General features: G+C 32.4%; 4 protein-coding genes across 5 annotated transcripts in view; 2 read left to right on the forward strand and 2 right to left on the reverse strand.

The window, feature by feature from the left end:
* Nucleotides 1-3,795: 3,795 nt before the first annotated feature.
* LOC125825413 (uncharacterized) lies at nucleotides 3,796-18,324 on the reverse strand. Of its 2 annotated transcripts, none has more exons than XM_049504755.1 (4): nucleotides 17,978-18,324; nucleotides 15,294-15,391; nucleotides 15,028-15,209; nucleotides 3,796-4,026 (listed from the first exon to the last, which is right to left on the reverse strand). In XM_049504755.1, the coding sequence occupies exons 1-3, from the start codon at nucleotides 18,242-18,244 to the stop codon at nucleotides 15,059-15,061; spliced, it is 516 nt and encodes a 171-aa protein (XP_049360712.1). In that variant the 5' UTR covers nucleotides 18,245-18,324; the 3' UTR covers nucleotides 3,796-4,026; nucleotides 15,028-15,058. The 2 variants fall into 2 exon arrangements, with proteins under 2 accessions (XP_049360712.1, XP_049360711.1); XM_049504754.1 differs by lacking the exon at nucleotides 3,796-4,026 and adding an exon at nucleotides 13,849-14,130.
* Nucleotides 18,325-48,912: 30,588 nt separating this feature from the next.
* LOC125825438 (uncharacterized) overlaps nucleotides 48,913-72,089 on the forward strand; it is a 1,130,247-nt gene continuing 1,107,070 nt past the window's right edge. Inside the window, exon 1 of the mRNA XM_049504781.1 lies at nucleotides 48,913-48,924. The gene's annotated coding sequence lies outside the window, so the exon portion shown is untranslated. The remainder of the gene's footprint in view (nucleotides 48,925-72,089) is intronic.
* On the forward strand, nucleotides 60,926-63,467 carry LOC125825427 (BTB/POZ domain-containing protein At5g48800-like). The gene is made up of 4 exons (XM_049504771.1): nucleotides 60,926-60,996; nucleotides 61,075-61,141; nucleotides 61,290-62,462; nucleotides 62,829-63,467. The coding sequence occupies exons 1-4, from the start codon at nucleotides 60,932-60,934 to the stop codon at nucleotides 63,345-63,347; spliced, it is 1,824 nt and encodes a 607-aa protein (XP_049360728.1). The 5' UTR covers nucleotides 60,926-60,931; the 3' UTR covers nucleotides 63,348-63,467.
* Nucleotides 65,891-69,704, reverse strand: LOC125825440 (cytochrome b5-like). The gene is made up of 3 exons (XM_049504783.1): nucleotides 69,504-69,704; nucleotides 66,968-67,034; nucleotides 65,891-66,390 (listed from the first exon to the last, which is right to left on the reverse strand). The coding sequence occupies exons 1-3, from the start codon at nucleotides 69,579-69,581 to the stop codon at nucleotides 66,134-66,136; spliced, it is 402 nt and encodes a 133-aa protein (XP_049360740.1). The 5' UTR covers nucleotides 69,582-69,704; the 3' UTR covers nucleotides 65,891-66,133.

The raw sequence follows: 72,089 nt of genomic DNA on the forward strand, positions 1-72,089 counted from the left end.
AAAGTAAATGATAAATCCAAAACCAAACCAAAAATCCAAAAAACCAATCCAAATTAGAATTCGGTTTGATTTGGTTTTTCGATGTAATCCAAATAGTACACATCCCTATTCGTAACAAGGCACAATGATGATTGTGATTTTATATAATGTGATTATTGTTTGAAATATGTGATTGCGCAAGTAGATTAATGAATTGAATAAAATGATCCTATAAATTATGTGTTTGATATAATATCTTTATATGTACGAACAATCTCTTTGTCGGACATGAACCTTTGTTGTAAAATTTGAAATGATAGATCTTTATTTTTTCTTACAAAATTAAACATATGGTCAAGTTTTACATTAAAACATTTTATAATCAAAATTTAGAATCTCAAATCACTTTTTTGGGAGAATTTGGAAATTGAAAGCATAATTCCGTATCACATATCCAAATGTTGATTTAAGATCATGACTTTATATCACATGCCTAAATACAAAATTAGCCTCCCACGAGGAATCTGAAAAGTTAAGCTAGAATGACCATAGTTTTCCAAATATTTTTGGAAAGTTATTTTCGAGTGAAGTTTTACCATACGTTGGACCATAGGTTTTGAGAGAAATATTTGACTTTTAAAAAAAAATATATGATTTATACCCATAAGTTCTAAAAACTATTAAAAATATCCATAAGTTTATATTATCATTATATAATGAACGGTTCCGTGAAAAGTTATGACACCAAACACAATTAAATATGAATCTAAAAATAAATAAAAAATACCATTCATTTGTATATGAAAAACTACTATTACTTCTTCTAATGGAAGTTACTTTGGAGATTAAACTCGATAAAAACTGCATAAATTCTATATATAATTGTATAAATTTTGTTCAGCAAACTAGATTGAAATTCAATCCACAACTATAAACAATGAGTGTTTTATAAAACATAAAAACTGAGGATAATTTTAAAAAAGTTCTTAAATAATATAATATGCCCATATTCTATTTTTTTTTTCCTTGGTATTTGGAAATTTGGATTGTTCGCTAAAGATATTTACCAAATAACAACTTATATGGCCAAATAATATTTGACAATTTCCCCACCAAATATATTTGGAAATATCTATGGCCAAATGGATAGTGAGGAGAAAAGTTGCATACTGATCGGATTGATTTTGAAGTTTATCAATTCGACTTATTGATTATCAGTTTGTAGACGTACTAAACCGTTTTAGAACCATTAAAAATTGACTTATTGATTATTGATCGTTATTAATTTGATTATCGGTTTCACTGTTAAAATTTGTCATAATTTTTTTAATTGAAAATCACTTAAAATAAGGTCACAAACTAAATAAACCATGCACAATATCTTGCTCAAAAGCAAACACCATCACCCTGTAAAATAATTAAAAGTTTGAGACAACCAAAAATAAAAGTAATGGAAGTAAACTCTAAGTTAAGGACTTTATATAACAAATGGTAAAATATATTCCCTATGTCCCAATTTATGTGGCATTTCTCGAATTTCGAAATTCAGACAAGTCTATCTTTGACCGTAAATTTTTCATATATCTTTTAGTTATTTTGAATTGCCAATTATTGTGACTTATAATACTTTTTACGTAGTTTACAAATATATAAATTTGATTTCAAAAAGATTGAAGATTCCACGCGCAAATTTCCGATCAAACTTAAACTATTTGACTCTCGAAAAATGAAAAGTACCACAAAAATTGAGACAGAAGCAGTAATTATTTAATTTACCATTGAATTATCAGTTAACCATTAAGAAAAAATCTCAAATCCTTAAGAACCGATAAACCGATAATAAAAATCTAAAAGTGTCACCAATATTGCTAAATCAATAACTCATTACCAATAAATTAATAACACTTTTTTATTTGAATTATCGATTTCGGTTCAATTTTGTAAGCAGTAAGCAGCAATTTGATGGCTTGACCTTTCTGTCATGATGAAAAAATAGATCTTTTCATTTATTTGGGTGTAGGTATTCCATTGGAAGAACTCAGTGGACTAACTGCTTACCTTTTGGTTTTTCACTGTTCAAACAAATTAAAGGATCTGCAAAGTTACAAAGGCAAGCTAGTTTTAGCACTTGTAGAGTACTATGTCAGTGAGATGCCTTTCCCACTTTGATGCAACATCATGACAAGTGCATTAAAATGGCTGTTTTGAGTCCTTACCTTTTATTTAGATAAACAAACATGACTTCAGGCCACACAAATCACACTTTTTTCCATGAGTTTTCGAAACTAATGATGGTCGAATTCAAGAGCAAGACAATTTAATTTCCATAGAATCAAAGCTATTGAGTTAAACCAAACCCTTATAACACTTGAAAAGAAACCACCTACACTATATATATTTCATTTTTGTTTCTTTATACTGAAATTTGTCTAGGGATGGCAATCGCGCGGTGCAATCAATTCGTAAAATTTTTTATCCGTCCCGCCCCGCATAATAATTTTTTTCATTTTCAACCCGCCTCACACTACATAATTTTTTAATATTTTCTTTTTCTAGTAAAGTTTGATACTAAAAATATATTTCATAAAAATAAATTCATTTTTTCATTAAGTTGTATTAATTTAATAGGATAGTGACTTTTGAAAATTATTTTTTAGAGATCAATTGGGAAACATGTTAGAAATTGTATTATTTTTTGTTGAACCATTTTCATTTACTATCTTGAATATTTTAGTAGCTTTAAAGAAATTATCTTAATAAATAGTGATTTATGACTCTTATAACATGTAAAAAATTAAAATTAAGTTTGAACCCACATAAAATCACATATATCCACTATCCACCCTGCCCCGCCCCATTGTCATCCCTAAATTTGACCTATTATCTCCAACTAGTTGCACTGATCTCATTGATGTGCTGTAATATCACTTGTGTTATTCCAAGATGATAATTCAGAATTCAGTGAAAAGTAGGGTAGTGAAGTGAGTTGTAAAGCTTGAAAATACTAGTCACTGTATAAAGATAAAAATAGCTAACGCTGACAATGTCAGGAGTTACATCTTCACCAACGGATCTTTCTCATTTTTCTTTGTCATTGTTTTCAGTGAAGACTCAGTTAATGGCCTGCTTCACTGGTTTTACTACTGTCCTCATTGGTCACTTCTTAGATTTTCCCATACTTCTCAGTAAGCAAATTAGTGGGTGAGTAGGAAACTTATCTCACTTCAATTAGAACTAGTTTCAAGATTGAGTTCAAAAATAGAAAATAAGTACTTATTTAGATAGAAAGCCTTTCACCATATGTTTGAACACCAAATGCCTTTTAGAGATAAGAAAGAAAGAAACAGACTATGAAATCCCTTCTCAAAATGGGGTTAAGCACTTGTTTGATTGCAAGACTAACATGGAGGTTGATAATAGAAGCTCCTCTAATGTTTACACAAGACCAAAATTAATTAATGTATAATGTTACTTCAAGAAAAATTATAGCATTAACATCCTCAACCATGTGTTTTCTAATGTTTCATTGTTTGATCAGCTGCATTTTATCATGAACTAAGTATGAGACTTAAACAGAAAACAAGAACCTTAAGACTTCGTTTTCCTCAAATTCTTTGTGGTAGTTTGATACATGAAAACAACTGTTGTCATGCATAATTTGTAGTCGTTTTTTTAAAGAAACGCAAAACAACTGGCCTCCTGCAAGATACGCAAAAGAAAAATCATTTCTCCAGTGGATGGATTAACCCAACAAACTCGAGAAGCAACACAAACATAAAAGACCAAAATTCAACACAGCAAGGTCAGAGACATTCATTTGACACGTAATCTCCTAATATTTGAGATTATCAAGCTAAGTACCATTAATAAATTAAGGCAAGACAGGAAGAGTAGTGCTCCAAGTAGTAACATTAAGATAAGCTTATACTTAACCATCCTAAGATCTGATCTTCTACGCATTCACAGAACTATAAATCACCTTGTAACTTGCACCAATTGTCAGCAACGCGGCAGAGACGTCAGCACCATCTGTGAAGGACATAAGATCTTGAAATAAATAACAATGGCATGTTAATTGGTAAAGAAGAAATAATAAATGATAAATTTTCATTTGAGTTTTTGAAAAACACGAGATAATGAATGGTACAATAATGCACTATTTTTGCTCTAGACAAATCTTCATAGTATTTAAACAATATGACAAAATTCTAGCTTGCCAAAACTCAACAAGTTCTCGAGGAATATCAAATGTGAATATTTATAATTAAATGCGAAGAGATGTATTTGTGTTGATGTGTAGATATACATCATCTTAAGCAACTACACACTTGATGGTTCTTGAAACACTAAACTTAATGGTCACTTATTAAAAGCTTCCAACTTATACTTTGAAATACGCTAGTTGTCTTCAAGATATTAACACTAGATTATACAAGCAGCATATTTCTAAGTTCTGACTTTCCTTTTGCTCCAAGAATAGGACATAAACATATGAGAGCTGCTACATTACACCCAGAACACAAGCTCTTCTTGCCAGGGTATCAGGAACGGAATCAAGGAGGAAATTCAGGTTCTACCATTGATTAGATACTCAAAAACAATTGTCTCAATCCCAAACAAGTTGGAGATTTGATTAAATACTCAGTTTAGCAAAATGACATGCATCTTCTAGTACTACACTCAATTTCCCTCTGTAGCTATCTCCCACACATTCAGGTTGGCTCTTCTACGCATAGATACTATCGGTTCCGCACACTTTAAAAAATATTCAACTCTATCCCGCCATTCATCATTAGAGATTTTATTTCACGTGTCCTTGCTTCAAGTACTTTATCTCCCTTGTAATTTTTCCAGCGAAGATTTCACTTTATGGGTACTAGAAGTCATGAGACTATGGGAAGCACATCTTGTTTCGGCAACTTTTAACAAAAATAGTTTTGAATGATTTTGGAAAATGGCATGCGTCATTTCATGGTTCACCATAAAATTCTTTAAGCAACTCACTTCACCAATCAATTTTAGTATCCTTCGACCATTCACAACTTCAGAAGTGAGGTGATTTTTCGAAAAGTTGACATATACTTTTCAAAGCAAGACTAGGCAATGAATGACACACGGTGTCAAAAATATGTGAGGAAAAATTTGTTCAACATAGAGCCGGCAAGCTTCATATTTCCTGCATTATCGGTGATAACTTGAACATTTTTTATGCCTTTAAGAAACAACTTAGCAATATACACCCAACCCTTGACAATTACACTAGAATCAACCGATTTCAAGAAATTGGTCCACCACTAGATGCTCTCATTATATTTATCAATGGTCGCCTTTAAATATCAGACCATCCAAACAAATCGACAATCCTTTTACATGTATCACTAATAGGTTGTAATTTTCTACCTATATTAGTCTTTTCTTAAGCCAAAAGAGTAGTTAATAACCTATTATAAGTTGGTGGAATATAATCATACATATGATTTGCCACCAAATACTTTTTCAAGTAAGGAGAAGTTGTAAATTGAATGATAAATCTGATGCATAGAACATCCGAGTTGCCAACTTGTCGGCAGTGATTCTGTTAGAAATGCTAAAAGATTTCTCTAGTGCTCCACCAGTTGAACCTTTTCTCTTTTTTCGGTTGTCATTAAATCTGAGTTTTCCGGTAGAGTCAGTGTTATCAAAGGCGAAAAGCGCAAAAAAGCTCTAAGGTCTGTTGGGGCATTAAGCGCAAATAAAGCGTGGGCTTTAATGAAAAAAAGCGCAAAGGGAGAAAAAGAATACAAATATATATGTTTAGTCCAAGTCTAATAATTATAAACATGAATGACAAATATGTGACCAAAGAAATTGAAAAAAAAAATTATGATAAAGTAAAATACCAATTGCTTAGTGTCACTTCTTCAGAAGAAGTTCATTGGCGAGGAAAAGTTTGTCTTAGAACCTTGATGACTACAATGAAGCGCACATAAAGCGAGGCGAAGCGCACAACACATTTTGAGCCTTGCTTCAGGGCATAAGCGCGCCTTTGACTACACTGGGTAGAGTTACAGAATTTTCCCTTTTTTTGCATCCAATTGTACCATTGTTTTTTAGCATCTTCATTTGCCAAATACTTCATGGCTAATCTCTTTGCATATTGCAACTCCATGACCAGATAAATTTAAAAGATGTGCTTTTACTTAAGAATATGAATCCGTAACTTTTTTATTGCAAAAAGTTACATGACCACACTCTATTTCCACCACCATTAAGAGCCTTAGTATGAATCCATAAAGGTTTATCATCAAAACTTGATCCAACACTTTTTGTTGGCCTCGAAATACCCTTTCCTTCTTGTTTTTCAGCGCTACTAATGATGCCATGGAGGACCATAGAACATTTCTCTTCCTCCAGAGCCATATTCAAAAGTTCTTCATCCCCGTGGCATCATCAACAGCGGCTGAAAAAAAAAGAAGTATTTTGAAACCAACAAAATGTGTTGGAACAGATTTTGAGGACAACCCTTTATGAAATCATATTAAGGTTGTTATGGTTGCTCTTAATGGTGGTGGAAATAAAGTGTGGTCATGTAATTTTTGCAATAAAAAGTTACAGATTCAAATTCTAAAGTAAATGCACATCTTCTAAAGCTTTCCGGTTAGAAAGTTGCACTATGCAAAGAGATCAGCCATGAAGTATGTGTAGGATTGAAGATGGAGAAGGAAGAAGCCATAAAGAAAAAATCAATGGTACAATTGGATGTAAGAAAAAAGGCAGATTATGTATCTCTACCAGAAGGCTCAGATTTATCACAACCAAAAAAGAGAAAAGGTTCATCTGGTGAAGCACAAAGAAATCTTTTAGCATTTCTAACGGAAACACTACCGACAAGTTGGTGGCTCGGATGTTCTACGCATCAGGTTTATCATTCAAAGTGGCATGCTTTACCTGGCTGCTAGCCAATTAAACAGTTTTGACATTTTACAATATGGCCAAGACAGGTATCTCTTTATGCAAAAGATGCTCCCTATGTGCTAAAGAAACACAAACGGTGAGACACCTCTTTCTAAACTGCAATTCACTGACCAACTGTGACGGATTTTCCTTTTATCTCAAAGGCATTTCCCAAAGAATGCCTAATAAGATTGGGGCTGGACTATATGGAGAGAGAAATAATAAATGCTTTGAGAATAGGAACAACAACTTGCAGGATGTCAAGCTTAAATGTATTTTGTTGTTCTGTTTTTGGTATATAAAATGTCTAATCCAATAGGACTGAGTAAATCATAGGTACTTTAGGGTCCATCAGAATTATGGTTCAATTTTGGAGAAGATTACTTCTTTTTCTTCTTATTTATAAATATGGTTTTTTCTGTACTACCTGCTGACTTAAATACAAACATGGCCAGTGTAAAAAAAAAGGTTTATCATTCAATCGCAACTTCTCCTTACTTTAAAAAGTATTCAGAGTTTTTGACAACAAATCATATACCTGGTTATGCTCCACCCAACTTATAATAGTTTACGAACTACTCTTTTGGCTCAAGAAAAGGCTAACATAGATAGTTAATTACAACCCATTAAAGATACATGGAAAAAAAGAGGATTATCAATTTGTTTGGATGGATGGTCTGATACTAAAAGACGACCACTGATAAATATAATGTGAACATCTAGTCATGGACCACTATTATTGAAATCAGTTAATTCTAGTGGAATTGTTAAGAATGGTGAGTATTTTGCTAAGTTGTTTGTTAAAGCCATATACGATGTTGATCCAAAAAATGTTGGTCAAGTTATCACCGATGATGCAGGAAATATGAAACTTACTTGTTCTATTGTTGAACAAACTTTTCCTCACATATTTTGGACACCATATGTCGTTCATTGCCTAAATCTTGCTTTGGAAAGTATGTGTCAACCTTTCAAAAATTCACCTCACTTCTCAAGTTGTGAATAAATACTAAAATTGATTGGTGAAGTGAGTAGCTTAAAATTTTGTGGTGAATCATGACATGGCACATGCCATTTCCCAAAAAGTGTTCGGAACTATCTTTGTTAAAAGTTGCCGAAACTAGATTTGCTTCCCATATTATCATGACTTCTCGTATTCATTAAGTAAAATCGCATTGGAAAAAAAGGTGATGGATGACAAATGGAAAAATTACAAGGGAGATAAAGTACTTGAAGCAAGGGTGTTTGAAATAAAACCCCTTGTGATGGATGATAACTGGTGGGATAGACTTAAATCTTTTTACAGTGTATCAGTGTTATCAAAGGCGAAAAGCGCAAAAAAGCTCTAAGGTTTGTGAGGATTTTAAGCGCAAATAAAGCGTGGGCTTTAATGAAAAAAGGCGCAAAGGGAGAAAAGAATACAAATATATATGTTTAGTCCAAGACTAATAATTATAAACATGAATGACAAATATATGACCAAGAAATTGAAAAATAATTATAATAAAGTGAAATATCAATTATTTAGTGTCACTTTTTTCATACGAGGTTCATTGGCAAGGAAACGTTCGCCTTAGAACCTTGATGATGACACTGAAGCGCACATAAAGCGAGGCGAAGCGCTCAACACGTTTTGAGCCTCGCTTCAGGGCTTAAGCGCGCTTAAAGCGCGCCTTTGATAACACTGCAATGTATGAACCAAATAATATCTATGCTTAGCAGAGCCAACCCTGATTGTCCACAATTGCACCTTATTTATGACATGTGGGGTACAATAAGCGAAAAGGTAAAGGTGATTAAATTTGAGCATGAGGGGAAAGATCTTATTAATGGCCAATAGGATTTTCTTTGAGAAAATTCAAGATGTTCTCGTGGCTAGGTGGAATAAGAGTAATATTTTGTTGCATTGTATGGCAGATTTCCTTGGTTTCCAAATACTACCATGAATCGTGGCTTCAAAGTGAAAGCAATAGGACAAGAAGACTTGTTCCTAATGAAGATAGAGAGATTTCCTTATATAGAATCAAATGCTTTCAATTATCAAAGATCCAAAACAAGATTCTTTGGAGTAAAGGGCATTTTGTAGTGGAAATGGTCACTTTAGTGAGCCTCATGTGGTTGATGTTATATGGGGTATGAGGAGCATCTATCTTAGTGGGCTAACCATGGTATAAATGCTCCACTTTTACAAAGTTTGACTTACGAATTGCCGTCCTGGTTGGCTTCTTCATCTTGTTGTGAAAGGAATTGGAGAACTTTTTTATTAATTCATAGCATCAAGAGAAACAAGTTGGCAACTTCAAGGGTTGAAGATTTCTTTGCTGTGCATTATAATCTCCGCTTGCTGTCTCAAAGAAAAGAAAAATAGTGGTCCAGGCAAAAAATTGGGATTTAGGAAAGTTTTTTGATATTTCTCGAGTAATTTTTTTAATATAAGTTTATTTCACAATAATCTAAAATTCATTTGATATTGTTTTAGGTGGAGATCATTTTAATATGAGAAAATGGTCTAAACCCCCGCCCCCCCAAACCTATACTCGAAATCTCAACTACACACTCCAACTTTACGGGTGTCCTATTACCCACCTGAACTTTATATTTATCTATTTTATACACACCTAAGTGCTGACCTGTCATGGGAGGTGTTCTCACCTCCTCTAGGCGCGTTAGAAGGTTAATTTTGACGAAAAATTCCTCCTTGCTTGAGCTCCAGCGAGTTCTCCTGAATTACAACCTCTGTTCATATCGATTTTACTTGAAGTCGCTGCCTCAACGCACGGCTGGCGCGCAGCTCGTGCACAACAACACAATGTCTACTAAAATTAGCATTACTTCATGTACAAATATCGTACTAACAAATAGTTTGATGTGTTCAAAACTAGACTCAAATACCTTTAATTTGATAGATCATGGGTCACCTAACTCTTTATATGTTAAGTAATACAACTGCTGACTTTTAAGCTTAGAAACACTTCTCAAGTACACTTCTCTCTCTTGCATACTACCCTTCAACAGTTGCAACTTATAACCCTCACAAGGATATATGTGACTACTTCTACTTAAGTCTGAGACTTAACCCGGTGCTCTCACCATGTTCAAGCCTATCTTGGAGTCACAAAGTATTACACATAAGATGAAGGTACTAATCCTATATTTCTGTACGAAATTCCACACCAAGAATAATACTTCTTCTTACCACGCCATTCAACTAACCTCGAGTTCAAATTAAGAAACTATTAGTGCATAACGCATTGATCCATATGTTATCAACATAATATTAAAGCCTACCTCTATAACCACTTCATGGACTTCAAGGTAACCAACCCATCTAATAGTTTGTATCTTTCCTAATTTCTTAACATAAATTTTCAAGGACTACAACCAAGAGACACACCATAACTTCTCATGTAACTATTTCATACAATAAATCCTTGATCTCCCTCCACTTTTATAACCTTAGGTAGAATAAGCATCCCTCAATCTTCCCAATAAAAAACAACTACCTTCTCATCTAAAACCATCATTCAATTGTTATCAACACCACTATGCAACATCAAGAGGGTCACCAAAGGTCTAGAGTATGAAGATCTAGAATATGAGAGGTATTGTTAAATTATAGCTTATAATTATCATTACTTAACACTCATAAATGGGGGCCTAAAGAGAGAAGTGTAATATGCATGAGTATGTCATCTACTTGAAGCATAAACCACACATAGAGAGGCACTGTAAGCACAGAATATGTCATAACCATCCATCACCACCATGGGTGAACATAAGTAGGATTTAGAACAAATAGATCATAGGCATGAGTTGTTCAAGAAATCTGATATGTAAACATACAAAGCATATTGTCATTTCACTTATCACCAAAAATGTATCATGAGTACATAAAACTGAGTATGAGCATACTGAGAAATCATGGGGGCATACATCATAAATCGTACATCATAGAGCTAGAAGTCATGGAAGCATAGAGTAATATGGGGGTTGTTGTTCTAAGGCTATTGCTCTAGCATTTAAGCATGGACATGAATCTGTATGAGGTCCATGAGAATGGGTCATGGGTCATGGACATGATGCTAACACCCAAGAGATGAGTAGAATGTCATTATGACTGAAATATGAGGAATACTAAAGAAATGAATTGTTATCTCATCATAACTCCTTCTAAAATGCATTACAATCTGATTCATAAGACTTGAATTGGTTCTTTCAACCTATCATCTCCCCCTTAGATCAAAGGGGACATTCCAAGCATGTGCCTATTCCATATCCTCTAAACTCAGCGATAATATACACATGACCGCTTTAATACTAGGACAAAAAGATGCTAGCTTCGTTATAAGATATTCCTTTTAGACATACCACCCTCAACTTATTCTAGTTTCTATAATCATCATCATCATATGACTTAAACTCTAGCAAACATAACCAATTCCCCTAGTACCTCATAATTTAATCTTTCTTGTTATCCTACTCACATCCCACCTCTAAGTTCATATCCCTCTAAATCAATGGAGGATAAAGCTTCACTAAGAGACACAACTCCCTCAATCTCATAATCCTCGATTCAACTCTTAAGAACACCATATAAGACATACTCAAACATACAATCTTAGAACACATAACACTTAATAATCTTAGAATATCATGGAAGCACATATTACCTTGGGTTCACTTCTATCTTCCTAATGCTTAAGGATCTCTTTTATCCATTGACTTAGTCACCATTCATTATCTTACATACAGAACACATCTATATCATACTTGCACCATCACACTTTTTGGAAACTCATAAACTTATATTCTTACATATGCTATTTCAAGCCTACTAGATTGATTCCATAAAACTAACATCAATAACCCCAAACCATCATTTATTTCCACATTAGTTGATCATTCACATTTCAAACTTAGTGTCTAACACCAAACATTCATAACAATCCAACTCCACATACTATTCTAGCTTAATAGCTACTAGATAAAAATTGAGAAACACGAGTCCTCTAAAACCTCATACTAATAATAGTCGATCTTCATCTTATAGTCTATCTAATTATAATACATTAGCATCTCCTTCTTTCATACATCACCACTACTTATTCATCCGTATGTCTAAACTATATTCATAGCTCTATCAGTATCAAACAGCTCCTTTTAGAATCACAAAGTGAAGCCTAGATATATCAATCCTTAACTGCTTTATACTTTCATTTATGGCATGTATCATAAACTTCCTAGTTCAACCATAATCTAAGTCATCTTAACCACTAACTTATTTTCTACCTTCTACCATGAGATCTACATCAACTTACTACCCCTTAGTTAACACCTGAATACATATCACCTCAATTCTAAGTTAATGGATACATAACTTCTATACATATATACTACACTCTGATAATTCATTATCCTAACCTTTCTGAATACTATAGATAGATTCACACTTATAATTTTGGGACATTCTATTAATAAATCATAACATCCCAAATCACACTATCTTATGGGTAAAATACTGTCCAAGAATCTGGATACATACTTTCTCCTTTCATGAATGTTCTATGTAACGAAGGACTATAGAAGAATCCAAATGCATGTCATTTTTTGGCTCAACAACACAATTCACATAAATAGAACTTAAAATTTTGAATTAACGGGCTAAAACACACTAATGGGCTCCTCTCAAGCCCTTTGTGCAATCTCTGAAATGATGATAGTTCTATCTAAGAACACCTTATCCAGTAGGAATTGAGCCTAACTACTTCTTTAACCTCGAAGATGAGGAATAGTTAAGAAAATTGAAGCAACACATGAATCTGCATATGTTTCTTAGGGGATACCTTGGTTGCACGATCTAGAGTATGAAATAAAAGAAATATTTCCTAAACATCATGTAGCTACCCCTTATAAGTGTGGTGCGCTTCACAACCATAAAAAGAACTACTAGATGCGGCTTTTCAGACATCCTAGGACACTTGAACCTAATGCTTTGATACCAACTTTGTCATGACCCGATTCTACACCCTAACCAAGACACGGTACTTGAAACCACAAGTGATCCCAAGCTAACCCTTGGCATAGCATACATATCAAAACATATCATATGAAAACTAAAGCGGAAGTTGTAAACTAAAATCATAATTGAAATAGATTTTTTTTTTTTGAAAAGGTAACTTTAATTGAAATAGATTTTAGAAATAAGTCTATTACAACTGAATACTATTGTCTGAAAGCCTCAAGCCTCTTAACTGAATAAAACAATTTGTCGGGACAAGACCACGGACTGCCTGAAAGCTAACACAACTAAAGTTAATAAAATCCAATAACTCATAACTGAAGTCCTCTGAATGCGAGGAGGACTCACCTATCTCTGTGGTTTCTTGTATTTTGTTGTAGTTTGATTATAGTATTATTTGTTGTAGCGTTGTTATGCTACTATCTGTTGTGTTTGTTATTATTTATTGTCTCTTGTACTTCAATTACGTCTTATTCTAGATTGTTTTTGTCTTTGAGATGAATGTCCATCTGAAACAACTTTTCTACCTCACCTCTTAGGTAGATGTAAGGTCAGTGTCATTCTACCCTCCTGTGACCCCCATTTTGTGGAACTACATAGGGCATGTTTTCTTGTTGTTCTGCGGCATTAGGTACTCATGCTAGGGACACGAGCACACTTGCTTCTCGTTTTTATAGCTACTCCAGCAAATTACATCCCATTACATTCACTCATTCAACTATATTTCCTACATAGCCTTAGATACTCGTGCTAGACACACATGCAAACTTAAGAATTGTTCTTATATGGGTACTGCTCAGGTTGCATTAAATAGGTTTTATGGTGAAGTTAAGATAAATGAACTGTACTGGTGGCCTTCAAATCAAATTAATGTATGAAATTTCTAGTAGATTTTATAAAAACAGCTTGATTAAGAAGCAGAACAATACCAGATTATCAATTACAGTAATGCAGGTATAGTAGAAGTTGTCACATGACACACCAATTTTGCAAAAATGTTCCCCTTTTCTTGATGAACAAGCATTTCCAATCAACAATGAGTTTCATCTAAAATTTTGCTCGGCTTGCAGTTTTTTATGATCATAAATCAGAAAATTCAGATATTCTGTTTTATTTTATTGACACTGCCTTCAAATATGCATAGCAGAAACAGGAAGGCACACTTGAATGTTGCTCATAGATGAGCCACTTTTCTTGCACTGAAATGGTTATAAGGTAAAAGTAAGAAAAAGATGAAGGAACTCTGCTGCACAAAATTTGTATACGAACTTGCTCACTAATATGGGACATATCTTTAAGAAGACTACTTAATGACTGGGAGGTGGAGAGGGTGGCAGCGCTACTGGAAAAACTAGCTGGAATGATTATAACTACAACACAACAGACAAGATCCTGTGGAAACATAGCAAGGATGGAGTCTTCTCAGTCAACAATGCCTACAAAAGAGGACTAATGGGGATGACAGGGGCCCCAAAATATAATTGGAACTACTTTTGGAAGAGTGACATTCCTACAAAAGTAGAGTGTTTCACCTGGTTAGTGATAAAGAGAGCATGTTTAACAGAAGAAGTTCTACAAAAGAAAGGCAGACAACTGGTTCCTAGGTGTTTTTTGTGCAACTTGACAGGGGAAACAAATAACCATCTCTTCCTGCATTGTAAGTTTTAAGTTTACTGCTCAAATTTGGAACTTATTTCTCAACATCACAAGCTTGAACTGGACAATGCCAGAACATACATCAGATCTGTTGAGCTGCTGGATTAGGAGGGGAGGCAGTAAGAGTCAAAAGAGATGGTGGAAGCTAATACCATCATGTGTATGGTGATCAGTCTGGAAAGAAAGAAATGGAAGATGTTTTGAAGATAGATCCAATTCCATCCACAAAGTTAAATGGAATTGTATAGTATCTCTACTTTTTTGGTGTAAACAGCTTTATATAGATGATATAGACCAGATTATAGATTTGATAGGAAATCTATAATTATCCCTTTTTGGAGGTAGCCAGCATACCCTTAATGCTGAAGAATTCAACCTTACCAGTTTCAAAAAAAGAAATCACAATAGGCTGATTCAGGAAAGAAGAAATGAATATATACCTGATAACTAGTGACATATCCAAAGGAGATACTAATTGTGCTCCTCAGAAATTGTAGGCGATAGATCTGTTGTTTTCTTCGCTTCAGACATCTCAACTTCGCATGCAGCAACATCTGGTGTATTTTCACTTTCTAAGCTCATCTGTTTGAGCTTATCTAATTGTATAGCACGTAGCTCATATCTGATCATCAACATTAATTGAACTTAAACTTCTTCGGTAAGTACAAGCACAACGGCATTTGCAAAGTTAGTACACGGAACTTACTTGGCAACAAAACCCTTAACGAGAGCAAAATATATCGTCCAAAATTGGTGATCCTTTAAAAAACGGGGGCATAATTTGAACCTCAATTGTGAGAGTTCCTGAATGTTGCAATGAAGTGAACAACCGATTAAAGAAGATAATGGATAAGAGTGAAGACAAGCAACCACAACTAAATGCCAACTGATAAAACTGATGCAGGTCTGTAACCCAATATGACTAAATACACAGAAATAATATATTTTCATCTACTGGAAAATGTATGAATAAAAGTTAAGCTCACAGTAGAAAATAAATCTCCAGAGAGAAACAGTAATGCAAAGGTGCGTAACAGGAAGTAGGAAGAGAATAGATGCAAGCTGATGAAACTAACATGTGTCTCTCAGATATAGCCAATAACTGGTAGAAACAGGCATATAATAATCGAACTCCACTCAAGACACTACTTAGAGGAAGGACTGCAGGATCACCTATATTGTGCAACAAAAAGACAAAAAGAAACAAGTCAAAGTATCTTCTTTTTCTTCATATTTTGGTTGTTTAAGTGACATGTATTTGGGCACCCAAAGGTGTAGCCTAGTGGTCAATGAAGTGGTTAAGAACCATGAGGTCTCTGGTTCAAATCACAAGGAGACAAAAAACACGAGGTGATTCTTCCCATTTCTCTTAGCCTTTGTAGACAGAGCTACCTAGTACAAGTTGTTGGTGGGAGGTGACAGGTATGTCGTGGAATTAGTCATGTTGCGCAAAAACTAGCCCAGACACCACGATCATCAAAAAAAAATGTTACATGTATTTGGCAGCTTCACATGCCACCATTTTATCAAGATATGAAATGTTGCTAGCCTAGTAGATTGGTGTTGGCCTCTTCTTCTAAAGAGATGACTGAAATTTCCTACTACATCAACGATCAACCTATCTACGAAAGAAGCTTTGCTAATGCCAAACAACATGCTCGGTGTTAAAAAATGAACATTGGGCCTAACTTAACTGCAAAAGAGGTGGTGAGGAATACCTAAGACCAATAAAGAGACTACAACTTATACACTTAAACAATGTGAGAATCTAATACCGTTGACATACCTAGGTCCTCAAGCATCTAATAATATCAACTATGGGTCTGACTCTATACCATGTAAACAAAAATGGATAATGGGCTTAACTCAACTTCAAAAGTTGTTTGAAGTGGATAGGATAACCAAATCTATATAAAAAGAGTAAAAACTCATACATCCAATCTTTCAGTCAAAAAATTGGTGGTAACTTTTTTTTTTTTTTTTTTTTTTTTTTTTGATTTGCACCGGGTGTCCGAGTCTCTTTGAGCCCCGACTAATCCCGGGGGTGCACAGGCCCTCGGCAAGGAGTTTCCCGCAAGTGCACCACGGTTAATTCAGGTTTTACCCAGTCCGATGGCCCTCAGAAATTGTTTGCACCCACTGGGTTTCGAACTTGAGACCTTGAAAGGGAGCAAACCCCAAGGCTCAAGTCAATTGGTGGTAACTTTTAACATTACCTTTATCCAAAAAAAAAAAATTGGTAGTGAATTTGACCCTATTAAACATATCCATAGGTTTGCAGCCACCACTTAATAATTCTAAATCTCAAATAGAAATAAAACAAGTGTAAAAACCTGGCTTGAGATATTTAGTCTAGTCACTCTAGTAAACAAAATAAACTGAAAACCAGGTTAATGGTCTTTGTATTGTCTCATACTACAGTATAAAACTAAGCCTTTTCCATAACTGCATACTCCCTTATTTCCTTTTCACATGGAAATCTTTCCTTTTCGGTTAATACTAAAAAGAAATACACTTTCTTATGTTTCTTCTGACATTCTCATTTCAATCTTACTGATATGTACTTTTATAGGAATTGATATGAGTTGTTGAAATCCCTACTAGAAATACATTTAAAGGTCATTTGGTAGGATGCATTAGAAAAAATAATACATGCACTAGCTTTGTGTATTATTAATATCTTGTTTGATACACTTTTTTCAATCTATGTATACACTCTATTTGGTACAATTCCATGTATAACTAATACATGTCAAACCATAGTATTAGCAATGCAAGGTTTTTAATGCATGCATTAGCATGATTAAAAACACAATTACCCCTCAAAATGCAGTAGGTGGTCTGTATATGTATGTATTTACCTATAATTTTCATATTTTACAGAGTCAAACATCAGTACCTCTTGAAATCTATGAGAAAGGGTCAAAATCTAAACTAAACCAAGTGAGTCTAATTCAACAAACTCAAAGGATGAATCATATTGTAAAAGCAATAAGAACCCTAGTTTTACAACATCCAAAACGCAATTCCTAAATCTTCCTTCAAGTCAGTTTCTAAAAATCCCTAAAGGGAACAGTAATGAAAAAAAAAAAAAAAGGTAAGAGCAAAAGGCATAGAATGAAAGATAAGCAAAGACCTTGAGTTTGGAGAGAACAAGCAAAGCTATGAGAAAGGGTCAAAATCTAAACTAAACCAAGTGAGTCTAATTCAACAAGCTCAAAGGATGAATCATATTGACAAGCAATAAAAACCCTAGTTTTACAACATCCAGAATGCAATTCCTAAATCTTCCTTCAAGTCAGTTTCTAAAAAAACCCTAAAGGGAACAGAAAAGGAAAAAAAAAAAAGAAGGTAAGAGCAAAATGCATAAAATCAAAGATAAGTAAAGACCTTGAGTTTGGAGAGAACTAGCAAAGCATGACGCTGTTGCCAATCGGATAGATCTTTCCGTACATTCTCGGGTGCATCTCCATCGTCCTCATCTGGGAGAGAGAAATTTCGAAAGGTGTCAATGGAGAAGGATTTGATAAAATCGAGTAATTGGTCAGTGACGCCGTAGAGTAGTTCGTCGTCCGGTTGAGCAGTAACAGTTGTGGTGGTGGTGGTGGTCTTTGTAGTTCTAGAGACGCTTCGTCGGAACCATGAATATACATCCATCTAGGCTACCCTAATCATCTACCACTCGCTCGATCACTCTTGCTTCATGCTAATCAACTTCATTTCCCCGCTCAAAGTTCTCTCTTAAGAATTGGTCAGGAGGAATAAAGCTTATTTTTCATTTCAATTTCAATTACTAATAAAAGCGACATATATAAAAAGATACTCTCTCCGTCCCATTTTATGTGGCAACATTTGATCGGACACGGAGTTTAAGAAATAAATGAAGACTTTAAAATGTTTACCAAATTGCCCTTTAAAAAGTAGACTCACTTTTCTCTCTCCTCATAAATGTATTAGAGTATTATTTTAAGATTAAGTGGGACCAATAAGGGTAAAAAAAGAATTTCACCTTTAAATACTTACCATATAAGGAAATGTGACATTCTTTTTGGGACTGACCAAAAAGGAAATGTTGCCACATAAAATGGGACAGAGGGAGTATAAATTTGATCAAATTCATGTGATTGACATTTTGTAAGTATAACAATACTGATTTAGCTGGAAAAATGAGGTAAGAATGCCTCACAAGTCTCCAATTAAAAAAAAGGGACAAGTGGGGCCTCTTCATCTCTTCCTCAATTTAATTTAACTCTTAATTAATATATTGGACCAAATTAGTATTTTTAAAACTTAGGAGATTTTATTTAAAATTGTGAAGCATATTAAGAATGGAAAAAACCTTTTAACTTATTCAATTTTCTTTTTAAAACTGAAGTTACAAGGGAACGTTGGAATCCAAGAACGGGACTTTTTTTTTTCAAAAAAAAAATTTCTTCTTCATCTTCAAAATCATCAAATCTTCTTTGAGTTTGTTGTGTTTTTCTTTTCAATCAGTAACTTCTAATACAAGGTAAATTTTCTTCTCTTTTCTATTTCAAAGGATAAGATTAGAGTTTAATAAAGAAGAAAATCATCATCATCTTGCTATTATATTTTTTTGTTTTTTTACATTATATTTATTCCGTTTGAACTTGAAATTAACTCAAAAGAGCATTTTTGATAAGTATAAAAAATATTTTGTGTCCATTCTTCAGCTGGGTTTAGTGAATTCAATTTAGTTGTTTCAGCCAATAACTTAAGTAGTTGTTTGGACAACTACAGAAGTTGTTTATAGAAATAACTTTATATTTTTGTAAATACAGAAATTGTCCAACAACTTCCTGTAGTTGTTCGACGATTCAGAAGTTGTCCCAACAACTACTGCAGTTGTTAGACAATTGTGTTTAATTGTTGGTCAACTGATTAGTTGTAGGACAAATAATTTAATTATTGATCTATAATGTACCACTATTGCTCCTTTTCTGTTGATCCTATTCAGTTAATTTCTTACTATTTACTAACTTTTAACTATTTTAGTGTAGTTATAATGCTTCAATATAAGAGGAAGAGAATTGGAACATCTTCATCCAATCCAAATGCTAAAGAAAATGCTGAGAGCTTAACCTGCTAGAAAAAGAGGTACCACAACACTTCAAAGTATCGGTGGACAACTATCTGGAGAAGAAAAAAGTGATCAAAGTAGCGACGATCAATCTAGTGAAATGGAAAAAAATAGTAAGAATAACAGTGACCTATCAGGTGAAGAAATAAGTGATGAAAATAGCTACAAAAATTCAAGTGAAGAGAAAAAAGATGGTAAGAGTCATGGAGATGAATCAAGTAGAGAGGAACAAAGTGAAGAAAGTGAAAGTGAACAATCGGATGAAAAAGAAGAAGAAGGTATTGAATCCTCTCCAAATTATGTTAAAATCATTTCCAATGATAAGTATAAGTTTAAGACCCACTTGAGTGTGCCTGGGTCTTATGATTCAAAAATCAATGCGAGAGCTGGTTTTGGAGCTCAATTTGTTGAGTTTAGAAAGATTTTAATCGCACAAAAAATTGAAAATGATTTTAAAAAATCTTGTTTTGGTCACTTTTTGAAGTTGGATCAATCTGTAGCAGTACAACTTCCAATGAAGTTAGTACATAGCATTTGTCTTCGTCGTATATTTTCTGAAAAGAAAAAAGAGATTTGGATTGATTATAATGGTTTGCCTCTTTGTTTTGGCAATAATGAATTCGCTATTATGACTGGACTTCGGTGTCATTCCCTACCTCCTCTAAGTCAACAATTAGCGAAAATTGAAAAAGAAGGTGAAATTTTGGTTGATCTGGTGGGTCAATCTGCAAATGTTGTTGTACTCATAGAAAAGATGAGTGATCCATGCTTAACCAAAAAGCAAAAGCTTGCTATTAGTATGGTTTGGTTTTTGCATTGTGTATTGTGTTCAAAAAGTGCCGAAAAGAAGATAGAAACTCATTGGCTAAAGATGGCGTCTAAAAAAAGTGTGTTCAATTCATATCCATGGGGTCGAGTTAGCTTTGATCTTACCATTAGCTATCTTTTGAAAGAGCTAGATTCAACCAAATTAAATCTCAGTATAATTTTCATGGATGTCCGTGGGCGTTCGCCGTAAGTAATTAAATTGATGTTTTTATTTTATAATTTTTAGTTAAATTATTATTTGACTTTACTATCTATACTAAGCTATTTTTAATATTATATTGTAGGCTTGGGAGTTTGAAGCTATTCCGGCACTTCAACGATTGGCCAAGGATTCTTCACCTGAAAAATCAATTCCAAGAATGATTAAATGGATGGCTGGAACACCTGCTTACAAGACAAATATTGATCCTATTTATCAGACAAACGAACAAGTAAAATTATATCTACATAATATTAGTAGTTGTGTTATGCAAAAGTTAAACAAGTAGTGTAATTATTGGACAACTGAACTTGTTGTTCCGTCAACTATTCAAGTTGTCCAACAACAGTAAAAGTTGTAAACATACAACTTAGCTATGATTGTACAACTAAATTAGTTATTTCAAAAATATTATATATCTACATAATATTAATTGTGTTATGCAATATTGAAATACTACTGTAATTAAAAGACAACTAAACTTGTTTCCACAACTATTTTAGTTGTCCAACAACAATAAAAGTGATTTCCACAATCACATATTACTGAAGTTGTAATTGGACAACTGATTCAGTTGTTTTTAAATGAAGATCAGGTTGTTCACCCTTCTTTTTTTCCAACAAGCATAGAGAAGGAACAAATTTATGTTCAAGATATTGAGTCATATGAAGATAGTTCGGATCCAAAAATTGATGCTTTAAAAGAAGAGTTGGCACTTGTAACAGCTATAAAATTGAATATAACTATTGTTGAAGAAGGTCTTGAGATAACTAGTGGAGAGAATAGTGTTGCGAGAAATTATAGAGTTGAGAGAGACGGTGATGGCCAGATTGCTTTAGATACTTGTAGATCTTTTGGTGGAGTAGGAAGAGATGAATCATCTTTAGCTGATCTTGGTAGGGGAGAAGATACCCCTGGTGTGATAAAAACAACAAATGTGAATGCCTTCAATATTGATTGTTGTTGTAAATGTGAAACATGTTGTGATAAGTATGAAACTCTTTTGAATGAAGTAAAATCTTTGTTAACAAAGTTAGATGGGCAGCAATCAAAGAGGACTATATATCCGAGCTATCCAAGAAAATCTCCTTATACTCCTGCGTTAAAAAGAAGGTTGGCCATGAATTCCAAAGCCAAAAATGCAATGAAGAGTAGATTGGAAGTGAATTTGTACAAACCTCTTGATGTGGAGAAAAAAGAGATCTTTAGTGTCTTCATTAGCAAAAAGGAAGAGGAAAGAAAAATGTATTTGAATGGTAGATTTAATTATCAGGACTTAGTGAGCATGACTGATCCATATTTTTTGTTCGAGTGCAAGGTAAATACTACTATATTTTAATTTATACAATAATTTATTGATATTGAATTAACTCTCAACTTTATTTTGGCAGCATGTTGATGAGATCTTATCCCTTATGCGCAAGAGACAGATTTGGTATCCCAAGCACTATGACCAACAGATCTTATTTTAGATCTAAATTTCTACAACACTTTGTATGATCAGTACAACAACTTGAGAGAGAAGAGTTTAGTGGATGGTTCTCCACCAATGCATGAGGCACTCACATCGTTTGAGATGGACGGTGACATACTCAAGTACTGTAAGGGTGAAATGCCCTATCCATATGGCCGAAAGTGGAATGGAGCAAAAAGAATTTACACCGTGATGAACATAAAGAATACACACTTTATTGCACTTGAATTTTTCATGGAGAAGGGCTTGATTCAAGTTTATGATTGCAATATTCATATGTGTGATGAGCTGACTTTTCTTACATTGATTCAGCCCACTCTCGAATTGTGGCCCAAACTACTCAAGCAGAGCGGGATGTTCAATCATTTGTCTGAATTTTTTTTGAATGATGCATGGTCATATGAGCATCTAAAGAATGTGCCAAGTAACAATTCTCGTGCGGCATGTGGACCATATGCCTGTGTTTTTATTAATCACTTGCTTACTGGGACAGATATGAGCTGCCTTAACGACAATGAGGTGGATAATTTTAGGATGAAATATGTTGTTGCTGTGCTTGAGAAGGAATTAATTCCTTGAGAGAGTAGTTGTGTACAAAGTTGATTTTTGTACTTCATTGACAAAACTTTTGGATCAATGAAATTATTCTGTTAGTTTTTTATGTAATTATTTCAGTATTTTGTGTTTTTGTTATCAACTACTTTAATTGTCTCTACAACTGCTTCAATCGTCCCTGTAAGTGCTTCAGTTGTTCGTACAACTAGTTCAATTGTTCCTACAACTACTTCAGTTGTTCGTACAACTGGTTCAATTGTTTCTACAACTAATTTAGTTGTTCCTGCAACTGGTTTAGTTGTTCCTCCAATTCTTTAGTTGTTTTGCACAAAATTACGTAGTTTATACTTAATAATTCACAAATTAACTCGATCGATCTTTAATTTTTACTAAATGACTTAGTTTATACTTAATAATCCACAAAATAACTCGATCGATCTTTAATTTTTACTAAACGACTTAGTTTATACTTAATAATCCACAAAAAAACTCGATCGATCTTTAATTTTTACTAAACGACTTAGTTTATACTTAATAATCCATAAAATAACTCGATCAATCATTAATTTTTACTAAAGAACTTAGTTTATACTTAAGAATTTACAAAATAACTCGATTGATCTTTAATTATTGTTAAACGACTTAGTTTATACTTAATAATCCACAAAATAACTCGATCGATCTTTAATTTTTACTAAACGACTTAGTTTATACTTAATAATTCACAAAATAACTCGATCAATCATTAATTTTTACTAAACAACTTAGTTTATACTTAAGAATTTACAAAATAACTCGATTGATCTTTAATTTTTACTAAACGACTTAGTTTATACTAATAATTCACAAAATAACTCGATTGATCTTCAATTATTGTTAAACGACTTAGTTTATACTTAATAATTCACAAAATAACTCTATCGATCTTCAATTACTGTTAAATTACTTAGTTTATACTTAATAATTCACAAAATAACTCAATTGATCTTTAGTTTTTACTAAACGACTTAATTTATACTAATAATTCACAAAATAACTCGATCGATCTTCAATTATTGTTAAACGACTTAGTTTATACTTAATAATTCACAAAATAACTCGATTGATCTTCAATATCAATGCAAAGTAATCTTAATAATTATAAAAATTGTCCCAACAACTATTAGAGTTGTTAGACAACTATGCGAAGTTGTTGGACAACTGTGAGAAGACGTTGGACAATTAAAAAGTTGTTGGAAAAACTAAAGCAGTTGTTTAATAATGTGCAGTTAATTGAAAAACTTGACCCCTTCAACTGTATCCGTTGACCAACAACTTTTGAAGTTGTTGGTATACATCTAATAAAAATCATAACTACATAATTGTTTGAACTAATCATAGCATCTGTAAATACATGTTATGCATACGATAATAACTCATGAAACTACACCATTACTTGTTCCTGCAACTTCATTCGATCTCGTAGGACATGAAGTTTTTTTTGTGGCCAAATCTTTTACATAGAGAGCATTTATTTCTTTTCTTTGAAACCACTTCTCCTATAGTAGGTACTCGTTTCAGCCGCTTCCTTCCCAGTTTAGTTTTCTTTTCAGGTGGAGGTATTACTCTCTCTAAAATTTTCAGAGGAAGATTCCAAAATTCTTCAGCTGGCACTGGATAGATTGGATCTGCATATGCAAGTATATATGATTCTACCTTATAATACGGAGAAGAGTACTCATAAATCATCTTGCCATATTCATCTCCAAATTTGTGTCTGAGCGTAGCCATAGCATGTTGACAGGGTATTTTATCCAAGTCAAACTCTTGACACGAACATATTTTACTTCGAAGATGGACCATTGCGATTCTATTGTCCGCGGTGACGCTGAAGGTGTCTTCATCAATTTGATGGACCAATAATTTATTTCCCAGATTCTTATTAGCCATTATTTTAGTTTCAGTTGAAGGAACGAAGGTGGTTTTTAACTTGGCATATGCCATTCTTCTCTCATGAAATTTTTCCGACCATCTCTTGCTTATATCATTGAACAAGGCAATAATGAGAAATTCTCTTGCTTCATTGAACATTGCATTAACAGACTCAGCAATATTTGAGGTCAATACATCATATCTGAAATATAAAAATTCAAAAATATCAAAAATTAAAATACAAACTATTGCAGATTTTTAATAACTATTGTAGTTTTGAAAACAACTGTTTTTAATGTCCCACAACTTTTGCAGCTGTTGAAACAACTATGAAAGTTGTCCAACAACTATAATAATTTTTCCAACGATTATAATAATTGTCCCAACAACTACAATAATTGTTTGAACGACTATACTAATTATTCCAACAACTACAACAATTGTTAGAGACCTGCAATATTTATGTTTGAACTAGTAAGAAAGTTTACCTGTTTCCTGGAAAATATGCTCTACTCCATTTGTGAAACCCAACATTCTCAAGATAATCAGCGACCTCCGCATTGATAATTCGGATTTGTTCAAAATGGTCATGGAACACATCTCTCCGATATACTTTTGTTGCATGGTAATAATGTCCAAGAAAAGCTCCATAATGAAAAAATTTATGGGCATTTTCACCAAGATGCCTCGTGCAACATCCATGGTATGCTTCAGAGTAAAATTTTGATAGTGTTTTTTCTATGCTTGGATGTCTATCAGAAATAATGCACAACTCTGAAGTATCAGGGACTATGTCCAACAATTTCTCAAAAGAGTACTCATATGCGGCATCACATTCCTTATCTACTACACAAAATGCAACAGGAAAAACATGATTTTCTGTATCCTGTGCGACAACAGACAACAAAACTCCATCGTAACGACCTCTTAAGAATATTCCATTAACGGCTAAAACTTTTCTCATATGCACAAACCCCCTAATCCAAGCTTCATAAGATGCAAAAAAATATTTGGACTTTCCCTTGTCATCAAGCTTTAACGATGTCTTGCTTCCTTCAGTTATAGTCATAAGCATATGACGATAACCGTCTAGAACTGCATATCCGTGCTCCGGTGTCCCTCTTATCATAGCCTTTGCTATCTCACTGCTTTTCCAACACTTCCAGTAACTAATCTTGCAGCCCAAATCTGCTTGCACTATATTTTTTTTATGTCTTTTGAGGAGGGACCTTTTCTATTCAAGTAATTAGGTTGTATGTATTCTGCAATGACATCTGCTAAGGCATGTGGATGATGACTTGTAAGGTGTTGTGCCCCACATGAGTGAATGTTGCGATACTTTGTAATTTCAAATCTATTACAACTTTTAAGTTTTGTAGCTCGCAACCACCAATCACAATTCTGATCTACACATCTAGCACAATACACATCTTTAGAACTCTTCACAGATTTGAATCTTTGATCTTTCTTCACGGAAGCAAGCTTCAACAATTTAGTTAATTCTTGCTTGTCCTTTTTACACTTATAAAAATCTGTGCCGTCATTATCTGTGTAGCGGCTACCTTGTGTTGATATCAGATATAGTGAAGCTTCCTCATTTATAGGAATATCCATTGTAACAGGATGCTCTTCATCATTTACAACTGAATTTGTAGTCTCTATAATCTTCTCAATCACATATATCCTTAAAATTGGCCTACTTTGATCATTAAAAAAAAATCGCAAATCAAGATCGTTTCTTATCCTAGAAGGAGCTCCTTTTTGCTTTTCAATAAAGACAAACATGTAACTAATAGAGAGATCATTTTTATCACAATCTAATTCAAACCTAGAAACAATGATGTCAACCAATTCATCGTACGTAACATTCTCGCTTATCTTTATCGGTACTGTCTCTCGGCCCTTTGAACGCCAAGTATAACGAGTAGGATTCTCCACCCATTCACCATGTAAATCAACTCCTATTATTATATGGTCTTCCATAGAGGGAAACAATACCTGGAGACATCACAAGTAAGACATTCATCAAAGAACTGCAAAATTGCAAAAGAACATTGATTACTTGTTTTACATCTATTTAGTTACCTCACAACTATCAACAATTGGCATAAAAGTTTAGTAGCTTTGGAGACTGCTATAATTCTTCAATTATTTATTTCAACAATTAATACTTTGCCCACAATTATATTACTTGTCCTAAAAACTAATCCGTTGACCAACAACTGAACACAACTGTCAAACAACTGTAGTAGTTGTTGGGACAACTTCTATAATCGTCCGATAACTACAAACAGTTGTTGGACAACTTCTATAATCGTTCGATAGCTAAAGACTGTTGTTAGACAATTTCTATATCTGACAGAGATGTTTACTTATTTCTACAAACAACTTCAGCAGTTGTCCAGACAACTACGAAAGTTGTTGGCTGAAATAATCAAATTAGATTTAATAAACCTAGCTGAAGAATGGACACAAAGTAATTTTTATACTTATCAATAATGCTCTTTTGAGTTAATTTCAAGATCAAACGGAACCAATGCAATGCAAAAAGTTCAAAAAATTTTGGTATCCATTTTCACAAAATTTTCTTGATAGATCTTCTCATAAACCACATATATGCTTACAAATTAAGAATGATGAGGATGAAGAAAAAGAAGAAGAAGGGAATTGAGAAGCATACTTCAGCCTCGTTGAAGACTTGGTAGTTGTCCTTCAAGCTCGTTGTTGAAGACGCTGCAGGTGAGAAAAAAGTACCGCCTTTTTTCTTCTCATATATTTTAGTGAAATTTTAGGTATTTTGAGGTAAAAAATATAGGGTAAAAGTTAAAAGTTTGGGGCTGTTGAGGAAAGATTTTTTAATGTCATTAATATTAATTATATATTTGTCACTTCTACCTAATATTTAAAACTTGGAGGACTCCTACCTAATTAACAAACTACTTTGTCACTTTTAATACACTTCCCCGATTTAGCTAGTGTTTGGTTAAGTTTTCAAATATTTTTGGTAAATAATATTTGGATAAATTATCTATATACACACTTTTTTTTCATAATTTTTATTATTTCCTACCATTTTTTAAAAAATTCAAAATTCCTTATTTTGAGCGCAACAGACAAAATTTCAGATATATAACTCTCACTCTCCAAATCCATGCTTATCACTTCTTGATTTCACTCCACAAATCTCTCTCATTTTTTATTCTCATAAATCCCTGTCTAAACTTGCCGTTTTCATGGCCTAATTATGCGCCTGAAGTTGGGTCAAATAACAACTGTGGTGATATCTTCTTCAGGCATAGCCAAGCAAGTGCTCCAAAAGCAAGACAAAGCCTTATTATCAGATCAATGGTCCAAATGGACAACTTTCATTTGTTCTCTGTTTCTTGGCTTCCCACTTTAATATAAATGTTGTTGATATATAAACACTACCTAATGTATCATTTACATGTATCAAGTTCTTTAATGTATCATCAATATTCAAATTTAAAAAGTTATATACGACAGTAACAAATCAATTATGTATTATATATCTGCACTCTTTAATATTTGTCCAGTCTTATCCAATTTAGAATGCGATGTATATGTACATATTACCCAATAATAATCTTAACACGTGAATCATAATGTTTTATAACTGGAGCAGTGTGTATCAGATCCAACAATAGGTATATGATACATATCCATTCTTTGGGAAACTAAAACTACATGTATCTGATACTTAATAACTACCACACAGTAATATATCGATCTAAAATTAAATATTTTACGGACAATCTTTACTTCTCTAATGTATCTGATACGACTACAGTACTTAGCAATTTACTAAATTTTTTAGGAATAGTAATGTATCATGAGTAATATATCTTTCTTGTCCACAACGTCCACAAGGTATATCGTCTAGTTGAAATCTACCAGAATTACATATTTTTCGCTTAAGGCAAACAATGTATAGTGCGTCTCCTCCATAGTCGTCTTCTTCAATTTCATTTTTTTTCTCCTTTATTTCCTGATAGATATATATGGATGAGGATCCTTCTTTTAGTATTGGTATTACTCAACTAAACTCTTCTAATACTAGACGAATATATGATTCTAATGATGATAAATGGGCTAAAAACAGATCTAAACTTTTGCATGACCCAGTAGCAATGAAGAATCAGAATATTGACAAGGCAAACAAGGAAGCTCCTTCATCTTCAAAAGTCAATGTTGAACTCCCCCCCCCCCCCCCCAAAGGGGGAGAAAAGTAGCACATACAATTTCCCGACCTACATTACCTAAAGTATGTGTTCTTCATCTATTTAAGATTTTTTTCATGTTTGATATGGTCTATGGTGTGTTGAGTCAAAATAAGTTGATACATTATTTTATCATGTGGTATGGTATATGATTTGTTGGGGAAAAAAAATCTCTTTCCATTCAATGATTTCAACTTAGATTTATGTACTATTTTCATCGTCTCTAACCCTCTGTTCATCTTTTGATTTTTTTTTGTTCTTGAAAATGTTGATAAAAATTATCTTATTCAACATGTTTCAGATACATTATATATCTGAAACAAACATCGTGTGTCATGTTCATTGAGCATCATGTTCAATTGTGTATCAATTAAAAATTGTCTTCTTTAATATGTATCAGATACATTATATCAAGTTAAATAAGTATCTGATACAAATATCTTGTGTCATGTTTAATGAGTATCATGTTCAATGGTGTATTAGTCAAAACTTGTCTTATTTAATGTGTATCAGATACATTATATTCTTCGTTTTGAAGGGACTGTAGATTGTTTGTAGCTGCGTTTGTTGAGTTCCTTAGTGGTGAAATTCATATTTCAGCCAATGAGTTCAGATCTGATTACCTCCATAAATGATATGCAACTTTATTATGGAAATATGGTACTGAAAAGGCTAAGACAAGATATGTTAATGCCAATGATGATCCAACAACTAAAAAAAAATTGGTTAATGTTGAATAGACTGATTTTAGAGTGTTATGAGTTTGAAGATACATTAAGAGCCTGTTTGGATGGGCTTTTAAGCTGGTCAAACTGGCTTAAAAGCCAGTTTTTGACTTATTAGAGTGTTTGACAATTATCAAAATGACTTATTTTAAGTCAAAAATGACTTATTTTAAGCCAAAAGCTAAAAGCTAGGTGAGGGGAGCTTTTTTTTTTTTTTTTTAACTTAAAAGCCCTTTTATGTTGACCAAGTATATTACCTTTTTGTCCTTAATTCTTTTATACAATTTCCAAATTGCCCATATTGAATTATTATTATTATTATTATTATTATTATTATTGTTATTATTATTATTATTATTATTATTATTATTATAATAATTATTATTATATTATTATTATTATAATTATAATAATTATTATTATTATTAATATTATTATTATTATTATTACTATTACTATTATTATTATTATTATTATTATTATAATTATTATTACTATTACTATTATTATTATTATTATTATTATTACTATTACTATTACTATTATTATTATTAAATTATTATTATTATTATTATTATATTATTATTATTATTATTATTATTATGTTTATTATTATTATAATAATAATTATTACTATTACTATTACTATTACTATTATTATTATTATTATTATTATTACTATTACTATTACTATTACTATAATTATTATTATTATAATAATTATTATTATAATTATAATTATAATTATTATATAATAATAATAATAATAATAATTATTATTATTATTATTATTATTATTATTATTACTACTATTACTATTATTATTATTATTTTATTATTACTACTATTACTATTATTATTATTATTTTATTATTATTATTATATTATTATTATGTTTATTATTATTATAATAATTATTATTATTATAATTATTATTATTATTATTATATTATTATTATTATTATTACTATTACTATTACTATTATTATTATTATTTTATTATTATTATTATTATTATTACTATTATTATTATCATTTTATTATTATTATTATTATTACTATTACTATTACTATTATTATTATTATTTTATTATTTCTGAAATATGAATTTATATTCCTCTTGGTGGTAAAGAAATATGTGAATGATAGGAAAATATTATTACTTATGGATGTAAAACATAAATTAATTTTGTTTTAATTTTTTTTTAAGTATAAAAACCTTAAATTAATCAACTTTTTATCATGTTAACAGCTTAAAGGGTATTTCAGACACTTTGATAAAAAAAGTGTTTACCAACACTTATTTGCCAAACACATCAACAACTTTTTTTTTAACTGCAGCACTTTTATCCAAACACATAACTACTTATTTTAAAAATAAGTTCCAGCACTTTAAAAAGTTACTTTTTAAAAGTTACTTTTTTTAAGTCAATCCAAACGGGCTCTAACTCTAGTTTTAGAGTGCTTTTTTTTTTTTGTTTTAAGATACTTCTACTCAAGTTTTAGAGTGTTCTCAAAAGACTTGTTTATTTTGACTTTAATTTTTAATATATTCAATTGTTATTTCTAGCATCTATTCTTTTATACTTGTGTCTTATATAACTGGATACAAAAGTCTCATAATATTCAGTTGATTCATTCATGCATACACACTCAAAATTCATATTTTACAGTAATTGTACTTAATTGTTGATACATTGGACACTTAACAAATCCAATGTATCTATTTGAAACCTTGATTTTTATTTATTGTAATACATTCATAGCTACATTTTATTACAGTTTACACAATACCTTTTTCACAATCATATTGCATCAGATACATTATTATCAATTACAAAATGATACATTAGATAAACAGTGTATCTAAAGCATAATGTGCAGTACCATATTCACAATTTTTTATATATTTTTCACTGTGAACGAATTAAAATCAATCAGAAATGTACACAAGGTTGAAAATATTAACATGTCAAATTATTGTATTAGAAATTCATCATCTAACAGTAAATTGTAGTGTATGTCGATATGACAGCGGAAAATCTAAAAATTGAATTGAGCTTTAATCTTAACTTAATGTATCTGAAAAATAACAGTTCAAAAAAAAGATTTTATCAAACATCTTTCGGAAAGAAAGTACAAGTTTTTTTTATTGTGACCTTCTTGTCCATAACGTCCACAACAATTTGTGTTTGTGCTTAGCTTTCATCTAGATTTTTTTCCTTCTTTTTCTTGGTCGTCCAGAAATTCCTTTGTACCTAACTGGTAAGACAACTTCTTCCAAAACAAATTTCGAAACTGATTAAAATGGATAAGAGATACATTAAAAATTGAAAGTAATTCAAATACTAATACGTTTAAAATTCAGAAAATCACATGTACCTGATACATAAAATTAAGTACACTGGCTATAATTATATCATGTTGTATCCATTAATTCACATGTATCAAATTAGAATTGTATCCATTTTTGTAAATAGTAATGTATTATGACACAAGGTATTTCGTCTAGTTGAAATTTTACATGTATCAAACAGCAATTGCGTGTGTACAAAGTATTTTGTCTAGTTGAAATCTCCCATAATAACATATTTTTCGCTCAAGGCTAACAATGTATCTTCTTTCAGGAATAACAATGTATCACGTGTAACACCCTAGAAAAAATTTTGAACCAAGACTCGAACCATTCTTCGTAGTGAGTGAGATTTTACCAAGGAATTAAAAATTTCTTAAGTGTTAAGGTCACTAGATGTAGCACCTTGAGTTTCAAGAAGAACTAAATAAAGTTCATTCAAGTCATTCTTAAGTTCCTTAAAGTTTTGGGTCAACTTCAAACGTTCATAACTCTCGGTAGAAGATGAGTTAGTGGGATCCAAGGTACCCAATGAAAGGTCTTGGAATTATCTTTACAACGCTGCCGAGATTATTAAGTTTTGAGTTCGGATGAGTGAGATATGCCCTTTTGAAATTAGGTTGTCTAGTTAAGGAAAATTACCCTAAAATAGTAAGGGGTATTTTGGTCTGTTCATTACCCAGTCAGATTTAATTCATTTTTAGTAATGTATTAGGGGTCCAATCCTATTAGGTTCAGTTTTATAATCCTAATATACGCCAAGGGTTTTAGTTGAGAGTTCAAGAAGAGAAAAGAAGAGAAAAGACGAAAGGATCAAGGCGTTCGTCGAAGTTCTTGAGTTCTCTTGCCGATTTTCGCCATGGGTTTATTCCCTAAGAGGCATGTAAGTTTTCATAGTGTTGGGTTTGTTCACCCACTCGCCAATCATGTTATTTTCAATGCAATTTCATTCTTAAAGTAGAAAGATTAGAGTTCTTGATAAGTTCTTGATAGGTGTTCATGAAGTTCATTCTAAATCTTGTTTTGTTGGGGTTTTGATGATTTCTTGATATTAAAGTAATTGTTTTGAGGATTGTACTGAGTATATTAGAGTGTACTTATTTTAAGAAATCGAATCCAAGTGACTGGGGAAGAAACCGTTCGATTCTAGGCAAATTAGGGTGAGAAAACGAGCAAAGAATTTTGTCGGGTCTTCTGGGTTGGGGCCGTGTGCGTCGCGCCAGCTAGAGCACCCCAAAGTATTCTCTGAAGTTTAGGGGCTGGCGCCCCGCGCAACTCATAGCCCCAGGGTCGCCTGCCTCATCCAGTTTGCAATCAGTTGCGCCGTTTGAGTTCTTTCGAAGGGTACCTTCACTCTTTTTCGATTCTAACTACTCTAAGCTACTTCTAAGCACCTAGAAATCATTCATAACATGATCATAACCTTGAATTCATAATTCAAATTCAAGGTAGAGTTAAGAGTTAAATTTTTCAGAATTCATTCGAACATTCTAAGAAAGTCCGTTGAGTCCTTTTGCAGAGTCTTCTGCAACTTCTATTAACTTGTTTAAAGACTCAAGCAAGTGAGCATGAGAGTGAAGATAATGTATTCATGAGTCTACTTTGTCATTATGAGATCTTTCATATCATGAACCATAACTCTTGAATTCATAATTCACATTCAAGAGAGAGTTAAGAGTAGAGTTCAAGGAAGCCTTTGAGTTCAATTGTGAATCCTTTGAGATCCATCATCGATTTGAGTTAAGTTTTGAGTAAGTAAGTATGAGAATGAGAAGAGTCATATATATTAGTTCCTTATTGATATTTTAACCTTTGAGTTGAGTCGTTCATGTCCTTAACTTCCGCATGAACTCCATCAGTTGAGTACCTTTGAGAGGAGAAGTATCTTCAAGTTCTAAGTGTATTGAGTTCTTAATCCCCTTTGAGATTATATTTCTAATCATGCATGTTACCCATGAAGTCCTTGAGTTGAATTGTTCATGCCCATAATTCCGCATGAACCCTATAAGTCGAACAATCTTGACATGAGAAGTATATTTGAGACATTAAGTTGAGTAGTTCATGCTCATAATTCCGCATGAACCCTCTATGTTGAGCATTCTTGAAATGGGTAGTATCATTGAAGTTCTTGAGTTCCAAGTATTGAGTTCTACCTATGGTTATTGAAAACCGTGCATTGAGTCGTTTACGACCATAATTCGGCATTAACCATATTTTAAGAAGTCTTTTACAAATGTTTTAAATTTGTTTTAAGACTTAAGCTTTGAGTTGAGTAAAGAGTAAGAGTAAAGTTCATTTCTTCAAAGATTATACGGGAACTAAGTATTCCTAAGAGTTAAAATGTTTTCACATTTGAACAAGAAAGGAAACATTGATTTCCAAGAGAGCTTTTAAGCTAAGTTTTGAGTAATTATCTCAAACAAAGGAAAGAGTTTTGTTTTAAAAACATATGAGCTAAGTATATTTTTGGAAGTAGTATTGAGCACCGATATGAGGATGTGAGTTCATAATAATTCAAGTTTCCATAAACCATGTAGCCATCATGGATAGAAAGGATCATACTTTTTAGATGATTCCTTAGTGCTTTTTAGCATAGACTAGTGGATCCACTTAGTTAAAGTGTTCTATATGACGGCAAAGTATAGGCCAGTTCTGGCAACGTGGGCAAGATGTTGTATCATCACTTAGGCTCATAGTGATGGTTGTCGGTTAGAGAAACTCCACAGAGTTATATTGTATTTTTATATACACAATGAGTATTATTATATTTTTCAATACATTGAGTTACTATCTACAGTTTTACAGCTTTATATATATATATATATATATATATATATATATATATATATTGCATTTTTTACTACTGCTTTATCCTTGAGTATCATGAGTTGAGTCTTTCGAGTTGAGTATCTTAAGTTGAGTACATTTGAGTTGAGAATCTTGAGTGAACTGTGTTTCATTTAGTCGAGTACCGTATTGTTGAGTTGAGCCTCATTTCAATGAGTTGAGAACCTTGTTATTGAGTTGAGTATCTTATCCTTGAGTACTTCTGAGTTGCGTAAGTTTGAGTAGTTTTGAGTATCATTGGGTATTCCTTGAGTTGAGTAAGTTTGAGAAGCGGTAAGTATGTTTCCCTTTTTATCAAGTTTCAAGCTTATGTTATGCTTTAGAATTCCCCTTCGTACATTCCATGTATTGAGCCATTTGGTCTGCATCCTTTCATGATGCAGATTCAGGTATTCGGGATCATGTACAGGAGCTTCGTTGATACCACATGGAGTTCGAGTTAGCTATGGTGAGCCTCCTTGTTTCCAGAAGATTTCATTTACTTTTTAGTTATATCAGCTGTTAGGATGATGTGGTTCTTGTCCCTACTTTCATCTTTGTCAGATAGAGGTTTCATAGATAGATAGTAGAGTTTGAGAAATTAGTTTCATTTATCTTATTAAATGTATTAAAGACTTGAGTTGCCTATTGTTGGCTAGTTGAATATTCTATTTTTATTCAGAGTTATTCATTTGAGTTAAATATTTGTAAGTTTCATGAATTTTATTCAGTTTTTAAGCTTTGTATGCTTGAGTTAGTCTTTCGCTTGTAGTCAGCCAGGATGAGGGTTCGCTTGGGACCAGCAGTGGTTCTCGAGTGCTGGCCACGTCCAGGGTGTAGGCTCGGGTCGTGACAAACTTGGTAGCAGAGCACAGAGTTCAAGTATCCTAGAGTGTCTTTGAAGCTGTGTCAAGTAGGATCTTATTTATGGTTGTGAGGGGCCCACTTTTATAAATGAGGGACTACATACATTTAAGAAAAGTTTTTCTCCTTTCATACTCTTAATCGTGCAATAGAGCTAAGTCATAGAGATTTATTCATACTCGTGCATTTCTCAGATTCATTTGACTACCCCACATACTAGAGGTTGTTGAAAAGGAAAGTCAGTCCTTTATGAATGAGTTTTTCTTAGCAAGAGTCTTGAGGAAGTCATGAGACCCAGAGAGGGTTGAGAGAAGCCCATGAGTGAGTAAGTGTTCCGTTTCAGAGTAATGTCTTCATATGAATCGTGCATTGGAGCCAAAAAACGAGTTATACTATTTTCCCTAAGCCTTGTTTCAGCTGAAGATCCTTATGAGGTGGTATGTTTAGAGCTTGGCTAGTATTTTCACCCGAAAAGGTAGCATGAGTTACGAGATCATGAGCAGTAGCAGTGAAATAGCCTAGAGTTAGAGGAAAGTATGTAGAGGTTTAGTAATCCAAGTAAGAGAGATAGTGATGAGGCAGACTATGTTATTATAGTCATCCACCCAGTAAGTTATTGATAAGGAGTTTTCCTTTATGGGTAGACTAAGAAGTGATGAGTTGTAAAGATTCCAAGGTAGAGTGTGTTTTAGCTAGAAAAGAGTTTGTGATGAAGTGTCATTGTGTAGGTAATGACCAAGTGTAAGTGTTGAATAGAAGAGCAAAAGTATTCATAAAGTGATAGATCTAAGCTACACTTATGATTTGTTTGAGAGGGTCATGATGTTCATAAGGTTATAAAACTGATAAAGTAATAAGGTATAGTATAGTAGGCGAGCAATCACATTGATATTCGGGTTTAGTAATGAACATTAGGTTTGAATTTGAGGTGAGTGTCATGATCAAAAGAATGATAACATGAGGGTGATGATATTAGTCTTGAGATTTGATCTAGAAGACTTGACATAGAGTAGGTGAGGAATTGAGGTGATTAGCTGCAATAAATATGAGTGGTACAAGTGAGAGACCCTAACTTTTAGATAAGGGCAATGAAGTGTGGCTAAGTCACAAGAGTAACAAGAGCGTTAAGAGGTGTACTGGGTGGTATGTAATCAGAAGAGGTTAAGAGAAACACCTTAGAAAGAGGTCTTAGTACCTGCTTATGGAAAGTTCGGTAGTTATGAGATAAGTTTCTCCCAAGTTTTAGAGTAAAAGAGGATGTACACTAGGTAGAGATAATGGAATAGGTCCATAGCTTTCAAGTGTCAGCTTTAGACCTAAGGGGGAGATGACGAGATAAGAAATTAAGTCAAGTGTTTAAGAGTAAGATAGTAATGAGTTCCAAAGAGTATGGTGTTAGAAAGTGGAGGTTAATGTTCTTATGATGATAGTGATGGTGTGATAATTCCATCTAAGGTTATAAATGAGGAGGAAGAGAAGGATGAGGTTTTACTATGAGGAATAGTTAAATGAAAGCCCTTAGTTGGTTAGTAGGAGTCCATGGAGTTGTTAGAGTACTAAGCTTGAATGTGGTGTTGTTAAACATTAGGTGGTTCTTGATATGATCCCAATGTGGTGGTAAAGAGTAATCGTTTGGGATATGATGCCCTATAGAGAGGTATAGAACTTGAACTTAAGGATTTGGGTTAAGCTTGAATATAGCGAAATTGTACCATTAGACTCAGACCTTAGTAAGAGTAACCCTATTTCATACCCAGTCCAATCGTCATTCGAGGACAAAAGATCCCAAGAGGGAGATATTGTAACATCCCAGAAATTTTTTTGAACTAAGACTCGAACCATTCTTCGTAGTGAGTGAGATTTTACCAAGGAATTAAAAATTTCTCAAGTGTTAAGGTCACTAGTTGTAGCACCCAAGAAGAACTAAAGAGAGTTCATTCAAGTCATTCCTAAGTTCCTTTAAGTTTTAGGTCAACTTCAAACAATCATAACTCTCAGTAGAATATGAGTTAATTGGACTAGAAGGTACCCAATCAAAGGTCTTTGAATTATCTTTCCAACGCCGCCGAGTTTGCTAACTTTCGAGTTTGGATAAGTGAGATATGTCATTTTGAAGTCAGGTTGTCCAGTTAAGGAAAGTTACCCGAAAATAGTAAGGGGTATTTTGGTCTTTTTCCTTACCCAGACAGATTTAATTCATTTTTAGTAATGTTTTAAGGGTCTAATCCTATTAGGTTCAGTTTTATAATCCTAATATACGCCAAGGGTTTTAGTTGAGAGTTCAAGAAGAGAAAAGAAGAGAAAAGATGAAATGATCAAGGCGTTCGTCGAAGTTCTTGAGTTCTCTTGCCGATTTTCGCCATGGGTTTATTCCCTAAGAGGTATGTAACTTTCCATAGTGTTGGGTTTGTTCACCCACACGCCAATCATGTTATTTTCAACGTAATTTCATTCTTAAAGTTGAAAGATTAGAGTTCTTGATGAGTTCTTGATAGGTGTTCTTGAAGTTCATTCTAAATCTTGTTTTATCGGAGTTTTGGTGATTTCTTGAGATTAAAGTACGTGTTTTGAGTAGATTAGAGTGTACTTATGTTAAGTAATTGAATCCAAGTGATTGGGGGAAAAATTGTTTGATTCTACGCGAATTAGGGTGAGAAAACGAGCAAAGAATTTTGTCGGGTCTTCTAGGTTGAGGCCTGGCGCGTCGCTCCAGCCAGAGTGCCCCAAAGTATGCTCTGAATTTTAGGGGCTGGCGCCCCGCGCTACTCATAACCCCAAGGTCACCTGCCCCATCCAGTTTTCAATCGGTTGCTCTGTTTGAGTTCTTTCGAAAGGTATCTTCACTCTTTTTTTTATTCTAACTACTCAAAGCTACTTCTAAGCTCCTAGAAATCATTCATAACATAATCATAACCTTAAATTCATAATTCAAATTCAAGGTAGAGTTAAGAGTTAAGTTTTTCAGAATTCATTCGAACATTCTAAGAAATCCCTTGAGTCCTTTTGTGGAGTCTTCTACAACTTCTACTAACTTGTTTCAAGACTTAAGTAAGTGAGCATGAGAGTGAGGAGAATGTATTCATGAGTCTACTTTGTCATTATGAGATCTTTCATAGCATGAACCATAACTCTTGAATTCATAATTCACATTCAAGAGAGAGTTAAGAGTAGAGTTCAATGAAGCCTTTGAGTTCAATTGTGAATCCTTTGAGATCCATCATCGATTTGAGTTAACTTTTGAATAAGTAAGTATGAGAATGAGAAGAGTCGTCTACATGAGTTCCTTATTGATATTTTAACCCTTGAGTCGAGTCGTTCATTCTCATAACTTCCGCATAAACTGCATCAGTTGAGTACTTTTAACAAGAGTAATATCTTCATGTTCTAAGTCTTAAGTATTAAGTTCCTAACCCCCTTTGAGAATATATTTCTAATCATGGGACTATTACATGTTACCCATGAAATCCTTGAGTTGAATTGTTCATGCTCATAATTCTGCATGAACCCTATAAGTCAAACAGTCTTGAGATGAGAAGTATCTTGAGTCCTTGAGTTGAGTAGTTCATGCTCATAATTCCGCATGAACCCTCTATGTTGAGCATTCTTGAAATAAGTAGTATCATTGAAGTTCTTGAGTTCCAAGTATTGAGTTCTACCTATAGTTATTGAAAACCTTGCATTGAGTAGTTCACGACCATAATTCGGCATGAACCATATTTTAAGAAGTCTTTTACAAATGTTTTAACTTTATTTTAAGACTTAAGCTTTGAGTTGAGTAAAGAGTAAGAGTAAAGTTCATTTCTTCAAAGATTATACGGGAACTAAGTATTCCCAAGAGTTAAAATATTTTCACATTTGAACAAGAAAGGAAACACCGATTTTCAAGAGAGCTTTTAAGCTAAGTTTTGAGTAATTATCTCAAACTAAAGAAAGAGTTTTGTTTTAAAAACATATGAGCTAAGTATATTTTTGGGAGTAGTATTGAGCATCGATATGGGGATTCGAGTTCATAATAATTGAAGTCTCCATTAAACCATGTAGCCATCATAGGTAGAAAAGATCATACTTTTTAGATGATTCCTTAGTCTTTTTAGCATAGACTAGTGTATCCACTTAGTTAAGGTATTCTTTATGAGGGCAAAGTATAGGACGATTCTGGCAACGTGGGGAAGATGTTATATCATCACTTACACTCATAGTGGTGGTTGTCGGTTAGAGAAACTCCCACAGAGTTATATTGTATTTTTATATACACATTGAGTATTATTGAATTTTCAAATACATTGAGTTGTTATCTACAGTTTTACAACTTTCTATATATATATATATATATTGCATCTTTTACTATTGTTTTATCCTTGAGTATCATGAGTTGAGTCTTTCGTGTTCAATATCTTGAGTTGAGTACCTTCGAGTTGAGTAGCTTGAGTGAATTGTGCTTTATTGAGTCGAGTACTGTATTGTTGAGTTGAGCCCCATTTCACTGAGTTGAGAACCTTATTACTGAGTTGAGTATCTTATCCTTGAGTACTTCTGAGTTGAGTAAGTTTGAGTAGTTTTGAGTATCCTTCGGTATTCCTTGAGTTGAGTAAGTTTGAGAAGAGGTAAGTAAGTTTCTCCTTTTATCAAGTTTCAAGCTTATGTTATGCTTTAGAATTCCCCTTCGTACATTCCATGTACTGAGCCATTTGGCTTGCATCCTTTTATGATGCAAATTCAGGTATTCGAGATCATGTACAGGAGCTTCGTTGATACCACATGGAGTTCGAGTTAGCTATGGTGAGCCTCCTTGCTTCCGGAGGATTTCATTTACTTTTCAGTTATATCAGTTGTTAGGATGTAGTGAGTCTTGTCCCGACTTCCATCTCTGTCAAATATAGGCTTCATAGATAGATAGTAGAGTTTGAGAAGTTTATTTTATTTATCTTATTAAATGTATTAAAGACTTGAGTTGCCTATTGTTGGCTAGTTGAATATGTTATTTTTATTCAGAGTTATTCATTTGAGTTAAAGATTTGTAAGTTTCGTGAATTTTATTCAGTTTTTAAGCTTTGTATGCTTGAGTTAGTCTCCGTTTGTAGTCAGCCAGGATGAGGATTCGATTGGGGACCAACAATGGTTTTCGAGTGCCGGCCACGTCCAGGGTATAGGCTCGGGTCGTGACATCACGACTTATGTATCAAAAAATCAAAAATCCTAATTCACAATACAAAACATGTTTTTCGTTCTTTTTCTTAACCATCCAAGCATCCTTTTGTACCTAGGTGGTAAGACAACTTAAGAACAAGACAATATACTTAATTCAATACCTGAAGCATTGAATCATCACTGTTGCGAATCAATTTTTCCAGACAACACAAGGTGAACTCTACAGAAAGCTGAATAGCCGCCACAATTACAAGTTCAACTCACTCAACTATGATAATATCAAATAAGCCGCACGCATAAAACTTATATTGATTATATTAAATTAATAAACATGCAACTTATGGATAAAGATAATATCAAATGAAGAGAATAGATTTTTAATGTATCTATTATCCAATTTAGATACAAAAATATCTTGAATATAATTTTTTCCAACTTCGACACAGACAATTTCGCCGAATGTAGCATCAAAGCAATGTATCTCTCCATCCATCTTGTCTGTTGTATCAAAGGCAGGTTTGAGATTCATTCAGTTGTAATGCCAGATTTGAGATTCACAAAAGAAATCGTTTGTCCAACAACTATTCCATCACTATTGTATCATTCATAACTCAGATCACTCAACCAAATTCCTGAATATTTCAACAAAAATTGATATATTCATCATGTATCATCAATTGTGATTGTCTATTTTGGATCTTTTATGATTTGGGATAGATGTAGGAGAAGAAAAATTGATTTTTTGAATTCTCTGAATTTGTTACGGATTGGAATAAATTGATATCACTCTATTTTGAGTGATTCGTGGGTAGTTAAATTTACGTTTAGATTTCTTCTTAAGCGCAACAATCAAGTTGTTTAATGTATTAGACGTTATGTATCCGATTAAATATAATGTATTCGGATGCTACACTTTTTAAGGGATTTTTGTAAAATAGAAAAGAGTAGGGATAAGATGTAATTTAAGTTTTACACTATGGGATTTATGTAAGTTATACAAAATATTTGGGTCAAATTTTTTTGTGAAATTATCCCATTTGTTTGGCTCCAAGTTTTCTCAAGAATATTTGATTATTTCAAAAAATGTAATTTATACCCATAAAATCTAAAAATTATTGAAAATACTCATAAATTTATATTGTCATTTTATAATAAATGTGTTTCGTTAAAAATAATCTTATAATATCATTGATAAAAATCAATATCGAATAACAATATAGGCAAGAAATTACATTAATCGCATACTCAAACTTGTCACTAATTTAGTTATAATTATAACCAATTAAATACAAATTGTTCTTTTTTCTCAATTTTATCACTAAAATTAGAACTCAAACTTATCCGGAGGAGGTAGTAACAAATATTAGCTGGAATTAATAAATAATTGATATTTTTTATAAAATATAAAAGTTTGGGTAATTTTTTATTTTTTTAAAATCTCAAATATTAGAACTTGATCGAAATTCTAGTTTTTTTCTAGTATTTGAGAACTTGGGATACTAGGCAAATATATTTTTCAAGTTATATAACCAAACACCACTTCCCAAGTTTTTCCCAAGGTTTTCTCAAGTATTCTTAGGGTCAAACGGGTCGTAAGTGTGTTCTATAAGTAATTAAAAATTAGGGCAGATTTTAAAGTTTTATTAATCAGGTTTTTCATAATTTTTCCATATATTTTTTGAGAAAAATAGTTAAAGGTTCTCTTAATCTATATTCAGATTTTTACCTATACATTTTAATCTTATGGAGTTTGATACGGGGTCGATCTTTGAACACTAATTTGTTCGCTAATTCAAACATGTGCGGTAGGCGGCAGCCAACACCCTTGTCAACTTCAGTCTTCTCAACACTTGACCAATTTTAGGATTGTTTTGGCTTAACCCGAAATATAAGCAACAATGTTTTGAGACCAACACTTCTACATTTTTAGGCAACATGAAACGGTCGAAACCAATATAGAATAAAACCAAACAATTTAGGAACAGAGAATAAGACAATCAGCTTTATGAAAAACTCAATTCCCAACTCGTATTATTTGAAGTGAATAAGAACACTAAGATTTGTACCAACCTTGGTACTATAAGATCACCCTAGATCTTATACTTAGATTCATCCCTTTATTTAGTATTTCCTAATACTTAGAACAACAAGTCCAAAATTACACCAAAACAATCATAAAATTGACTAAGGAAAATTCTTCTATTTCTTATACGTCTAAAGGAAAAGACAGAATGAAGGATTGAAAGAAAAAGGAAAAAGATTAAAATGTTGAGGACAAGGCCAAGGAAAAGGAGAAATCTGAGGCTGGACCGTCCAAAGGAAAAGAAAAAGTTAAGTTTGATGGTTGTTTCATTTGTGATAGACCACACATGGTATGAAACTATCCAAAATGGACTAAAATTATCAATTGTTTACTCGATGAAAATGAGGATGTAGAACAAGAAGAAGAACCAGTGGCGTATATTAATCATTTAAGTGTTTTGTTTGACAAAAAAAATGTTGCGTCTAAATTTATTTCGTTGAGGAAGATGAATCAAACTAGCAGGGGTAGTCCTTTAGACTCCTGATCTAGTTATTTAGCTAGATGGAAGCATGGACAAGGTTTCAAATCATGTTGACCTTGTCACTTGCATAAGCTAAAGAAACAAATATCCAAGACTAAGTTGGCGACTGACTGTTGATAAAGCTAAGGTGTGCATAATGGCACCAAGGCTTGATTCCGAAGTGAAAAGTGAGGACCAAGGACTTGAGGGAAAGACAACTTGGTGAGGACTTAGAGAGGTTAAGGCTTGAAAATGGCATGTGGGCGTGAAATTGATATTCAAAAACATGACAAGGGCAAATGAGCGGCAAAGCTAAGGCAGTAAGCAGGGGGTGTTGATGCCAACAAGAGATAAGGGAATGACAAGAATTAGGACATTAACATGACAACATTGAGTGGGAGAAATGCAAGGTTAAAAATTCTAAGTAAGGCAGTGGTATGCATGTGTGAAGATCGGCTAGAAGACAAGCAAAGCCAAATCTACCCGGCAGTGACAAAACACATGCCAATCACATAACTGGCAGTTACAAAAAGTACAGTCTTATCTTATTTCGGCTGAGACTTGGTTTTGGCGCCTTGTTTGAATTAATTTGAATATCTCAAGTAGTTGTGGGTTGTAAACTACATAGGACCAGGCTAAGGCCAACAAGTGTTTCCTTCCTTTTACGCCACATGTCAGTAGTTGGTTGCACATAGAATTATAAATATGCAGGGTACTTTATTCTCGAAATATAGGTAGCAATGTTTTGAGACTAACACTTTGGACGTTTTTAGGCAACATAAAACAGTAGGCAACAATATAGAATAAAACCAAATAATTTAGGAAAAAAGAATAAGACAAACAACTTTACGGAAAACTCAATTCTCAATTTGTATTATTTAAAGTGAATACAAGAACACTTAGATTTGTGTCAGCCTTGGAACTATAAGATCACATAGACCTTATACTTAGATTTGTCCCTCTATTTAGTATTCCCTAATACTTAGAAGAAAAAATCTGAAATTCCACAATAAGGCAATTTGCACATTTATCATTCTATGTGCAACCAACTGCCGACATGTGGTGTAAAAGGAAGGCAACACTTGTTGGCCTTAGCTCGATCCTATCTTATATAGTTGACAACCCTCAACTACTTGGGATATTCAAACTAATTCAAACAAATCACCAAAATCAAGTCTCAGTCTAAATAAGATAAGACTACACTTTTTGTAACCACCAGTCATGTGATTGGAATGTGCTTTGTAACTGCCGAGTAGATTTGACTTTGCTTGTCTTCTGGTCGAGCTACACACATGCATACCGCTGCCTTACTTAGAATTTTCAGCCTTGCATTGCTCCCACTCAATGCTGCCATGTCAATGTCCAAATTCATATAATTCCCTTGGCATAAATATCCCTTGCATTGCTGCCTTAGCTTTGCCTTGCCCTTGTCATGTCTTTGAATATCAACGTCACTCCCACGTACCATTTTTAATACTTCACCTTGTCGAGTCTTCACCAAGCTGCCTTGCTCTCAAGTCATTGGTCCTCACTTGCCATTATAGAATTAGGCCTTGGTGCAATTGCGCACACCTTAGCTTTGTCAACAGAATGTCGCCAACTTAGCCTTGCATGTTTGTTTCTTTAGATTATGCAAGTGACAATGTCAACATGCTTTAAACACTTGTCAATTTTTTCATCTAGCTAAGTCACTGGATTAGGGGCCTAACAGAGTTCTAGCACCCCTTGAACGGTTTAAAAAGGAAGTTATTATCTCCTCAATTACTTACCTAGCAAAGTAAGTATATTTCAGTCTCTTTTCATAATAATGTTTTTTTAAAATTATTTTTTTCTTTATTTATTTTATTTCTTCTCTCTCACATGCCCTCCCCGTTATTGTTCCAAACAGGCCTTCACATTGGAGCTCTAATAAACAAACATCACTGAAACAACCAAACTACCTCCACCATCAGAGCAACACCTTCACCGAACCAAAACCTTTTTAGTTGTCTCTCTTCCTTGTCAGTCATTATTGACGAGCAATAAGACGTTGATCCAGCGAATCACCAAACGCCCCCACCTTCTATTGCTATCAGTAATGAAAAATCAGTGAAATCTCAATTATTTTTTTCTTTTTGGGTTGGATTAGAATTGAATTTATGATGATTTTGGTGACAATTTGAGTATTTGTCTTCAATTCAAAGCTTTATTCCTAAAAAGAGATGGCGGAGAACTCTTTAAGTAGGTGAAGAAGATAATAAATGCGGGAAAGGTGATGAAGGCAAATGTGGAGGCGGGTTGGGGTATCTTTCCCAAGGAATCCGCCGATATTTCCTCCAAATTAGGCTTTCAGAAAGAAATTGGGTTAAAGGAAGAATATGAAGGAGAAAAAAAATTAAAATAAAAAAATTAATTGGTGAAAACACGTGCTAAGCGTGTGTGTTTCACCACAAGACGCATGATTGATTATTGCGTTTTAAAGGGTTGTAAATTTCACTTTTTAAAAGTTTAGGGGGATAATAGGTCTCCCGTAAAAAAAAGATGTATAGTTGAGAATCCACTAATAGGTTGGGAGGACATTTAACTACTTTCTACATATTTTTTTGACATTTAACTACTTTCTACATATTTTTTTCATTCTGTTTATACTTGATTTAACCTACACATTCATTGTAAAGAAAAGTTGAGTGCTATATAATATTTCTTATAGAATTATTTTTTAAAGTCAAATAATTAGATTGTTAGGATTTCATTATCTTGTAACGATAAAATTATTTATTATGATAATAATGTTCATTATAGTTATTCATTACAGTTCAATATATAATTTTCAGTTATACTAAATTACTTAATATTTTTCACTGTAATTTATAAAAGAATAAGATTGGTAAGTAAAATTTTGAAATTTATAATAGGAAGATAGTTAATATCCTTTTGCCACGAAACTTAACATATTTATCAAGTACAATAAGTATTTGGCTGACTTTTTTTAAGATAGGGAAAAAGATCTGAAATATATCCGAACTTTGATCGAAATTGTTGTAACAATACCGAACTTTGGAAAGGACCTTTTGCCCCCTGCACTATTTAATAGTGTATTTTAAAGGTATATATGTGCCCACGTGGACATCATAAATATTGCATAATTATAAATAGTAACATGTCCACGTGGGCACATATATACCTTTAAAATACACTATTAAATAGTGCAAGGGGTAAAAGGTCCTCCATAAAGTTTGGTATCGTAATAACAATTTCGGCCAAAGTTGAAGTATTTTTCAGACCATTTTCCCTTTAAGATATTGAGTGATTTTAGAAATCAAAATCAACCTAATAACACTTGGAATGTATGTCAAGAAGATTCTTAAAACTTGTCGTGAAATCCCTTTCACTTAAGCTAATGTTAATTCTGACATGATTGTTTACAATGAAATTCAAATGTCAATTGAAGTATTACAATTAATATTATTTTTGTTATTGTGTATGATACTTGTTTTTACGGACAAATGTCAATGAAAATATAAAGCCTAATTTGAATCAAATTTATTTTTTTTAAAAGTTTATCTGCTACCATTATTAATATTGTTATAGTCATTTTTATTGTATCTAGTTTCATATGTCTATTAGTGATGTTTGTTCTTATGGATCAAATGTTAATAAAAATATAAAAGGAAGATTTGTATCAAACTTACAAAATAAAAAGTGATAATTATATACTATTTGTATTAGTAATGAATGATGTTATTTTTGTGGCTAGTTTCATAAATCTATTGAAGATGTTTGTACTTTTTTAGAGGTTATTAATGCGATCATCTCAGTCTTGATGAATAAATCATGCTAGAACATTTTTAATGGAGTAAAATATTGATTCATTCTCAAATTTTGATGTTGTTGATTATTATTGATAGATTATCATTTCAATAGTAATCAAGTTATTTGGTTGATACAATATTTAGTATTTTTTACATAAAAATACTATTACACAAATGAACCTATTGTACCAACAAATATTGATGATATTGATTATTTAAATCAAATAACAAATTTCATCGAGTGACAGTAACAACTTATTTAATGTAAAGTTACTAAAAGATAAAATCTTTTTTCTCAACATTTAAAAGTGGGGATGAATATATCATAACTTCTTTACTAGAAAAATTGTAATACCAGCACGAATCGATATCATAAAGTTTATTTAACCAACAAAAACATATTTCATAAAGCTTGTTTCATTAATTAGGATCAATGTCACTAGCACATTCTATACCTCAATTTTATTTTTATGAGATTTTCTATTTAAATTATCTTCAAGGTCGGGATAATAATATTTATCTTTATACGTGGAAATAATAAAATCTATCTATATAATAAAGCTAGATGTAGGAGAGGTGATGTGGCATGCTTCTAAAGCCAAGAATGACATTTATCTTTTTTCAATTTTTTTACATTTATATAATTTATTTAAAAACCTACAAATTATATCTTAATTACATTAATTTAGAAAGCTCAAAAGTTATTATCATTAATTTAATGGATCTTTTTATTTCTAAGTAAACCAAATAATTAATACATTTTACCTTTTACATCCGTTTTGCTCTTTTTTTCCTTTCATGGCCGTGAACATTGAACAATAACTGTAATCTAATTAAATTGAGCAATTAATACATTCAATTTCTATGTTTCTTTATGTTCTTTCATATTCCTTATTTATCTTTATATTGTCAATTTATTTGTGATTGTGAAGCTTCACTTTTGCAGGTTGTTGGGTTTATGCCTAAAGGCTAAAGGGTCTAATTTTACACACAAAACGTCAAAAATTGTGTGACATGTATGGTAAGTTGTTTAAATATATTCTTTATATTTTTTTAATATTATTTTATACTAAATTGAGGTAGGAATTATCAAATAGAAAACTCAAAGGAATAATATCGATTTTTTACTTCGCAGATTTACAGTATTTTATTTTTAATTTGCATCTTCATAATTTATCTTGAGAAATTTACGTGTTATTAGATATCCTATTTTGATCAAATTTATTTGTATGTGTTATATTTTTTTAGGATATTTAAATGTATTCATTTTTACGGTCAAATTAAGGTATGTATTGTTTTGGTTGAGAACTACTTTAGAATCTCTTTATTAATTCTTACTCAACATTTGATAAATCTTGATATATTGTGTTATTCATCTACATCAAGGAATCTCATATATTGTTTTAATTACTAAATAATTGATGTACTTTTTTGGTTGAGAACTACTTTAGAATCTCTTTATTAATATTTCTTACTCAACATTTGATAAATTTTGATATTGTGTTATATCATCTATATCAAGGAGTCTCATATATTCGACCTATAATATCTACCTCAATGTTGAATTCTAAAATAATTATTACTTCCGTTCATTTTACTTATCATATTTTACTTTTTTATGGTTAATTTAACTATTTTTTATGCTAAATTGAATTAGATTAATTCACTATTTTAAAATTTAAATTTAAATATTTTAAAATCTGTATGGAAAATATTATAAGATTCAATGTTTCTCATATTAATATAATAAAAAAATACATATTAAATATAGGTGAAAGTTCATATAATTTGACTATCAAAAAACAAAATATAAGAAACAAAATTAAATGAAGAGTGTATATACTCTACAAATTCATAAACATTTTACTTCTTAATTGACACTGTAATTTTGAAAGCTATTTTTATGTTTCATTGATTTAAAAATAGAGGCAAAACTTAACTTTTTTATTACAAATAATCATTGCAGTGAAGTTGAAATTCATACATATTTTGCAATTTTTTTCATTGCACCTAACAATGATCAATCAAACATGAGTAACAATATATACTACATTAAAAGGAACATGAGCATATGATAAATCAATTAAAAAAGAGAGAGAGACAGGGGATGAAGAGGCTACCACCCTAAAGAACACAAGCTCCAAATACATATAAAGATTGTCAAATTAAATACTTTTAAAATTTTAGTAAAATAATTTATAATATTTTTTGGTTTGTTTAAAAAATAGAATAATGATGGTTTTCTCCAAACTTCTTATGATTCATTTAGTCTCAATGTTCGGAAAATCGAAATAGACAATGCACTTTGTGGTTTTTTTTTTTTTTTTTTTATAAGTATATCTGTATATGTATTTATGGTTCTTTTTCTTTAAAAAAAAATAGGTTTCAAAAAGATTATATATAGATGCTCAAAACATATACAAAATTTCTTGAAATTCTTTTCTTTCTTTACTTCCTATTAAGTAAAATAATTATTTTTTTCTTCACTTATAAGTACACTACACGAGTATTCATAGAAGATTAAAAACTTTTAAGTGATAAAAAAATTATAGAAGAATATAAAAATTAAAGATCTTTTAAAAAAATAATTGAATTGGAAGATCGATTTGCGCGTAAATTCTATTGAAAATATTTAATAAAATTTATATAAAATATTTCAAAACCGTGCGTAACGCGGCCAAATTAACTAGTTCATTAATGTATGTGAAATTAACCATATGATCTTCTAAGCAAACAATTGTATTATTCAAGTATGCATTGCAAAAGATTCTTAAACTTTAGATTCAGGGAAAAGCATACCATTTGTGAATTCACGAAAAAATATTGACAAGTAATATGCAAGCATTGAAAACAAAGTTGTCAATTATACTTCGTTACAAAAATTGTCCTCATCAAATCTAAATTATTGAAAAATACTACGATACACACATTTATAATATTAATGTATATCACTAAGATTATTTTAATTTGAATATCAAATTGATTAAATATATATAAATTACAGATATGAAAAATGTCTCAAGTATCTTCTCTCTTTAGATCATTTCATTATAGATGTCAATAATATTTTTTGCATTATTAATTATTGAGGTGAAAATCTCAGATTTTTTTTTAAAGATTGTCAAACAACAGTTCATAAAATATATGTCAAAATTAGAAATATGATATATTTCAAACATAAATATACTTTTGAAAATATCTCTAAGAATTAAGAAGACTCTTTACGCTCGTGGTTGATGTACATAAGTATCCTACAATGCTTTGATAACGGCATTATCAACAACGAAAGTTTAATAGATGAGCTAATGTGGTAAAAATATTTTTAATTATGTGTTTGACATTAAAATTATGTATTAATAATTTTATTCACTGTCAATCAATAATATCAATAGAAGAAATGTATCTCTGTATTATATACCATATCAAGCTAATGATTTCTATCGAAATGAATGCAAATTTATTAGTATTTTTGTTACTTTTCCTATTACAATTAATGAGAGCATAGAAATATAAAATATAATTTTGAACCATTTGAAGAAACAGGTATTGAAGTAGCGTACAATTATACATTTATTATCTGATAGACATTATGTCATACTAGCTAATTATTTTGAGTTATCGAATTAACAAGCGCTATTTGTTTATCATAACTATTATATATTGTATTTGAAGGGAAACTATTATATAGCATTTAAAAGTGGTCGACTTTAAAAATCTCTATGGGAGAGTAGGTGACTACAACAGATTACCAAAGAAAAAAAATATTTAATGAACAAATGCAATTAATTAGAAAGATATTGAGAAAGCCTACAATTGATTGATGACAGTGTCGTTTGAAAAATAAATCATATACATGAATGATAAAAGGAGATGAAGAATTCTTACAATAAATAACTACGAGATGACTTGCTAAAATCTGTGTCACGCATAATTGATTATTTCAATGGTAAAAATGATTTTCAAATACATTGTAGAACGATTGGTGAGTAAATAAAAATATGTGAAAAAGTCTTTGACAAAAAGTATAATATGAATGTCAATCCATCCATACTATATGAGCATCATAAAAAGAACTTGAAATGTCATATTATTATTAGCAATATGATCAAATAAATTATATATTTGAAGTCAAGATAAATGTACATCAATGTCTTGGGGATATATGAAGTATTAATCTTCAATTGGTGATAGCGTCACATCAATTAAATTTTTGAAAATACCAAATCACCAAGAAATTGTCAAATAAATCATCAAATAGGTGTAACACTCCAAAAAAGTTAAGCCAAAATTTGAATTGTACTTTGTATGGATGCAAGATTGTATCGAAAAATTCTATGTTAAGATTCATTACCAAAGGTAGGAAGTGTATCCAAAGTGGTTTAAGTTCATTAGGGACCTCTAACACTAAGTTGAGTTCAAAGCCTTTTCTACTACCTAAATTTTCTATGAAATCATGCAATCAATTTCAAACGATCATATTTCTTAGAATATAAGGAGAAAAGTGGATCATGACCTATCAAATTAAAGATCTATGTGTCTTCTTTTCAGCACCACCAACCATTTTTAAATCCAAATCCCAAGGAAAAAGTTATGACCATTAAACAATACTCTCCAATTTGAAATTTTAGCAATAGATTTCACGAACCGAAAACTACTGATTGTGAAAGCATTAGCGAATCATGGACCTTGTTTGTGAAATTGAAATTCTCTCCTAAGTTTCATGAAATCAATCCATGAGCCATGGATCATTTTATGGCTGTAGATCATGTATACCACTCGTATATCATGTATATCAGTTGTACATTAATATTTTCAAATTTCATAAAAATATTATTTTGAGTTTCTTTTCTCATTTTCACTCTTTGGTCGACCTCAATAGCACCCAAAAACTCTATTCAACCTTATTAAGTTTTGGTAAGTATTCTCCATGTTTTATGTTATAAAATCTTAGAATTTCTGTAAGATTTTAACAACAAATTCTTTCCCATCTCTAGTGAAATCAAGAACTCAATTTTAAGGTTCAAGACTTGATTTCTAAGCAAGTCCATCAAGATTTCTTCCATTCAAATCAAGGTAAGCATACTCTCATAATTCTCATGTAATTATGTATTCTAATTAAGCAATAATCTATCATCATAACCTAGGATTTTCAAGATAGTTCAACTCAAGGTTCAAGAACGGACTTTTGTGATTCTCCGTCAACATTAGGGTTCTTCGTCATGATTTCGGAGCATTTAAGGTTTGTAAGGCTACCATACTGTGGAACTTAGTTCTTCCTCAAGTCTTACATCAACAATTTCAATTAGTAAAATCAAAACTAAGGTTCAAGTTCAGTGATTCTACAAAAAAAAATTATTTCATGTATGTGGGATTTCATCAATGGATATCCTTTCACTCATTGAGTTTCAAAGAAAAATTTAGTATTTTGATCAGATATTTAATTCTGTAGAAATCTAGGAGTCTTATGATGAACGTTGCTTTAAATATATTTCAATTCCTCTTCATTACAGCCTATAAAATACATGTTTTCCCAAATTTTCATTATGTTTGCTTAAGTATATTTTCATGAACCCTCATAACAAGTGAATTGCATATTTTTGGACTTGTAATTGCATGTTTCAGTCAGAATAGAAAATTTTATTATGATCATTTTTGTATTCAGTCTTTCATTAATTTCTCAAACGTAAGATGCTTTCAGCTAAAGTGTTTGTTATTTCAATATTCAAGAGTTATTCAGTATATATTATCAAAATTATCATATAAATTCAGTTGAGAGTATTACTTAGCACCGAGTAGACATGAGAATAAATGTTCACTATTAAGACCTTTAGTAGTAATTCCTATGTCCCAAAACTACGTACCACTATATGCTATAAGGGTCACTCGACAGTGCGAAGTTGACTCAGTCCTTTTTGGACGAATAACTTTGTGAATCCATGCCATCAGTGTCTCTTACCATGTACGTAGTTCAGTTCCATATTCACTTTAACATCTCAAATTTCATCATGCATGTTCAACTTTACAGATTATGATGCATATCTCAATACATTCAAAAGTAATGATCACATACCTTTTTGCCTACATTTTTATGTGATGTATATTCAGATGCTTACTATCATGATCTTAGTTAAGTCGGATCACAACTTTCAGTCAGCAAGTGATGAGTTTTTTTTTTCGAACTCAATAATTTAGTCTGTAGTTTCTACATTTCATTTCTGTTCACAAGTATTGATTAAGGTGACCAGGGGTCATGGCCTTACTACCTATATATATATTCATGAGCTTTAGTAGAGGTTTCATAGATAATCAATTAGAATTGTTATATTTAGTCTACTTTGTTTCAATTTTTATTCAGATTACAATAGTAGTATAGTATACAAAACAAACTTTATTCAGTGATGTATATTGAATTATGCTTCTACTTAGTCATTTTAGTCTTTACTCATGTTTATACTCAGTTTCTCGTGACTTATGCAGTATCAAATTACAACTAGAGAATAGTCTCGAATTGGTGATAATATATGATACTTGTTCTTGATTGTTATATATCTTGTTTAGTTGTCTATAATCATCGCGCATAGATTCATCCTTCTTCTTACAATTGATCATTCAACTCTTTTAACTATATAGCAGAATAAATGAAATTTTACACCCCTCGATCGATCACATCTTGTGTTTGTTAATGTTGAAGTTGACTTTAATTTCTTCTGCTTTCTTAAAACGTAATGTTCATAAAATTCAATCTTCTTACCTTTCAAAAGTTTATGACTACTCAAAATCTCCAATTCAAGTATGCTCACATAATTCAGTATCATGTGACATAATCTTGTATTGTCATAATTAGATAATTGCATTGACAAAGTTAATAATGATATTTCGGTCAATGTGTATAGACCATCCTTCAACATGCTTTTTAATTAGCATGTCTAAAAAAAATTCAGTCACCTAATTTATAGTTTCTATATACTTGTATTCTTGTTTATGATCTAGTGTACTCAAGAAAAAATGATTCTTCGATCTTCGGATCAATAACATAATAGACTTATGTAATAGTCATCCCAACTTTATCATGTTGGTGAATTCAAACGGTATCTATGTCAATTATTTTACTAGTTATATCATTGCCTTTATTACGGTTCTTCTATTTTTCTCTTAATTAGTTGTTAAATTAATCTCTTTAGAACATCATATGTAGAGTATAAATAGAGTCTAACATTGATTTATTGACACGATGGACTTTACAATTGATAATTGTCTCAAAATAAGTGTCATCTTAGCAAAATAAATTTGTCCTAAAATAAGTGTCACCTTAGGAATTCAAGACAGTATGCTTTTTCAATTATACCCTTATAATCCACCTTCTTAATAGTATTCAATTTCCAACAAACATTAATTAAATAGGGACAGTTTAGTAAACTACACATTGTACTTATTGATTTTTTAATGGACGTGATATTTACTAATGTGACACTTGTTTTGGGACGAAGGGAGTACATGGCAAACCATGGTATTAGCATTGCAAGCGTTTATAATGGATGCATTAGCATGGTTAAGACACATTTATCTTTTTCCACATCCTTTTCATCGTATTTGTGGAGGGTATTTTTTTAAACGGAGAAGGCCTACTAAAATGCCCCTCAACTTTTTGAATCAGGACAAAATTGCCCTCATTCATCTTTCGGTCTCCAAATACCCCTATCGTCAGCCTTTTGGCTCAAAACTACCCTCGATATCAATCATTTAGCTCATATTTGCTCTTAGTTTGAGCCAAAAGGTTGACATCAATGATATTCGAGGTCTGAAAGGTGAACGAAGGGTAATTTTGTACAAATTCAAAGAATTGAGGAGCATTTTAGGCGTTTCTCCTTTTTAAAAATAAATATTTATTTTGGAAATTATGCAACGCAATATGCTATTTTTAATACACCAAATCAGACAATACATAAGAAATAATTTCAAAATAACTACTATCAATACTACTAATAAATCTTATTTAACACTATTATTAATACTACCAATAAATCTTATAATTTAACACTATTATTATACGACCTACCAAACGACTTAATTTGCAAGATTCGTATCTAAAATTCTCTGGGAATATTTGATATATTATTTTTCATTATGCCACTATATTGCAAAGGAACATTAGGAGAATCATGATGGACCACCCGTTTTTTTTACCAAATTAAGTTCACTCTTAAGAATGTGTTGTGAGGGTCAAGAAATATACCAAATAATAGAGATATATTAGCCAATAACCAATAAATTATATTAATCGAAAATGATAGAGAAAGTAATTTAGCAACTACATGCAAGACGCCAAATTTAAGCTGAACTTCAATTCATAGTAAGACGTCTAATCTATCTAATACTATAATTAGAACTAGTATTGGGATGACTACTTTGATGAAATTTTATGGTCACTTGTCCTATATCAAGTCAAATCGAATCCACGTAGAATTGATAAAATGATGAAAATACAAATTTAGTTGCCATTAATGCTTGGAAATATTGTGAATATATATAAAATCTCTCGGTCCTAATTTATGTGATGTACTTTTTTTTTTAGTCCGTCGAAAAAAAGAATGACACATTTTTATACTTAGTAACAGTTTAACTTTAAAATGCTCGTTTTACCCTTAATGAGATGGTTTATAATCACACAAACATTTATGATTTGTTTCCGACCACAAGTTTCAAAAGTCTTTTTTTTTCTTTCTTAAACTTCATGTCAAAGTAAACAACACATCACATAAATTGGGACGGAGGAAACATTATCTTTTGTCCTATTTATTAATGAGCTATACAAATCAAAATTCAGCCATAATTAGTCCAAGTCTAATTGCACATAATCAGTCACCAGTCAATTATTCAGGGTTAACAAATGGTTATGGGTCATATCATTGTTCAATATAACCACAAAAATCTAATCTTATTCTTCTCTTTGCTAGTCACATAAATATTTCTTCTAAGGGATTATATTTGTCATTTTCCAACCAAAGAAAGAAGAAAAAAGAGAGAGATGAGAGTGAAATAGTAACAGAATTGATTATACATCTACTTATTTATTATTTTTGTCAAGAAATTGAAGAGGGGTGAAGTACTCGTAGTCTGCGAAATTGAAGAGGGGTGAAGTACTCGTAGTCTGCTTGGTCAAGCTTTTAAAAGTTAAAAATATTTATTTAAAAAGTTATAAGATTTGGTTAAGCTTTTAAAGAAAATAATTGTTTTTAATTTTGAATAGTAGCAAAGTTATTTTTTAAAATTTTTAAAAAATAATTGCTTTCCATAAATACTTTTGGAATATTTGACCAAGCACAAAATAGTGTTTTTATTGTAATAAATTGATCTTCAAATTAATTATTCAATACAAAGAACTACTCTTCCTGAAAATACTTTTTATTAATAAAAATATATATTTTTAAATAATAAAATTTAAAAACTAGGCCAAATAAGGCATCACACATGCCAAATTGTGTTGGGAGGGTCTGTTTGGGTCCCTACTGCGCATGCTTATGTCCATAAAGTTTGATTGTATTCAAGTGACTAGGAACATGATGGATTTTGACTTCATTATTATAAACCAAGTGTTCCAATATTTGTTCTTTACTTGGAGCAAACCAAATAGTAGAAGAGGTGGAACTTGTCATATCATAATAGAATCGTTCAAAATCGAATCAAAATCAATAATTTGAATAATTTTTTTTTTATTAATTTATCAGTAATGGGTAATTGATTTAATGGTTTTTATTTTTATTTTTATTATCGGGTTATTGATTCTTAACGGTTTGAGGTTTTTTGTTAACGGGTTAACCGATAACCTAATAGTAAATTAATAAATTATATTTATACCATTTTGGTATATAAAGTCCTTGACTTAGGATTTAGTTTCATATTTTTATTTCTGGCAGTCTCAAACTTTCGGTTATTCTAAAATGTGTTAGTGTTGTTTTTTAGCAAGATACAATTTTATCAACTCATGTGCACGGTTTATTTAGTTTGTTATCATGTTTCTAAGTGATTTTCAATCATTTATTTTTTGTGTCAAATCTTAACGATTAAACCGATAATCGAACCGATAACGATCAATAATCGATAAACAGATAACCGATAAGCCAATATCATAATGGTTCTTAATGGTTTAGCATGTCTACACACCCAAATCGATTAATTGAACCGATAAACTTCAAAATCCAACCGAACCGACCGATACGCAGCCCTATTTCATAAACACTTAACTATTTTATTTTGAATTTTTGGTAAAAGTTAATATTATTTTATTATTAAATAGGTAACTAATAGAAATAAATTAAAACGGAGAGAGTAATTATTTCTCAATTTAATTTGTATATTATATTTAACTAAATTTATTAATAGTAAAAAAAATACACTAAATGTGTACATAATTTTTAAATTATCTTTTTGAAAAAAAGGTATTCCCTCTATCCCAGTTTGGGTAATTCCCTTTTGTATTTACTCGGTCTAAAAAGAATGATGCAATTCAATATTTAGTACCCTCTGTCTCAATTTATAAGACTTACTTTCCTTTTTAGTTAGTCACAGAAAGAATGACACATTTCTATATTTAGTTATAATTTTATTTTCAAAAGTCCATTTTATCCTTAATAAACTAATTTTTAATCACAAATATCTATAACTTATTTTAGACCACAAACTTTTTTTAAAAAAAATTACGTGTCAAGTCAAACTAACTCATATAAGTTGAAATGGAGGGAACAATAATTTGTCTTTAACATGCTTATTTAATCATTAATAAAATAATTTATAGTCATACAAACATTTTTGACTTGTTTTAGATCGCAAGTTTCAGAAATATTTTTCCTTTTAGATTCTGATTCAATTAAAACTACATTACATAGATTGAAACGGCTACGATTAATGCCACTAGAAGGAGGGTGGGAACACATGGGTCCGGGCTCTCTTCAAAGTAAAGAATGAATTGGTGGAAGGTAAGGTGGTGGTGGATAATGATGATATAAAATTATGAAAAGTGGCCACCGTCACTCTTTTTAGGTTTATTTATCTCATTGTGTTCCTTCCTTTTCAAAACTTTTTTAGTGATTGGAGTGCAAAAGCCAAATTTTGCGTTTTATAATCTTACCAACAACTATTTTTGACTTACATGGTAATCATTGATTTTTTTGTTATTTCCCCCTATTCATGACAACTTCTTTTTAATTATGCCTTCTCTAAGTGTATTGATTTTTGGTTATAAATATCTAAATTATTGCTAGTGATCATTTTACATTTTGATGCTCTTTGCGTGATTTAATGAGATCTTTATATGAATTTGAAACCTAAATGATGGAGAAAAATTAAAAACATGATCAAATTAATGTGTCAGAATAAAGTTGACATACTCTACGTATGATGCACTAATGCATTAAATTAGTGACCTATATGTCATGCATAGATGGTCCACTAAACCACTACTTGATGAGTGTTAAGACATATGGACCTCTATAGCTCACTAAATTAGTGTGTTAATAAGTGTCATTAAAACTAGGATATAATTCTAATTTTACATGCTTTTTGATTACCTTTTTTTTTTTTTTTTCCACATCATTTAGGTTATGGACTCCTTTACCTAGATAATTTGATTCATTATGTACTATTAATTATATATATTATACATTATGTATATTTGCATGTGTGCATTTAAAAGTAAGGAGCATGCACTACAACAAAAAATAACTTTTAGCGAGAATAAATAAACACATTAATAAAGAGTGTTAAAGTCTTTATCGGCATTAGTTAAGTGTTATTAGATCCAATGTCGTTAAAGACTTTAGGGACATATACGAAGAGTGTTAATTGCCGCTAAAAATATATATTTAGTGATAATTGAGCTATTGCCATTAATTAATTGCCGCTAAAGATCATTTTTTATGTAGTGATATAATAAAAAGCTAGTGATTATTCATGAAGAAAAATATAACAGATGAAAAAAGTGAAAAAGTTATCCAACCAATGAGGATTGTGGTGCAGGAATGATAAGTACTCCTTTATTCTTAATTAAAGGTCTTGGATTCGAGTCTTTCTGTGTATGGAGTCGCCTTCGTAAGCTTTACCAGACTTTCCGATGCAATTCGAATTTAGTCAAGCTCCAAACCAGGCAAAAACAAAAAAAAGTTGTCCGATTAGCTTGGACACCATACCGCTCATTTAATAATACCCCACTGTGATTTTTTAATTCTTCCTTTCTTGAATTACCATTTTTTTAATAATAATAATAATAATAATATTTTTTATTTTTTTCAAAGTAAAAAAAATAGAAGCCCAAATTTATCATACCCCACTAAGTGAGGTTGTGATATGCAATTGAGAAGTCACAATCAAGGAGATCACATGACCAAATGCCATCTGGTTTGATCATTTTAGTTATAATAAATATTCCAATATTATGAACTTGTTTTTTTCTTTCAATTATTTGTGTTTACAGCCCACAGCCACTGGCTTCAATTTTTTGCCCTTTGGATGGTAGCAAGTTATTTTCCTACAGCTAGATTTCGTATTATCTCAGCTTTGACTCTTAACACCAAATCTTCAATAATTAATCAACTTAAAAAAATATATACATAGTTAATACTATTCTCTTTTCTTTTAATTATTTATGGACTTAATTATTCAGTTCATGGATCAAAATTTTGTCATTGCTTGTTTTTTAATCTACAAAGAGAAACACATGGAATTATCATAACACTTGTTAAACTTGAACAAAGAAAAACAACACTTGGTATATTAATATTTTCTTTTGGATAATACAAATATACCATAAGTTCCGTAGAATAGTATAATTCTTTCATTATTATATGCAAAAGTCTCGAGTTAGAGTTGAGCAGAGGTGTCAAATGGACGGGTTGAATTGGGTTGAGTTGATAGATAGGGTTATTGACCCACCGAAAAGCTACTTGTGTTGAAATGGAATAAAATTCATAACTCAATCTATCCAATTCTTAGTAAGTTTTAATTGTTTATAAATTTTTAATAGCTATAAAATTATTATTTTTCTATTATGGTTAAATATAACATATTAAATAAATAAATAAAAATTTAAAAATATTTTGACAAGATTTCTCATGACTCAATTTAAGCTACATCTCAACCCAATTTTTGTGAATCAATACCTCGCCCAAACTTGAATGAATTGGACGGATTTGAACGAATTGAGTAATACCTCACCGAAACTTGAATGAATTGAACGGATTTGAATGAATTGATTTTGATTTTGACACCCGAATTTAGAATAGTGAGTAGTAAGAAAATCATTTAATGTGTTTTTTTCTTTTAAGAATTGCGTCAAAAAGGAGAAAGCGGCAATGATAAAAGTAAAATATGTCAAAACAGAATAACGACCTTTTTTTTTCTTCCCGCTTTATTTCCCCTGTTTTCTTCTTTAAACTGAATCAAACTCCATAAATTTCTTCTTCCTTTTTTCTGCTACTCAATCAAATTTATATAACTTGACTCAACAGCAATAAGAATATATAAATGGTATAAATTTAGAGAGTTAATGGGGGTGGGGGTGTTTTTTTAAAAAAAAATATTGGTACTATCAAGGACATGACCCACAAGAAGAGGCCCATTAGTTTGGACAAGTGTTTTAATCTATGATTTGAGCACAAATAGTTTGATGCAAAAATGGCCAAAGAAGTAGATCAACATCAATATTTTACACTGTGTCTTTGTTCCCTTTGCCTTCTTTAACAACCTTCATATTCTTCCTTTCTGTTTCTCAAACTTGCAGTTTTTTCACTAATCTCCATGGATAAACATCACTCTCAGCTGTCGCTCGCCAAGTGTTCACGGCACCAGAGATATAATGAATGGTTTGTGTTTTGATTTTTGTGCTTTTAGAACATCATGCTCTCTTCTTATTGCTAATCAAACTTTTGATCTTTGTTTAGGGTGTTTCGAGACGTTCCCAGTGATATAATGATTGTAGTAGATGGAGGCACATTTTCATTGCATAAGGTAATTCTCTTTTGTGTGTCTTGTTTGTAGCTCAAAAGACTTTTTTTTTGGGGGGGAGGTGATTTATATTGTTCCTTTTCATGACTAAACTGATTCGAAGTTCTTAGACTACAGTGTAAGGCTTGTAACATAGAAACATGTGATGCAGTTTCCTCTTGTATCGAGGAGTGGGAGAATTCGGAAGCTTGTAGCAGGGCACAGGGATTCTGATATATCGATGATTGAACTACTTAGTCTACCAGGTGGAGCTGAATCATTTGAGCTAGCAGCCAAATTTTGCTATGGTGTTAACTTTGAGATTACAGCTGCGAATGTTGCTCAGCTTTGTTGTGTGTCTGATTATCTTGAGATGACTGATGAGTATTCGAAAAATAACCTTGGTTCCCGAGCTGAAGAGTATCTCGAGATTGTTGTAAGCAAGAATCTTGAAATGTGTGTTGAAGTTCTTAAACAATGTGAAAACCTGCTCCCTTTGGCTGATGAGCTGAAAATAGTTATCCGATGCATTGATGCTATAGCCTCTAAAGCTTGTGTGGAGCAGATTGCTTCAAGCTTCTCGCGCTTGGAATATAGTAGTTCTGGTAGACTCCATATGAATCGCCAGGCTAAGTGCGAAGGAGACTGGTGGATAGAGGATTTATCAGTTCTTCGTATTGACTTGTATCAACGAGTCATAACAGCAATGAAATGTCGTGGTGTTAGGCCTGAAAGTATTGCAGCTTCACTAGTTAACTATGCTCAGAAGGAGTTGACAAAGAAGTCCACTTCCTGGAATCAGTCGACCCAACCAAAAGTTGATGTGGTTTCAGGTTCAAATGACCATGAAAAAGTTGTGGTCGAGACGATTGTTAGCCTTATGCCTGTTGAGAAATTGGTTGTTCCCATAACCTTTCTTTTTGGGCTACTGAGAAGTGCTGTGATGCTTGATTGCACAGTTGCTTGTAGACTTGATCTTGAGAGGCGGATAGGATCTCAATTAGACATAGCTACTCTCGATGATCTTCTCATTCCTTCTTTTCATAATGCTGGTGAAACATTATTTGATGTCAACACAGTGCATAGGATCTTGGTTAGTTTTTCTCAACAGGAGGATAGTGATGAAGATATGGATGATGTCTCAGTGTTTGAGTCTGATAGCCCTACTTCGCCATCCCAAACTGCATTATTCAAAGTCGCAAAACTGGTGGACAATTACCTAGCTGAAATTGCACCTGATGCAAACCTAAAGCTGAACAAGTTCATAGCAATTGCTGAAAGCTTACCAGCACATGCTCGTACCATCCATGATGGACTTTATCGAGCAATCGATGTCTACCTCAAAGTATGTACAACCAATTGCTTGAAATGTGCTTCTCAGAAAACTTTATTGGTTTGAGTACAAGTTTTAAAATTTTATGGTTCTTTCTATCTTCGAAAACTACCTGTTTATAGTGACTTAAATGAATATGGTTCCAAATTACAATAAGGTATTGTTTCATACTAATCTATTTGCTAATGACATAAAATGGATACACAACTTTCTAGGAAGAGGATTAAGTACTTTACACAGAGTTCAGGATGTTTCCTTTAACAGAATATTCTAAACTAATAAGTTCATATTACTAACCGAGTCGTAGAGCTTCCTTAGGAAGTTCCTTAAGTTATTACTTTTGACTAATTATCGATGTTCATCCCATGGATATTCCAGGCTCATCAGGCCTTATCAGATCCAGACAGGAGGAGACTATGCAAGCTGATTGATTTTCAGAAACTTTCACAAGAATCTGGAGCACACGCTGCACAAAATGAACGCCTCCCACTCCAATCAATTGTACAGGTTCTTTACTTTGAGCAAATGAGGCTTCGAAATGCCTTATTTTGTTCTTATCCTGATGATGATCATAAACCAATGCACCAATCGTGGAGGATCAATAGTGGTGCTGTAAGTGCAGCTATGTCTCCCAGGGATAATTATGCTTCTCTAAGACGAGAAAATAAGGAACTAAAACTTGAACTAGCACGAATGAGGATGAGATTGAATGACCTGGAGAAAGATCATGTTTGTATGAAGAAAAATATGGAAAAATCTAACTCGCGGAGATTCATGAGTACATTCACGAAAAAGATTGGGAAGTTGAACATCTTTGGACATAGTTCTTCCAAGGAGTCTAGTTCCCCCTCAAAGAGGTCACAAGTTACTGATTCTAAGCTAACTGAAAGAATATGACAGACAAACTTCCTGTTACATAAAGTTACTTGGATAGGTTTTGGTTGCTCCTAGTGCAAATAGTACTTGTAATCTCTGTTCTCTATTTTTCTGTCCTCAGATCTTGTATATGAGCTTTAGAGATATTCTTTAGCAAGTCAGATTTTTCATTTTTCATTCAAGTAACGTAAATTTTGAGTTTTGATAAATCTGATCTCCAGAAGGATGTTTAAGTTATACGCATTGATATATCTCATCTACAGAAATTGGACAAATATAACACTCATACGAAAAACCAACCTCCACAAGCCATATGACTAATACACTTGTTTTATTTTGATTTATCTTTCTATTCTTTCGGTTTTCTTGCTTTTCTCACTATCAGCAATTCATTTTCATGTCTCTAAACAAATGGACTAAATGCATGAAAGTTTATTCATTTTCTAGATGTATCGCTGTGATGTTATCAGGTTTTCCATATGGTTCATTTTACTCTTTTCCTCTCTCAAAAGATAAACAAAAAGAAGTCCCTTGATGACAAGTGACAACTAACTTTCATCTCAATCATATTTTTGCTCCCTCTTTAGGCAAATTGTTTCATAATTTTCCTACTTTTTGTTCCTTTCTTTTTCACAGATATTCTAAGAATCTCAATGGTAATATTCAGTTCATCAAATAACATGGAAGTAACTCTTCCATTGTTTAGTAACAATTGGCATGCCAAAAGTCACCCTCAGATTGAGCTGCCCTCGTTCACTATCCGTCTTTCTCAAACAAGATTTCAGCTCAACTTGGTTGGAACATATTCTATACTGACAACGGTGGTTGGCTACTCGTGATGCTGGAGAATGGCTATGGCTGCTGTTGTAATATCTTTTCGAGTGCATAAATGTGCTGTCAAAGGATGAATCATCAATAGACTGCTGAGAGAAGTTATCAGGTCCATTTCTATTCTCTTTAAAATCGTCATCTTCGTAACTTGCAACATACCAAGGAGAATTCTGAAGCCTGTTGGGGTGCTTACCATGTGTAAGGTGCTTTGGAGTCATTCCTGCTGTTGACTTAGGGAGCGAGTTTCGAGGAGGAAACTGATGCTTTCCAGGATTATTCAAGGACTTAATTCCCTCGAATGATGAGCTCCAATCAGAGACTCTATGCTTCTTCAGGGTCTGGTTTTCCTTAAGATTTAAGTTCTGAACATTAAGAGGACGATTGTCACGATTCTTGAGGAATTGGTTTTCCCTGAGAAGTGAGGTTTGACTAGTACTTATAGAAGTAAAATCGTGGGAATCGTAACTGTTGAGTGTGGGGATTGCTAGTGGCATAAGTTGATTCTGCTGCCTTTTGGCCTTCAAAAGATCATAAATTGTCTTCTTAGGAACTATGTAGAACACTTTGCCTGGAAGCAGAACTGCTTCAGGACAAACAACGATCCAGGGAAATTTGAAAACATCAGGACGGGCAATGCAGTGTCTCGGGTACTTCTTGAGTACTTCTGCTGCAATAATAGGCTTTGTATGAGTCTCAACACGCCGACCAGGATGTACTAACTTTAGTAAACCTTCTTCTCTTGTTGATATACCCATTTTGTCAGTTTATTTCTGGACTTTCTGATAAGCTTATGCAAAAAATAACCAAAGGGGAGGGAACTTGATTACCCAAATTAGCAATCTTATAATATGTTAGTGTTCAAAACCTGACAAAAGGGTGGAGGGGAACACAAGAATTAGACATAGGAAAAAGTGGTGGCCTTGTTGATCAACAGTACCCAATAGATACTTGTAATTGGATAATATGATCTCAGAATGACTCAATTTGGTGGTATCTAAGATCCATTTTTTGTATACTTTGATGCTGCATAATATGTGATGTCTTCAAAGTTCATGAGCCAGTTAGTTATCTTGTTATTATCTACTTTATGTGACTCCATAACACACACTTACCATTTAGTAAACATCTCCTTTTGTTCTTTTCTTGAAAAAAGAAAACACTCTTCAACATAGTTTTGTATGTTTTCTTTTTCTAAGATCAATTTGTTGATTCTCAAAACTCTCATTGCGTCTTTTTTGGGTTTGTTGTTTAAATTTTTATTTTTTTTATTTTTCATGCTTCTTGTTTTGGCCATCTCTTTGAAAACATTAGTACTACTTGAGCATGAATCTAACTCCTCAGTTTGAAGAGATCACAGACCATGCCTTCTTTGCTTTCCTATCCTTCTTTTTTGGGATAATGTTAACATGGATGTGGTGCAGTGGATGGGGCTACTCCTCCCATACCGAGTAGGGAGCCCTACGCAACACAAGTCCAAAAAGTCGGGCTTCAACATTGGATCGGAATCGCAAAAAGAATGTTTACATGTCTATCAAAAACTACCTCTACCTCACCTTTGAGGTATACACACTATCCTCCTCAGATCCCACTCAATGAGACTACTCTGGGTATGTGTTGTTGTAATGTTAACATGCATTCTGGAGGATCTTGTGAAAATTTAACATATCAACCACGCTTTTTGCTCGTTTCAAAAGGTAGGCATGCCAAAGAAAATGGAAATATCCTAATAAATCAATACCCAAACAGGGAATTCAATTTGCAGAGACTATCAACTGCAGAAACAAAGAATCTTAAAGAGTACCACTAAAAGAAGGCCATATGAAGTCTGAGAAAGGGTTCATCACTACAAAAGACAGTTCCTTACTATCCCCATAATTTAACCAAGACTTGCTCAGATGACAGAGCCTCCCCCACCCCTAAACTGTTTTTGGCTTTTCTTTTCGACACTTACTATGTATTCCCCATGAACTCCATCTTCAAGCTGCTGACTGTTTGGTATAGAAACGGATGCCAAAAGCCACACCCAAAATAATCAGGGGAACTAAGAACTGGAGGAGCTTGACGACGAACTCTGATGTTTTGTCCTGGTTGTACTGAGGCTGCTTGGGAGGAATATACTTGGTTTTGGTGGGAATGGTTGCTGAATCAATATCACCTACATAGTACTCATCCAGCATTGCTCGAGCACTGCTGCTGTGGCCAACATCCTCAAAATCATCAGTCGCATCCGTTCCTGCACAAAGAATCAGGAACTCGCTCACAACTGTCTTCTAAAGGACTATAGTTCTTTATATCACTAAACTCTGAACTTTCTAACATATTACCCCTTGACTAAGACTCTTTACTCCTTCGAATCACTGAACTCAACTAGACCGTTAAATAAAAGGTTAAGCTTGTCTAATAAGTTGGTAATGGCAAAATATAGAAGTGATTGATATTTGTCTTTACAACTCTGATTTTATTACATTACAGATAACAACATCAAAGATTTGAGAAATTACTCCAACATCAAATCAGTAAAGCTTCAGTTGGATGCCACGAAAGCTCCAAAAGAATGTACTTTTTGATGAATTCACAGTAAAATAAAGGAAAATAAAGTCATTTCTTGCATGCTAAAGAATAGAAGAGAAGGAAAGATTATAAAACAAAGTTTTTTCCTCAAGTTTCCTACACCTTTTTGCTTGACTTAATTTGGATGAAAGTATTTTCTACTTATCCCTCAGCTATCCGGCTAACTTCACTTTTCCTTCCCTGGAAACCAAAACCACTAAAATTCTAGTTGCAGGAAGGAATATGTCAAAATATATTACCAGTTGAAGATATCAGAACCTCATCACCTCCAGGGTGGTCATCCAAGAATTTTGTCACATCATATACCTGTAAAATAGTAAACAGAATTTTTTGAAGAAATAGAAGAAGCAGGGGAAAAAAGGAATATTAAAAGTGAGGTAGCATGGAATACAAGGTGCAATTGATGCCAACCACTCAAAGTAATGCAGCATTTTGCTGCTCCACAAAAACTAATTATCAACAGCAAAGTATAGTTTAAGACCGGTGTATAAAAGCATAATTATGGCCACACAAGGGTGGTCCAGAGAACCAACTTTATCTAAGTTAATAAATTTGTTGGCAAATGAAGAAGATTTGGAAAAGTCACTATCAAGTCTCTCTATAAAAGATGAAGATAAGGTGCTCTTCAACAAACGAGAGAAGCTCGCCCCAAGGGAAGACAATACGAATCAATATCAAAGAAGTCACGACATAACAAGCAGACGAACCAAGGTTTCACTAACGGAAAATGGAGAAGTGCAATAATTGTGGAAAGAAAGGCTACTACGCTAGAGAGACTTTTGGTACAAGGAAGTTGAACGTAACATAGCTACTTCAACTCAAAACAAGCAAGATGAGGAAGAAACTTGGGATTTCGAAACCTCTTATGTAGTTGAAGAAAGCAATCAATAGGAAGAACTTGTCACTCTCACTCTAACGAAGAAGATGAGCTCACACTTACAACTCTAAGTGAGAAACCGGTCGATTATGAACATGAGATCGGATCGTTGACTCGGGATGGCTCCAATCACAGGACAGATGATGAGAAAAGATTATCAGCATGAGTGAGTGAATATAAAGCCGATTGAAGGTGACCATAAATCATTCAAAAATGCAAATAACTCCAGTTGGCAAGACAGTGTTTGTGCCTCGTCACAACTCGGCATAAGTGGAACTTCAAAATGAAGTTATATTGAAAGATGAAGGTTACAAGCATACCAATCATCGAGGGAAAAAGCTTAAGAGTCAATCTATGTCATGCCAGCCAAAACAACTTATGTGGTATTTGATGAAGCACTAACATGGTGGTACAAATAAGTCTCTTACCAGATTCAAAAGAATTAGAGCAAGAGCAACTTAAACTTGAAGGAGAAGGACAAGGAAGCAAGGCAGAATCAGAATAAGAGATATGTGAAAAACACAAATCACATACAAAGGAGATAACTTCAAAAAAAGATAATAAGAGCCCATGGCAAACTAGAGTACATGAAACCCCAGAAGAGTTGAAAGGAGTCCAAGAAGTTCTGCGACCTCAACTAAGAAGTTAGACACGACCGGAACGCCCAAACAACAAATATATAAATGCAGCGTTAATTGAGGTGGTCACTATCAAAGAGACTACTACCTTTGACGAAGGTCCAAAGAGTAAGGACTAGAGTAGCCCAACTGAGGTTGAGATTCTCAAAGGGCATGAACATCATGATGCAGAGTTTCAGGAATAGCTCACAACGGACACAAAGAACATATTAAGTTGGTGTTAAGGGGGAGTGTTTAGAACTCATCACCAACTTAATTAGTATCTAAGATATTTCATAAAGAATCTAGAATAGTGAAAGAGTTGTAAATAAATGAAGGAAGATCTCTAAAATAAGTGTTCTAGAGAAAAAAAAGTCCAGAAATATTCTAGAAAGGGTAGTTTTAGAAATAAACAGTTGAAGGAACATTTTAGAATAGAGTAGTAAATATGCTTAGCTAGATTCTTCCATCATGGCCTATATTTATAGGTGGTTCATTTGCGATGTAGGTTTGTAGTGTGCTCAAGTAAATAATGTTGTTGAAGCAAGTAACAAGTGAGAAATAAGAGCGAGGAACAAATAGAGTTGCTAGATTGTGAGTGCAAGAAATATTGAGTGTAAAAATTGTAAAATCGAAGCGGGTTTTTACTTTGCAATAATAAAATTCCAAGTTATTAGCAACCAATTGTGCCCATCAAATATTCAACAAATAATACAAACCATAGACAATGACTCGCCCCATCAATAATGGAGGAGAAGAATCTCGCATTCTAGCAGGAGTGAATGAAGAATTTTGCCAACTGTTTCAGAAGCTACTGAAGAGGAAGTCAGAGCTTCAGTGTTGTGGTGTTTAATAATCAAATATTTACCACTCATGTCTCCAAATCCAAGACTGAAACTTCCAAGTTATTAGATTATCTCCCTGCAATTCCTAATAGAAAGACATAGATATGTTGCAATTCACATTGAGGGAATCAAGAAAACTACCGATGATTAATTTATGAAATCCAATAATGCAAGCCCCTCAACCCACAAAACAATCAAACAACAGGATGAGATCATATCCCATCCCACTTCAAAACCCCATTGCCTCCACATAAAAACAAGAAATAAAAGATGGTGGTCTACAAAAGCATAACAGAATTTTGATAAAAAATCAATCTTTTAACACATACAACTAATCAAGATTGAATCGTTTCCTTCTATTGTTTCATTATTTGATCAAAGAGTAAGATCTAGGCAATGAAAACATAATGAAATAGGAGAGATCAAGAAATTATACCTTGCCATTAATAACCAACCAACAATCCTTAGCGCTGTTGTGCTGGGAGACCTCAGCCAAAGTGTAGACCTTAGCCATTTATGAACAAACAAGAACCAAAAAAAGATCAAAATTTAGGCTCTTCAAGACCTGTGAAAAAGGCTTGAAGAGAGAAAAGGGCTTGTTCGGAGGAAACGAGGAGTGTGTAGAGCGAGAGAAGGTAGTTGTTGTGAGATATAATAATTAAAACAGAGGTTAAAATTTGTACCTTTTTCTAAAATTTAAGGGATGTGGGGTTGGGTCTAACTGAAGAAAGATGGGCCCATCCAATAAAAAAAACAGCCCGATATATTAAAGCTCTCACTATGCACGAGATTTAAAGAAAGACTCGACCACAATGCCATTGAATGCCAAACCAAATAAATATGAGAGGTGCGGTAGGTGTCCAAATAAAAAACCACATGCAAAACGACTTTGAATTTTAGTGTCCTACTCGTATTCAAATGTTACCACCAATTTTGGTTCATCTACCAATTATATGTCCAGTTTACTCATTATTCTTTTCTTCAAAGTTAAAACAATGGACAAATGCCCAAAAAAATATCCTTCTTGCTTCTTCTTTGCCTTACAAAATTTGGCCTTCTTCTTGGTCCTATTTCTTCTTCTTCTTCATACTGCTGCTGTTGTTTCTTGCGGCTACTTCCATTTTTTTAGAAAAAAATTCGACGTAGCGTAAATGTGAATCGATTCGAGTGTATTATATATCAGAAGATTCAAAACAACGAGAGGAGTTCATTTCTAAAATTTGGGACTGTTTAGAGGTGATTTCAAATTAATTGAGATTAAATAGTCAATGTATACTTCATATATAGTTAACTAATTCAGGTTTTTGAGTGTATTATAATATATAGTTAGTGTATAGCTCTTATGTAGGTACGCTATATGTTATATTCCGTGTTTACATTTTACGACTTTTGACAAGCTATAATGTATATTCAATGTATACTTCTTATGACTTTTCGCTATATTTTATGTAAATAAAACATGACTATATGTATTGTAAACTAATTAGAGAAAAGACATAAAGTAACATATGAAGTTATCACGATTTTTTAAAAAAAAAACACCTTAACTATGATGACATTCTATTACCCCCTAAACAATTTTGAAATGATATCATTACATAAATCCTAAATTTTTAAAAACAATTGTTATCACACATCAATCATTATGTGACGCGTATTAATTTAATTTAAAGGGGAAAATGACAAAAATATACCCCCCGAACTATTATAAATGGTATGGCAGTATCCTCCGTTATACTTTAGGGCTATTCATACCCTTACCATTAATATTTTAGGTTGTGTATACCCTTGAGCTACTCTATGATGTTTTTAGCATGGATTGATTGCTTAGTTGTGCCTTTCCATGGATGATATGACAAGCGGCGATTTCCCATGTCTCTTAATGATAAGACAAGTTAAGATTAATAACTATTTAGTGGGATTTATGCTTAGTACCAAGAGGATAATGAGATGGAAGCTCTCCCATAGCTAGAGGTCGGGATTCTAGTAGCAATCTCCCTATCACATACCTATGTGCCACTATGGGATGATTGTCTTAGATAAATGATGATTGCCTTAGATAGACATTAGTTAGTGGATCCACGTAAGCTAGAAGAACATGGTCCTTACCTTGGCAAGTATGACACCCATTTTCGGTGTGAGGTAGACACTGGATTCCATGTTATAGCTCGCATGGGCTATATGTCGGTTAACGCTAAGCTTCCCACAAAAAGAACTAAGTTGATTTCTAATGTTTTATGAAGCTTCCCTTATGATTTAAAGATGCATTGACCATGTTCGTGATTTATGAATCTTCTGAAATGATTTTTCTATGTTTTAACTTGGTCTTGTATTCCGTGTTTCATGTTTTATTGCATTTCCCTCATACTTAGTACATTACATGTGCTAACACATACTTTTGCCTACATTGTTTCACTAATGTAGGGTCTGACATTCCCACTCTGCATTTCCGTGGCTAGTGTTCACTTTACTAGATTCGAAAATTGGTGAGTCCTCATGTACCGAGGACCGAACCCGTTATTGCTTATTGTCTTTACTTTTTCGTATTGTATGTGATGCATGTGTTACGTCCCAATCACTTTTGATATACTAGATGACTTTGAGATTATGTTAGACTTCTGCTACATTTTGTCAACTCATATGATTTGAACCGTCTTATAAAATCTCTTGATTTTCTATTTTATCTTGTATGATGTATGCTAAGTGGCTTGTGTAGGGCCTCTCGGAGTCCTATGTGCCATGTCACGTCTAGGGTGTACTTTCGGCCGTGACAACCTTTGTCTTCTCTTTTTACTTATTTAAAATCATGAATTTTTATTTTTTAATCTATGTAACAAATTTTATATATAAAAACTAAATATTTTTTTCTATTGAAAAAATAAGTAAAAAAATATACTAAGTGAATGTATAAGTTAATAGTGTTCTATAATAAAGTAATAAACAGAGTAAAAAGTTTATATTTTAATAAATAATCAAAATTTAAATATTCATTTATAACAATTTAGGGGATATATTTTATAAC

Source organism: Solanum verrucosum, unplaced genomic scaffold (genome assembly GCF_900185275.1).
Source record: "Solanum verrucosum unplaced genomic scaffold, falcon-dt-bn FXZP01000101.1, whole genome shotgun sequence".
Lineage (NCBI taxonomy): Eukaryota > Viridiplantae > Streptophyta > Magnoliopsida > Solanales > Solanaceae > Solanum > Solanum verrucosum.

Bases quoted from the DNA above. Each gene is read 5' to 3' on its own strand.
- LOC125825413 (XM_049504755.1), bottom strand. From the start codon at position 18,244: ATGGATGTATATTCATGGTTCCGACGAAGCGTCTCTAGAACTACAAAG. The intron at 15,392-17,977 runs GTCTTTACTTAT...TGCAACATTCAG, and splicing joins TAGTTCTCTCCAAACTCAAG to GAACTCTCACAATTGAGGTT. The intron at 15,210-15,293 runs GTAAGTTCCGTG...GTTGATGATCAG, and splicing joins GTTAAGGGTTTTGTTGCCAA to ATATGAGCTACGTGCTATAC.
- LOC125825427 (XM_049504771.1), top strand. From the start codon at position 60,932: ATGGATAAACATCACTCTCAGCTGTCGCTCGCCAAGTGTTCACGGCAC. The intron at 61,142-61,289 runs GTAATTCTCTTT...CATGTGATGCAG, and splicing joins GCACATTTTCATTGCATAAG to TTTCCTCTTGTATCGAGGAG. The intron at 62,463-62,828 runs GTATGTACAACC...TGGATATTCCAG, and splicing joins CAATCGATGTCTACCTCAAA to GCTCATCAGGCCTTATCAGA.
- LOC125825440 (XM_049504783.1), bottom strand. From the start codon at position 69,581: ATGGCTAAGGTCTACACTTTGGCTGAGGTCTCCCAGCACAACAGCGCT. The intron at 67,035-69,503 runs GTATAATTTCTT...ACTATTTTACAG, and splicing joins GGTTGGTTATTAATGGCAAG to GTATATGATGTGACAAAATT. The intron at 66,391-66,967 runs GTAATATATTTT...TTCTTTGTGCAG, and splicing joins GGTTCTGATATCTTCAACTG to GAACGGATGCGACTGATGAT.